Source organism: Lithobates pipiens, unplaced genomic scaffold, assembly GCF_037356315.1.
Source record: "Lithobates pipiens isolate NorthernLeopardFrog02 unplaced genomic scaffold, aLitPip1_a1.2 Scaffold_8, whole genome shotgun sequence".
Classification (NCBI taxonomy): Eukaryota; Metazoa; Chordata; class Amphibia; order Anura; family Ranidae; genus Lithobates; species Lithobates pipiens.
Window position 1 is genome coordinate 645759494 of NW_027507903.1, and position 72089 is coordinate 645831582.

General features: G+C 45.7%; 2 protein-coding genes across 2 annotated transcripts; both read right to left on the reverse strand.

Moving 5' to 3' along the window:
• Positions 1-24684: 24684 nt before the first annotated feature.
• LOC143961661 (E3 ubiquitin/ISG15 ligase TRIM25-like) lies at positions 24685-28622 on the reverse strand. Its single transcript, XM_077470981.1, has one exon. It carries the CDS (start codon positions 28605-28607, stop codon positions 27045-27047), a length of 1563 nt encoding a protein of 520 aa, XP_077327107.1. The 5' UTR covers positions 28608-28622; the 3' UTR covers positions 24685-27044.
• A 35667-nt stretch (positions 28623-64289) lies between these two features.
• Positions 64290-66070, reverse strand: LOC143961662 (E3 ubiquitin/ISG15 ligase TRIM25-like). The gene has a single exon (XM_077470982.1). It carries the CDS (start codon positions 66053-66055, stop codon positions 64493-64495), a length of 1563 nt encoding a protein of 520 aa, XP_077327108.1. The 5' UTR covers positions 66056-66070; the 3' UTR covers positions 64290-64492.
• Positions 66071-72089: the final 6019 nt, after the last annotated feature.

Here is a 72089-nt window from a genome sequence, read left to right on the forward strand (position 1 = left end):
AGCATCATTTACTGGTAGAAAGGCATCAAGTTTCACTTATACTTCGTCGGAGCTGATGAGGGAGGCGTGGTTTTGCCTCCAAAATGGGTTCTGATTGGCCCACCACCCTTGTAGGCGGCTCCCCTGTCTGACAGCTCTGAACATCTCCGTATTGGATTACATGGTTCCCTCTGCTAAACGGCACCCGTGGATCCTTGTTCTCATGTCCAGGGAATTCAAGCGGCAGTGTTTTACCCTATACCATCGTGCTGGACATTGGAAAGCCTTTAACTACTGAGCACTATGTAAGTGCACCTTAAACTGAAATATTGATGCCTTTTTACTAGGGCTGTGAAAATTAAAGACTAATTCCTCCATTAATCGTTAATTTTTTTGATCGATCAAAATTATTTTGACCGGTACTTACCTCTCCGCCGACTTCCCGGGTCTTCAGGGAGTTCCGCTGACATCATTGGACTCCTCCCCCCTTCCCCAAGTGCCTCCGTCTGCTAACGAAGGGAAGGGGGGAGGAGTCCGGTGAGGTTGAAGTTTCTGATTGAACGTAACGTGTACGGGGGAGGAGCTACGCATGACGCCACCCGTTGCTGCCCTACGGAACTGGCGTGATTGTCGGCTTTACATGCTGTGTTTTTATCATCTTTATGTGAGTAGTTTGTGTTTGAACACAAAAATGTAATCTTATACTTAAGCGGTGAGCACTTTGATCTTTTCTTTCTACCCATGACCTGAGATTCTGAGAGAAGTTTATGGTCCGTGTTAACCCTTTTGATACCCGCATGTATGACCACCTGTTTGCACAGGGGTCCATGCCATAAGGTGAGAGTGATTAGTTAGACCGGAGGTGGAGGGATTGTACTACTGTGGGAAAAAATAAATTACTTACATCAGTGCTACAGTGTGAATTTAAAACGTTTGTGTGAACTGTGAAGTTAAGTCATGGATTGTGGAAAATAACTAGTGTTGGGTGATTGTATATAGTGTATACCACATTTACCACTGACTAATGCAGAGCTGCAATGCAAGGAGATCAGCTAAAAGTAGTTGGATCTGTATGTGCGTTATAATTAATCGAAATTAGTCGATTAAAAAAACAAAACGATTAATCGAACACAAATTTTTTAATCAGTAACAGCCCTACTTTTTACCAATAAATGATGCTGCACTAGGATTGGCCTAGTGCTTCTCTCGCTTTTTTCTCCTTCTCCTTACACAATAGACAGTAATGTGTTCATAGACTCTTGGACGTCCTCAGGCAATGGATAAGAGTGGTGAGCAACAACTAGGCAAACAGAACTGTGCCAACAGGCCCAACAACAACAAAGGTTAACAGACCAAACTTCAGAGTGCCGCTTCATCCACAGATTAGACTTCCACCAGGTAGAACAGAGTAAGCATTATCCTGATACGCTCTGCTGTGTTTTCTTGTTTAAGACTTTTGCCTGGCTCTGGCTGACTTCCCTTCTTGTTCCCGATCCTGTTTGCTGCTCCTGACTAGGCTGATCTCTGGATTCGTTTTACTGGCTTGTTCTGACTACTGAACTCTGGCTATGTTTTGACTACTTTTGCACTGTTTGTACCATTTTATCCACTTGCTTACTGGGCACTTAAACCCCCCTCAGTCCCAGACCAATTTTCAGCCTTCAGCGCTGATGCACTTTGAATGACAATTGCACGATCATACAACACTGTACCCAAATGAAATTTTTAGCATTTTTTTTCCCACAAATAGAGCTTTCTTTTGGTGGTATTTAATTACAGCTCGGAGTTTTATTTTTTGGTCATTTTTCTCCTTCATTGAAGTGCGCTGATGAGGCGGCACTGATAGGCTGCACTGGTGGGCACTGATGGGCTGCATTGGTGGGCACTGATAGGCTGCATTGGTGGGCACTGATAGGCTGCACTGGTGGGCACTGATAGGCATAGTTAAGGCGGCACTAATAGGTACAGATAAGGCGGCACCGATGGGCACAGATAAGGCGGCACTGATGGGCAAAGATGGGCACAGATAAGGTGGCACGGATGGGTGGCACAGATGGGTGGCACGGATGGGTGGCACGGATGGGCACTGATAGGTACCACTGATAGATGGGACTGATGGGCACTGATAGGTGGCACTGATAGGTGGCTCTGATAGGTGGCACTGCTGGGCACTGATGGGCGGCACTGCTGGGCACTGGTAGATGACACTGATGGGCACGGATATGTGGCACTGGGGTGAAGCACCTTTGTTGAGGCAGATTGTGGGCACTGCTGGGTGGCACTGTGGGCACTGCTGGGTGGCACTGTGGGCACTGCTGGGTGGCACTATGGGCACTGCTGGGTGGCACTGACGAGGGGCACTTACTTTTTTTATTGTGGCACTGGCAGGGGGCAGGTGGGCACTGACAGGGTTGCAGGTGGGCACTAGCAGTGCTGGCCATGATCGGGACTGATGTCCCGATCACGGCCGCCGGTGATCGCCCTTTTTTTTTTCTCCTCGCACTGACAGCGCGAGGAGGAATAATAGCCGATTACCGGCTCCGTTATATCACATGATCAGCTGTCATTGGCTGACAGCTGATCACGTGATAAGGGGTCGGGATCGACCCCTTGCACGGATCGGTGATCAGGCGAGTCTCGTAGACTCGCCGATCATAGAGCGCGCCGCGCGTGCACGGGACGACATCGTCCTGGAAAAGGAGATCCGCGCTGTAGCTGTCATTTGGCTATAGCGCGGATCTCAAGTGGTTAAAGAGTTTGATTTTTACTGCACTTCTGTCTTTAAGTGGAAGGCCACCCTGAAAAACAAAAATACATTAAAATTTAGAAAGAAATCAAAAAAAAAAACAATTTTTTAACTTACCAGAAATGCCTGTTGCTAGGCACATCGTCCTAATCTGCCTCTTCCTCCTCCGCGGAGATCTTCTGTCTTCTCTCCTCCGTGCGGCGTCTTCTGGGTAATGGGTCGTGCTGTGTTCTGGGAACTGTGTGTCCCAGAACACAGCGCACCCCATTTACAAAGCGCTGCGTGACTCGCGCAATAGGAAACGGGCAGTGAAGCCGCAAGGCTCCACTGCCTGTTTCCCTTAGCTAAAATGGCGGCGCCGGGACCCGAGAGCCGAGGGACGGGTCAGCCTCGGGTGGCCGACATTGCGGGCGCCCTGGACAGGAAAGTGCTTATTAAAAGTCAGCAGCTACAGTGCTTGCAGCTGCTGACTTTTACTTTTTTTTTTTTTAAAACAGCCCTCCTCTTTAAGGCCCGTACACACGATCAGACTTTTTGACAACAACCATGCAAATTAGCTGTTTTAACCACTTTCAGACCGGACCATTTTGCTGATAAATGACCAGAGGTCTTTTTACACTTTGGCACTGCGCTGCTTTAACTGGTAATTGCGCGGTCATGCAATGTTGTACCCAAACAAAATTTGCGTCCTTTTCTTCCCACAAATAGAGCTTTCTTTTGATGGTATTTGATTGCCTCTGCGATTTTTATTTTTTGCGATATAAACGTAAAAAGACCGCAAATTTTGAAAAAAAATGATATTTTCTACTTTTTGTTATTAGAAAAATCCAATAAACTCAATTTTAGTCATACATTTAGGCCAAAATGTATTCAGCCACATGTCTTTGGTAAAAAAAAAGTCAATAATTGTATATTGAGGTGCTAAAATGGCAGGGCAGTACAAAACCCCCCCAAATGACCCCATTTTGGAAAGTAGACCCCCTAAGGAAATTGATAAGAGGCATGTTGAGCCCATTGAATATTTTATTTTTTTGCCTCAAGCGATTGAATAATGACAAAAAAAAAATTTTTTTTTTTTTTTTACACAAAGTTGTCACTAAATGATATATTGCTCACACATGCTATGGGCGTATGTGAAATGACACCCCAAAATAGATTCTGCTGCTTCTCCTGAGTACGGGGATACCACATATGTGGGACTTTTTGGGAGCCTAGCCGCGTACGGGGCCCCGAAAACCAAGCACCGCCTTCAGGCTTTCTAAGGGCGTAAATTTTTGAGTTCACTTCTCACTACCTATTACAGTTTTGAAGGCCATAAAATGCCAAGATGGCACAAAACCCCCACAAATGACCCCATTTTAGAAAGTAGACACCCCAAGCTATTTGCTGAGAGGCATGTTGAGTTCATGGAATATTTTATATTTTGCCACAAGTTGCGGGAAAATTACAAACTTTTTTTTTTTTTTTTTTTTCACAAAGTTGTCACTAAATGATATATTGCTCACACATGCCATGGGCATATGTGAAATGACACCCCAAAATAAATTCTGCTGCTTCTCCTGAGTACGGGGATACCACATATGTGGGACTTTTTGGGAGCCTAGCCGCGTACGGGGCCCCGAAAACCAAGCACCGCCTTCAGGCTTTCTAAGGGCGTAAATTTTTGAGTTCACTTCTCACTACCTATTACAGTTTTGAAGGCCATAAAATGCCAAGATGGCACAAAACCCCCACAAATGACCCCATTTTAGAAAGTAGACACCCCAAGCTATTTGCTGAGAGGCATGTTGAGTCCATGGAATATTTTATATTTTGCCACAAGTTGCGGGAAAATTACAAACTTTTTTTTTTTTTTTTCACAAAGTTGTCACTAAATGATATATTGCTCACGCATGCCATGGGCATATGTGAAATGACACCCCAAAATAAATTCTGCTGCTTCTCCTGAGTACGGGGATACCACATATGTGGGACTTTTTGGGAGCCTAGCCGCGTACGGGGCCCCGAAAACCAAGCACCGCCTTCAGGCTTTCTAAGGGCGTTACAGTTTTGAAGGCCATAAAATGCCAAGATGGCACAAACCCCCCCCAAATGACCCCATTTTGGAAAGTAGACACCCCTAAATTTAGGGGTACACTAGTGAGACTAGGTAATAAATGGCGGGTGCCCTGAAACTATAAAAAAATAACTAACCAACCAGCGTCACCTGTAACAGTTATATGGTGATCACTGGTGAAAGGGTTAACTAGGGGCAATCAGGGGGCTTTATGCGGTAGTATATGGGGGTCCCTGGCGCTATAAAAAGCTGCGGCAAACCTAAATACCTACCTGCCTAACTAGCGTCACCTGTGACACTAATACAGCGATCAGAAAAACGATCGCTTATTAGGCTGGGTTCACACTGGAGCGATGCGGGAACGCCACGAATGCGCGGCGGGTTCCCGCATCGCATGCCTCCCGGCGGCAGTTCACACTGCCCTATGCAAACTGCTGGGAGTGTCAGTGAAATGTTAATGACACCCCCAGATCAGTTCGCATATTGCAGTGCGATCTGCAAACTTGGATCGCATGGTGTGAACACCCATGCGATCCGATTCTGCTGCGGACCAAAAAAAGGGTCCCGTGCGAGTTTGCGGCGGGTGCGACACGAATTCAGCCATACTATCTGTATAGCTGAACTCGAATCGCACAGAGATCGGATTTGATTTGCACTGCAGTGCGGTGCGAATCACATCCGTTCTCATAAACCGCTGCAATGTGAACCCAGCCTTAGTGACACTGGCGACGGGGGGTGATCACGGGGTTAAACCTTTATTGGGGGGGTTAGGGGGGTACCTTAGAACTAAAGGGGGCTAACCCTAACTGCCCTAACAGTTATTAGTCACAAATGACACCCGCCGGGTGATCAGGGGGTTAAACCTTTATTAGGTAATAAATGGCGGGTGCCCTGAAACTATAAAAAAATAACTAACCAACCAGCGTCACCTGTAACAGTTATATGGTGATCACTGGTGAAAGGGTTAACTAGGGGGCAATCAGGGGGCTTTATGCGGTAGTATATGGGGGTCCCTGGCGCTATAAAAAGCTGCGGCGAACCTAAATACCTACCTGCCTAACTAGCGTCACCTGTGACACTAATACAGTGATCAGAAAAATGATCGCTTATTAGGCTGGGTTCACACTGGAGCGATGCGGAAACGCCGCGAATCCGCGGCGGGTTCCCGCATCGCATGCCTCCCGGCGGCAGTTCACACTGCCCTATGCGAACTGCTGGGAGTGTCAGTGAAATGTTACTGACACCCCCAGATCAGTTCGCATATCGCAGTGCGATCTGCAAACTCGGATCGCATGGTGTGAACACCCATGCGATCCGATTCTGCTGCGGGCCAAAAAAAGGGTCCCGTGCGAATTTGCGGCGGGTGCGGCGGGTGCGGCGGGTGTGGCGGGTGCGGCGGGTGCGGCGAATGGCTGAACTCGAATCGCACAGAGATCGGATGTGATTTGCACTGCAGTGCGGTGCGAATCACATTCGTTCTCATAAACCGCTGCAATGTGAACCCAGCCTTAGTGACACTGGCGACGGGGGGTGATCACGGGGTTAAACCTTTATTGGGGGGGTTAGGGGGGTACATTAGAACTAAAGGGGGCTAACCCTAACTGCCCTAACATTTATTACAGTCACAAATGACACCAATGCAAAAAAAGAAAAAAAAAAAATGACATTGGTGTCACTGTGACTGGGGGGCAGGGGTAATTGGGGGGTGATCGGGGGGTGATCGGGGGGGGGTGTGAGTGTGCCTGGCATGTTCTACTGTGTGTGTAGAGTGTTGGTGCAACTCACCGATCCGCTCTCCTCCGTGTCGGAACGAAAAATACCGACACGGAGGAGAGAATACATCACTTCCTCTCCTGTGTTTACATTACAGGAGAGGAAGTGATGTCACGGGGAATTTCTATTCGTCGGGAGCGATCGCGAGGGGGTGGCCATGAATGAATGGCCGTCCCCTCGTCCGGGATCGCTCCCGAACGAATACCGACCGCCGCAGGCACCGGGCGGGGGCCCGATCGGGCCCCCGACCCGCGGGAGGCAAGGGACGTACATGTAAGCCCTTATGCCTGCCCGTGCCATTCTGCCGACGTACATCGGCGTGCGGCGGTCGGCAACTGGTTAAGGCAACATCCGACCGTGTGTACGCTCCATCGGACAAACTTTTTCGGTTTTCATCGGACTTTTGTTGGCTGTGCGAACTAACAAACTTTCTGGCAATAAAAGTCCGATGGAGCAAAGTCCGATCGTGTGTACAGAAAACTATTGGACTTTTGTACAAATTACAAACACGCATGCTCAGAACCAATGCAAAAGATCAGACAACAATACAGAAGTTGACCAAAGGGTGGCGTCAGAGTAATTGAACGTCCTCTTTTGAAGTGTCGTTACGTGTCGTCACTACGTTCGTGTTTGTTGCCTAAAAATGTCTAATCGTGTGTATGCAATACAAATTTACAGCCAACGCCCTTTGTGCAAAAGTCCACGGGAAAGTTTGCACAAAGTCCGATCGTGTGTATGAGGCTTTAGACTGATTCATGGTTCCTGACAGCGGCGAGTGTAGGAGAATTCTTCAGAGGTTTAAACCTTTGCTGGAACCTTCTCATTGTGGTCCCATGACCGTCTTTCATGGAATGCATGAGTATTTGTGAATAGTGGTAGGGGGCGCTAGTGCATTAATTGACAGGCTAAAACATATAATCATACAATATTACAGTAGTATAACCAGAGCTAAAGTCCTTCTTGCATCAGATAAATACTAAAACAGCGCTAAAACAAAAATAAAAATAGAAATAAAAAATTGATGGTGATTAAACCATAGGGCAATGGCAAACACCACGGCCAACAGTTTTTATTTAGCAGATGGATATGTGGACAGTTCAGATAATTCAGAGTCACTTTTCTCTTAGCGTGCACCTTCCACCAGAGTAAGGCCGCGTACACACGGGCGGACTGTCTGACGGACTTGGTCCGCTGAAACGTGTTTCAGCGGACAGTCCGCTCGTGTGTGGGCTTCAGCGGACTTTTTCAGCGGACAGTCTGACGGACTTTGTCTTTCGGAATTTCCGTAATTTTGTCCGTCCAAACTTGGTTTTGTCCGTCCAAACTTGGTTTCAGCGGACAGTCCGCTCGTGTGTAGGCAAGTTGGACGGACTAAGTATGGCGCATGCTCAGAAAGGATTTACACGGCCGAAGGTTGCATTGCAGTGTATTGGACGTCGTATTTCTAGTCCCGTCGTACGTGCTGTACACGTCATCGCGCAAGCTTTCAGCGGACTGTCTGTTCATCGTGTGTGGTCAAGTCCGTTCATTCAAAAGTAGGACGGACTGTCTGTCGGATTGCCTGACGGACTTAGTTGGCCAGACAGTCCGCCCGTGTGTACGCGGCCTAAGAATGCAATTGTCCACCTCGTGAAGCACACACCCCTCTGGGGTACAATCTCACCAGCCGCTAGAAAGAGAGCCTTGTATCAGTGTCCAAACACCGCTCTGTGCTGACACCCCACTTATCCAGAAGGTCCACTGGTATAGGTACTCCGATTGTATCATAAAACACAAGGATAGATGTGCTGGTCAGGCCCCCTAAGAAGGCAGAGCGTGGTGGAGCGCACAACGTCACTTCCAGTTTCCGTGCTGGTCAGGCCCTCTAACGTCACTTCGAGTTTCCGTGCTGGTCAGGCCCTCTAAGGCTTGTGCGCTCCACCACGCTCTGCCTTCTACCCGGAAGTGTAATAGAGTGTCTGCAAGGAACAGCACACTTCCAGCGTACGGCTGGAGCGCCCTCTATTGTATTTCTTTATGCTTGTTGATTGCATTTTAAATGTAAGCAGCTAGGATTAAGGTGGGTTTCTGCTGTATGGGTATGTTGCATTATAATAAACAGGATTACGCTATGTACATCTATCCTTGTGTTTTATTATACAATCGGAGTACCTATATCAGTGGACCTTCTGGATAAGTGATGTGTCAGCACAGAGCGGTGTTTGGACACAGATACAAGGCTTTCTTTCTAGCGGTGTCTGGTGAGATTGTACCCCAGAGGGGTGTGTGCTTCACGAGGTGGATAATTGCATTCTTACTCTGGTGGAAGGAGCACGCTAAGAGAAAAGTGACTCTGAATTATCTGAACTGTCCACATATCCATCTGCTACATAAAGACTGTTGGCCGTGGTGTTTGTCATTGCCCTATGGTTTCATCACTATCAATTTTTTATTTCTATTTTTGTTTTAGCGCTGTTTTAGTATTTATCTGATGCAAGGAGGACTTTAGCTCTGGTCATACTACTGTAAGCCCTTGTACACACGGTCGGACATTCCGACAACCAAATCCGTCTGATTTTTTCCGAAATTGTTGCATACACACGGTCGGACAAAGTTGTCAGAAAATCCGATTGTTCAGAATGTGATGACGTAATTTCGTTACGACGGGACTACGTTCACGCTAGTAGCCAATAGCTTTGGTGTAGGAATTTGATCTGAGCATACGTAGCACTTTGTCCGATCGGAATTCTCTACACATGATCGGACAAAGCCGGATCGGATCATGTTGTCGGAAAATTTTACCAAGTTGGAAAACTTGGTCCATCGGATACTCCAACGGAAACAGTCCGATGGAGACCACACACAGTCGGATTATCCGACAAAGCGGTCCGATCTGACACATTCCGTCGGAATCTCTGACCGTGTGTACAAGGGCTAATACTTTATTTATATTTATTTAAACAGCTGCTTAGTCTTATTTTATGTTTTGATTTCATCTCTATTTTATATTGGTAATTTTATATGTTTATTTATCTATAATTTTTTATTTTTTTTTATTTTAGTGTCTGAGACATCCACATATGATATCGAATAGTTCAACACATCTACCTGCTGCTGGCACTGTAGGATTGAGGTGGCGCTGAGTGGGTGACCCATAGGCCATAGTTATACCTCATTTATCCATATAATCATACAACCAAGGTAAATAAAGTGCTCAGTGCAAAAGAATATTACATTCCATATACAACAATAAACATAAGTGAATATATTCATTTAAAAGTCCATAAGTTCTTCTGTGATAAATTCCTGTGGTAGATTTCCAAAACTTGCCACCATCACCATAAGCCCTTGTACACACGGTCGGAGAATCCGTCGGAATGTGTCCTATCGGACCGTGTCGTCGGATAATCCAACTGTGTGTGGTATGCATCGGACTGATTCCGTCTGAATATCCGTCGGACCCAATTTTCCAACATGTTGGAAATATTTCCCGACCAACTGGGCCGATCGGACATACTCCGATCATGTGTAGAGAATTTTGATCGGACCAAATGCCACGCATGCTAAGATCAAATTCCTACATCAAAGCTATTGGCTACTAGCCTGAATGTAGTCCCATCGTAACGAAATTATGTCATCACGTTCTGAAAGATCGGATTTTTCGCCAACTTTGTCCGACCGTGTGTATGCAACAGTTTCGGACAAGATCCGACGGACAAAATCCGACGGGCAAAATCCGACGGATTTGGTTGTGGAAATCTCCGACCATGTGTACAGGGGCTAAGAATTCCTACTCACCATCACCAGGTAAGAATTCCTACTCACCCTTCTGGTTCTTCTAACATTACCTCTTTAACCACTTGGGATCCGCGCTATTGCAAAATGACGGCAATAGCGCGGACCCACATTTTCGGGACTACGTCTATTGACGTAGTCCCGGTTACGAGCGGCCTGCGCGCCCCCTGAGGGGCGCGCGCGGCGCGCTCTGTGATCGGCGAGTCCGTGAGACTCGCCTGATCACCGATCCGTGTAAGGGGTCGATCCCGACCCCTTATCACGTGATCAGCTGTCAGCCAATGGCAGCTGATCATGTGATAAAACGGAGCCGGTAATCGGCTAGTATTCCTCCTCGCGCTGACAGCGCGAGGAGAAAAAAAAAAAGCCGATCGCCGGCGGCCGTGTTCGGGACATCAGTCCCGATCACGGCCAGCAATTTAAACGGACACCTGCCCCCTGCCAGTGCCCACCTGCCACCCGCAGTGCCATCCTGAAATAAAGTAAGTGCCCCCCTGTCAGTGCCACCCAGCAGTGCCCATAGTGCCCACAGTGCCACCCAGCAGTGCCCACAGTGCCACCCACAGTGCCACCCAGCAGTGCCACCCACAGTGCCACCCACAGTGCCACCCACAGTGCCACCCAAAATCTGCCTCAGGTGCTGCACCCCAGTGCCGCCCATCAGTGCCCAGCAGTGCCGCCCATCAGTGCCCAGCAGTGCCGCCCATCAGTGCCCAGCAGTGCCACCTATCAGAGCCACCTATCAGTGCCACCTATCAGTGCCCATCAGTCCCATCTATCTGTGGTACCTATCAGTGTCCATCCGTGCCACCCATCCGTGCCACTTATCCGTGCCACCCATCCGTGCCATCTTATCTGTGCCCATCTTTGCCCATCAGTGCCGCCTTATCTGTGCCCATCGGTGCCGCCTTATCTGTGCCTATTAGTGCCGCCTTAACTATGCCTATCAGTGCCCACCAGTGCAGCCTATCAGTGCCCACCAATGCAGCCCATCAGTGCCCACCAATGCAGCCCATTAGTGCCCACCAATGCAGCCTATCAGTGCCGCCTAATCAGCGCACTTCAATGAAGGAGAAAAATGACCCGTTTGCAAAATTTTATAACAAACTATTAAAACATGATTTTTTTTTTTTTTTTTTTGCATCTTTTTTTGTTTGTTTAGCAAAAAATAAAACTCCGAGCTGTAACTAAATACCACCAAAAGAAAGCTCTATTTGTGGGAAAAAAATGATAAAAATTTCATTTGGGTACAGTGTTGTATGCCCGCGCAATTGTCACTCAAAGTGCATCAGCGCTGAAAGCTGAAAATTGGTCTGGGACTGAGGGGGGTTTAAGTGCCCAGTAAGCAAGTGGTTAACTAAAAAATTTAAAAATAGGCTTTGTTTGTGGGTCTTTGCACTTTGCTTCCGTAATCACTGGGGATGAACCAGGGTAGCTTTCCAAATAGCAGCCTCCTCTCCACCTAGGTAACCCATTACAGAGAAGACATAGAAAGTGCCATAGTGTAAAACCATTTATTGCTGATGATGTCGTAAGACGAAACGTACGTCGAGGCACATTCCGGTCATAGTCACTTCCGGGTTCCCGAACTTCCGGTTTTCTGTTTGCGGCAGTGGAACGCACGCCGGCTCGAGGCTTCGGAGCGGCTTGCAATCCCTGCTCAAGTATCTGCCAGTATTCTCAGTGCCAGGAGTAGGCACTCCTTGATGTAAGTAGCCAGTTGGCTTTTAATATGCTACTTTTTAAATAAATGGTTTTACACTATGGCACTTTCTATGTCTTCTCTGTAATGGGTTACCTTGGTGGAGAGAAGGCTGCTATTTGGAAAGCTACCCTAATTCATCCCCAGTGATTACAGAAGCAAGTGCAAAGACCCACAAACAAAGCCTATTTTGACCTTTTTTTTAGTTAAAGAGGTCATGTTCTTCCAGTGAGTAGGAATTCTTACCACACACATCGGGTGTAACTTCTTGTATCTGTTTATGGTGATGGTGGGAAGTTTTGGAAATTTCCCACAGGAATTTATCACAGAAGAACTTACGGACTTTTAAATGAATATATTCACTTATGTTTATTGTTGTATATGGAATGGAATATTCTTTTGCACTGAGCACTTTATTTAACCTGGTTGTATGATTATACGTTTTAGTCTATTAACTAATTCACTAGCGCCCCCTACCACTATTCACTAATATTCACGTTAGCATTGCCTATACTTTGAGGGGAGCAGCTCATTAATTTTTACAAATGACATATTTTTTTCACTTCACATTACCATAGCGCAAGGTCCATTTATTACATTGTCTGAGTAGTTGTCAAAATTTGAGCCCCGGGCCTTGCGAGTAGACTGGAAGCCAAGCTTGGAGGGTCTTGATGGGTAAGACGCAGAAATGGAAAAATCAAAGGAACGTTTTTTTGTGTCTTATGCCGCGTAGACACAATCGGATTTTCCTATGGAAAATGTTCGATGGGAGCTTTTTGTCGGAAATTCCAACCTGCGTAGACACAATCGGATTTTCCTATGGAAAATGTTCGATGGGAGCTTTTTTGTCGGAAATTCCGACATTTTCCATCGGAATTTCCGACACACAAAATTCTGGATCTCAAATTTTCCCACAACAAAATCCGTTGTCGGAAATTCTGATCATGTGTACACAATTCCGACACACAAAGTTAAATGCATTGTGTGTATGCAAGACAAGTTTGAGCCAACATTCGTTAGAAAAAATCCCACGGATTTTGTTGTCAGAATATGCGATCGTGTGTACACAGCATTAGGTTTCTTCTGCTGAAGAAGATAGGTGCTTTTGCCACCAGTACCATCCCTGATAATGGAATCCAAATTAGATGTGCATATGTTGTCCTTCAAAGGCCATGCTGACCAGATCCTTCTTAGCCCTTGTACACACGGTCGGAGAATCCGTCGGAATGTGTCCTATCGGACCGTGTTGTCGGATAATCCGACTGTGTGTGGTATGCATCGGACTGTTTCCGTCGGAATATCCGTCGGACCAAATTTTACAACATGTTGGAAATATTTTCCGACCAACTGGTCCGATAGGACATAATCCGATCATGTGTAAAGAATTTCGATCGGACAAAGTGCCTCGCATGCTCAAATCAAATTCCTACATCAAAGCTATTGGCTACTAGCCTGAAGGTAGTCTCATCGTAACGAAATTACGTCATCACGTTCTGAAAGATCGGATTTTTCGACAACTTTGTCCGACCGTGTGTATGCAACAGTTTCGGACAAGATCCGACGAAAAGAATCCGACGGACAAAATCAGACGGATTTGGTTGTCGAAATATCCGACCGTGTGTACAAGGGCTTAGAAGTTCCGCAGTCTTTGACCCAAGTGTTCTATGCATGTGTACTGACATGAGACCCATGCAGGTGATAATTCTGGAAGCTTCCAGCAAACTATAAAAGCTACAGTTACAGCCATTTGCTCCACACATTCTATAAACATGGAATCAACAGCAGCAATGGTAAGAGCTCTAAAAGCTAATCCCATATACAGAATGGACTTTTCCAGTTCCTGATGAACAAGCCAAAGTTTGCTCAGTGGATGGCCCTTTCAACACCCTCCTGCCCAACATACTTCTATCTAGGGCTGAAACAACTAATTGATTAATCGTCAACTAATCGACTATGAAATTAATAGAGTACTATTTTTATAATCGATTAATCGACCAGTAACATAATGGGGTTAAAAAAAACTAAAATGAGCCCTTTACAGTAGTGATTATATTTTTGTACTGGTAAATATTACTTTCACTGTTCTACAGGAAAAAAAATGAACCCCTTACAGTAGAGATTATCTGCTTTTTTGTACTATAAAGGGCTAATTTTAGTCTTTTTAACCCCCATTATGTTACTAAACGTCTTAGGCCTGGTTCACATCTATGTGTTTTTTGGTGCTTTTTGCAGAAATGCACTGCAGTTCATTTTACATGGTTTCCTATGGGACACGTTCACATCTGTGCTTTTTTCAGCCGCTGCATATTTAGAAAGTATCAGGTACTTTTAACACAAAACCATGCTTTTTTTGGTTCAATATACTTCAATGGAGAAGCTGCAGAAAAGCATGTAATGTGTTTTTGCAGCAAATTGTGTTTTTTAATCTGCCCCCAAAAAAATGCAAAAAATGCAAATTGCAGTAAAAACACGTGCGCAAAAATCAAAACGCACTGCAGAAACAGATCAAAAGCAAAAACTGCATAGGTGTGTACCGAGCCTTCTGCTGGCCACACCGATCTATTTTCAGGTGAGAATATTCAGATGAAAAATCTTTGTACATTCGCTGAATGAAAGAATTTTGTTTGAAATGTTCACTTCATTTCTGAACAAAAACCACATACACTGTCTGAAAATTCCTTTGACCGAGAAGTTTTCTATTATTTCCAAATTTTCCCGTCACTGTGGTTAAAAATGAACGTCAATTTGACCCACTTTTTTTTTTTAATTTTAAGGTTATTAACTGATTAATCGAAACAATAATCGGCCAACTAATCGATTATAAAAATAATCGTTAGTTGCAGCCCTACTTTTATCTATAAATAAAAGAAGCTGGGCAGAAAAATGCAGATGCTGCGGAGATGACCAAAGTCAATTTCTTTAGTAAATATTGTGAAATTAGGATTGTGAAAGACTTCCTGTAACACTAAATGGAAAATAACTCTGCCATCTCCTGCGGCACTGGTGACACCACACACATTCTTGGCACAGGATTTGCGATTAAACTGAACATTTCACTGAGCAAACATTTTTTTTTTCAAAATGCAGTTTGTCCTACGGCAATTTTTAATGTAAGCTTTTGTTATTATGTTGAAAGTAGAGCTTTGTAGACCTGCCACCATAGTGAGGGACGATTAGCCACTAAACTTATTCAACTTCCTTCCTAAAGTGTAAAAAATACAAAACTTTTATTTTGTAGGGTGGGAAGGGTTTGGGCCCCCCATCTGCTTTTTTCTTTCCTGACCAAGTCCTAGAGGGGAGATGTCCTTTAAAGGGGTTGTAAAGTTTCAAGGATTTTCACCTTAATGCATTCTATGCATTAAGGTGAAAAACCTTTTGTTCTGCAGAAGTTGTGTCGAGGATGAGCCCAGCAGCTCTAGACGCTGTCTCGGGTCCTCATTGAGTAGATTGATAGCAGCAGGAGCCATTGGCTCCCACTGGTGTCAAGCAAATCTAGTGACATGGGAGCCAGGGAAGGGGCCAAGTCCTGCTGTCTGTCAATGGACGCAGCAGCAGGACACGGGAGCATGCCTGCAGGAGTGCCCATGTGGAATGCGGCTCTCCATGGGGGAACTCGATGAGGAGGAGGAGCCATAAGCCCCGCCCATGCACCCCAGAAGAGGAGGATCGGGGCAACTCTGTGCAAAAACCTTTCACAGAGAAGGTAAATATGACATGTTTTTTTTTGTTTTTTTAAACAAGCTTTTACAATCACTTTAATTTCCTACTGCAAACATGCAACAGTTATTGAGGAAAGATCTTCTCATAAGACAGTTGTCACTGAATCACTCCCTTCTGTCTCAGTGACAATGGTCAACAGGACAAATAAAGAAAGTTAATTTCCCCAATAAAAACCAGTGGCGGCTGGTGCTCCATTTTTTGGGGTCGGCCGATCAAACCCCTTCACCCCCCCCTTGCTCAGTCGACTGGAAAACCATTGGCAAATCACCCCCCTGTCACTCGCCCATCCCCCCACCAGCCCTACACTTACCCCATCCAGGTCACAGGCAGCTTCGGCGGCTTCCACCTGCATCTCCTCCTCAGCGGCTTCCCCACTGCTTCTAAAACTTCCGGGTTCCCCCCTGCGTCCAATATGGTCACTTCTCCTCTCGGCCAATCGGGTCTTAAGAGCCACTTCCTGTTTGGCTGGGAGGAGAAGCAGGAAGACAATAGCGAATATTAAGTCACTATTGTCACACAACTGGGTGGACTCGGTGCAGTGCTATGCGCCCCGAGCCCACCCTTTTTAAAGTCAATTAGAGCCTCAGGCTTTAATCGTGTGCTTCAAAAATAAAATAAAATCATCTAAATCCATTCATACGGTGCCCTGAATGTAGATTAGGAGCCGGGCACATGGATTAGGGGGTGGAGCCCCTAATGGAGCGGCCGCCACTGATAAAAACCTGACTGAGGGTTTATGTTCACACTTCATACAAAACTAAAGCCAGACAAGGACTGCCTTGTTCTCAGCCTACACCAGTGATGGCGAACCTTGGCACTCCAGGTGTTTTGGAACTACATTTCCCATGATACTCTGGCACTCTGTAGTGTAGTTGAGCACCATGGGATATGTAGTTCCAAAACATCTGGGGTGCCAAGGTTCACCATCACTGGCCTACACTTAGGGCTCTTTCACACCACCAGATTCCATAATTCTGTCCCTAATGGAAATACTGTCATAAAATAAGTTATTACATTAATGTATGAGAAGATGCCCACTCTTACAAGGACTGGGAGACTAATGAAACATATTAGATCTTCCAAGCGACCTATGCATAGAATGGATATCATATTTGGTCTCTGTCAAATCATTCTGTTCAATAATCTGTTGGTTGTCAGATTGTGAAATTTTATAATCTGGAAATATTAAGCGTGTGTCTGTTGAGTATCATAAATCACTGCAACACCCCTTCAGCACACCCCTCATACCCTTGAATTAGTTATGCTGAGGAAGGGTAAGGGATCTGAAAAGATGGCTGCAATTGATAGCTGCATCTCTCGCTTCCCGACATCCCTTCTGCACTATGAAGGAAAGCAAAGGGTCCTATATGAGAGCCAGTGACTTTGCACAGAAACAAGGATCAGGAAAAACTGAGAATTTATGGAACAGGGTAGGTTATAAGGGGAGCGCCCAAGATACATTTTCTCAAAAGCTTGGTCAGTGTCCAATTCCCTGAAGATATCATATAATCCAAGGTCTATGAATATTCAGCCTGTGTCCTATACTGTATGATTAAGATATTATCTTTTTATTTTTTTCCCTTAGATGATATTTAACCACTTCCCACCCAGCCATTGCACATATAAGGCCGGGTGGGAGCTTCCTCCTTCTGATTGGACATTCAGGAACATCCCTCAGAAGGAGGGGGATCAAGCATGCGTGTGCCCTCGCAGAGTCATGATCCCGATGCGCTTGTCACTCGGAACACGGCGCATCTCCGATCGGCAGGAGGGCTCTATGATTGGCCCTCCTGATCACATGACGACTGTGTCCAATCACAGCCATCATGTGATGTAAACAGAGAGCTGGTTACTAGGTGATCGACTCTCTTCTCTTCATGTGGAAGTTGTCAGTGAGGAGAGGAGAGGGGGTCGCTGCAGCCAGCAATCAGTGAGTATGAGCTGTTTTTTACAGCTATTTACACACTGATCACTGGCCCAGTGTCCCCACACAGTGTAGAATCACAGTGTCCCCAAAACACTGTCCCCATACACATGTCCCCACCAGTGGCAGTTGGTGCTCCAAATTTTTGGGGGGGGGGGCGCAAACAAAAAAAACCCCAGTCTCACTTTGCCCATCAAACGCAGCCACTTTGCCCATCAAACGCTGCCACTGTGTCCCAAATGCTGCCACTGTGCCCATGTGCTGCCACTGTGCCCCAAGTGCTGCCACTGTGCCCCATGTGTGCTGCCACTGTGCTCCTTGTGTGCTGCCACTTTGCTCCCTGTGTGCTGCCACTGTGTCCCTTGTGTGCTGCGACTGTGCCAGGCACTTACCTTGTCTCTACTGTGCAGCGGGTGATGGCAGCAGGCGGCGAGCGGTGTCCGGTGTCCTCCAAATCCGACCCCGATGTCTTCTCCCACGCTCTTCCTCTTGTCTTCTGCAATGATTGGACGCCTGGTAGGCGTCCAATCACAGCGCCTGTGATTTCAGCCAATCAGGTGACAGGTAACACAGACCCGGCAACCTGATTGGCTGAGAGGCGGGTCAGTGTTAGGGAAGCGATGTATTCGCTTCTCTGACACAACACTGTGTAAACAGCGAACGCACAGCTGTGCGCCCGCTGTTTACCCTTTTGGAAGCCTATTAGAGCCCACGGCTATAATCGGGACGCCTATCAGAGCCGACAGCTCTAATCAGGCACTTCCAAAGAAACCCTGCTGCTGTAATTCAGATGCCCGGCGCCCGACAAGGGGTCGGACACCTGAATAGGGGGCGGCAGCGGCGACAATGCATGAATCTATCTATTGGTGATAGAGCGGTGCAGGAGAGGGGGGCGGCGCTCCTGCGCCCTTTATGTACGCACCACCATTGGTCCCCACACAGTAAAAACACCTGTCCCACATATGTAACAGTAAAATCATATGTCCCAATGATCATCTGCACACATAGGTCCATGATCATCTGCGCGCATCTGCAAATGATCATCTGCGCACATATGTCCGTGATCACACAAACCAATTATTATACAATTAACAGGATTTTTTTTTTACCAAAGATATGTAGCAGAATACATTTTGTCTTAAATTTATGACAAAATTTGATTTTATTGGATTTCTTTTAAAACAGAAAGTAGAAAATATTGTTTTTTTAAAAAAATTTCTGCTCTTTTTTCGCTTATATCGCAAAAAAATAAAAAACTGATTTGTGAATAAATACCACCAAAATAAAGCTCTATTTGTGTGAACAAAATTTTATTTGGGTACAGTGTTGCATGCCCACGCAATTCTTATTGAAAGAGCAAGAGCACTGAAAGCTGAAAATTGGCCTGGGAAGGAAGGGGGTGAAAGTGCCCGGTATTGAACTGGTTACGATTAGAAACCACTTCCTGATGATGCCAGTATGGTGAAACGTACGTAGAAGCGTGGACTCGTCACTTCCGGGTCCTCTATGTGACATCCTTTTGGTATATCCAGAACGAGAAGTGGATCGCACGCCGCCGCGATTACGATATATGCACCCGCACATGCTGTAGAGACCTACAGATGATCACACGTGAGTGAAAAATCTTTTGTTACCTTTTCAAACATTTTTTGTTAAAACTTACTTCACTATAAGAGATCGTTTTGTGTGTCCTTGGCGGAGTCTGTTCCCTTATCCTCAGCCGCCACCTGTAGGGGGTCACTCAGTGGGGAAATGCCTACCTAGGATTCCTCAGGTCCATTCAACCTACCGTATATACTCGAGTATAGGCCGACCCGAATATAAGCCGAGGCCCCCAATTTACCCCCAAAAAACTGGGAAACTTATTGACTCGTGTATAAGCCGAGGGGAGACATGCCTGTCCATCCCTGTGTGTCCGTCCATCCCTGTGTGTGTGTCCGTCCATCCCTGTGTGTGTGTCCATCCATCCATCCCTGTGTGTGTGTCCATCCATTCATCCCTGTGTGTGTGTCCATCCATCCATCCCTGTGTGTGTGTCCATCCATCCCTGTGTGTGTGTCCATCCATCCCTGTGTGTGTGTCCATCCATCCCTGTGTGTGTGTCCGTGCAGCCTTGTGTGTCCAGCCTACCTGTGTCCCGAGCCTCCGTCCCGTGCCTCCGTCCCCCCGTGCCTCCGTCCCGTCCCGAGCCTCCGTCCTTCAGCCATGCCAGGATCGCCGCTCTTCGTCGGCGCCTCGGCGGCCATTCCTCTGTTCAAAAGCCGCGCCTCCGTCTGTGATAGGCGGAACACTCAATTTCCCAGCAGTCTGTGTTCCGCCTATCACGGACATCCTCTCATCCTCGTCCGTAGTATGAGGATGAGCGGATGTCCGTGATAGGTGGACCACTGACTGCTGGGAAATTGAGTGTTCCGCCTATCACAGACGGAGGCGCGGCTTTTGAATAGCAGAATGTCCGCCGTCTGTCTGCTCGACACGCTGATCGGGCAGGCAGATGGCGATGACTCGAGTATAAGCCGAGGGGGGCACTTTCAGCCTCAAAAAAGAGGCTGAAAATCTCGGCTTATACTCGAGTATATACGGTAAGCGCATTTTGATCTACTGTAAAAAGTAGTCAGACACCTTTGGTGAGTTGCCATCTACCCCATGAGCACTGGTGGTGAAGCTTTTATTTGAAGGAACATCAAACCTGAAGATTCCATTTATTTATGGTGTTGGGATTGTCACTTTGGACTCTATATATGTATTTGCTTTTTTCAATCACCATATGCTTTATCTTAATATTGTTCACATTAATTTTGTATGTTTTTAGCGCCAACACCTTTATATTTGATTTTTTTAGATTATTTGCTAGAGATCTCACCTGAAGGTGGCAGCATATAACCCATGGTCAATTCTTAACCCTTATGCCGCCATTGACGTAAGGGATAGAGCGGCACAGAACCACTTCCAGCTGGCCAGCTCAGTATCCCTTATGTTGGCTGCATTCTTGCTTTTGCAATAAGCTCATAGTCGCTTCAACAACTTTCGACTTATGCCAGAAGTGATCCCCAGATTTTGGTAAATAGAATAATAGTGGATTACAACTATTTACAGCTAGTGCCATTCCTGCTTCATTGAGTGTAGTGCCCTCTCCACTCTGTGGTTCTCTGCCACTTCTTTTGATCTTCTATGGCAGTGATTCTCAACCAGGGTTCCGTGGAACCCTAGGGTTCCTCCAGAGGTTGCTAGAGGTTCCTTCAGCATTGGGAAATTTCTGCCTCTCAGATAAGTTCCCACTCACACCATTGATCTTTTTAGCTCTCTGTAAGGAGGTAATTCTTCCCAATGACCACAAGTGTAAGGACCAATCTTCCCACTGACCACCATCACACTAATGTATCATGAGTTGTAGATTTCTAATTTTTAGCAGGGGTTCCCAGAGACCAAAGAACTATTTCAAGGGTTCCTCTGTGTTGAAAAGGTTGAGAAAGGCTGGTCTATGGGCTTTGATCCCCCTCGGTCCCCTGAACCCCCCCCCCCCCATGTCCACCAATGCCCCTTCCCCCATGTGCTTCAAGGGTCGTGTATAAGTGCAGCTTCTGGGCGAGGAATGCCTATGCTGCTTATGATTGTCTGTATACAAATTAAAATGCGCAACCAAAAAAACAAATAAGGGGGCATATATAAATGCAAACATGTGCTATAATGAATTAATGTGCTAAAAAATGCTGAAATAAAAAAGAAATACTGTATTTATCGGCGTATAACACGCGCCGGCGTATAACACGCACCCCAAGTTTAGGAGGGAATTTTGTGGAAAAAACTTTTAGGAGGGAAATTTAAGGTAAAAAAACTTACATTTAAATGCCCATCAATGCAGCTTTATCAGTGTCCATCTGAAGCCTTGTCAGTGTCATTTGCAGCCTTGTCATGCAGCCTGTCCATCATTGCAGCCTGTCTATCATTGCAGCCTTGTCATGCAGCCTGTCCGTCATTGCAGCCTTGTCATGCAGCCTGTCCATCATTGCAGCCTGTCTATCATTGCAGCCTTGTCATGCAGCCTGTCCGTCATTGCAGCCTTGTCATGCAGCCTGTCCATCATTGCAGCCTGTCTATCATTGCAGCCTTGTCATGCAGCCTGTCCGTCATTGCAGCCTTGTCATGCAGCCTGTCCTCATTGCAGCCTTGTCATGCAGCCTGTCTGTCATTGCAGACTTGTCATGCAGCCTGTCCGTCATGCAGCCTTGTCATGCAGTTTGTCCGTCATTGTAGCCTTGTGCCTCAGTGATGTCAGCTTATGTTTTTAAAAATGGCGCCGCCGAGATGTCCTGTGTATCTCGGCAGTGCTCGGAAGTTCTTGCTGGCTTTCGGGCGCTCTTGGACCTACTCGGCGGCCTTTTCGGTGACTTTTAGCCGCCTCGGCCGTACTCGGCGTCTTTCGGGCGCTCTCGGACCTTCTCAGGGGCTCTCGTCTGCCAAGAAGGACTGAAGGCGGCCGAAAGCCGCGAGAAGGGCCGAAGGCGGCTGAAAGCCGTGCGGAAATCGCGGAGGATCGGCGTATAACACGCACCCGTGTTATACGCCGATAAATCCGGTATATAAAAATATTTAAATAATTAAACTGTGTAGTCCAAAGAAGTGCTTGACCCAATGTGAACAACCAGGACAAACTTCTCAGAAGAACAAAAAACTTTTTCCTTCATCAGTAAGTAAGTAAAAACAGCGCCACTTACTAGATGTGATGGATCTCAAATTATAGAGATCGGATAGGAACACACAGGAACGATCATTTGGCCAAAAGGATTATATCCACTGACTTTTCCAATAACGGGATCCCTCCTCCTGTAGCGGCTTTCCACTGCTGTAATACTCCTCAGAGCCTTTTAGCAAGATAGATTCCGCCAAGGAATGTATTTATGAAATGGAAAGAAGATGCTTCGTGGTGCAGTACTCAAATTAAAAAGGTATTTATTGTTAAAACATTGTAGGCACCGACATCCAAACAAAACGGCATTCAGTGTATTCAAACCAGCCGCGGCTCATGCCAGCCAGCTGGTGCGTGGTGACATCAAGACCTGTAGCTCCACCCGACGCGTTTTCCCATACAAGGCTTCGAATGGAAAAGGAGGCATATATGGGGGGCTGACATATAGCCAGGTGTGAGGGGGCTGTTATATACAGGTGTGTGGGGAGGCTGACATATATACAGGATTGAGGGGAGGCTGAGTTTGTACAGGTGAGGTGGCCGGTGTGTGGATTCGGTAGGATGGCCCATGGGCAGGCCTTGGGGATTGTTGGTGGTCAGGCTCGGGGGGGGCAGGCCTAAAGTTTGGGTCCCTAAAGTAAGGGACCCAAAAATTCCCGATCAAAAGTTTATTCAACACAGATTCTTTTTTGTATTGGAACATTAAATAAGACACATATAAAGGTCATATTATGAGAAAAGCATATACATACCTTAGCTCGGCAGTGGGTGTGTGTGACCCCCTGGATGAGTTCACTACACAAAATTAGGCACAGCAAACAGCAGTGAAGGTGAAAAAACAAAAGGTGGGGTTTATTTACACTATATACAAGGGACAAATTACAAAAAGAAACATGAAAATAAATCCTTGCCAACTTGGCCGATTACTACACAAGCAGGTTTCCTATCTGTCAACTAGGTGCCGCCTTATGCTGCCCTCAGCATCTATCTCCCTGTTTTAGAGGTTTTGCCACACAGGCTTTGTCCCACTGCACAGGACAGGTATCAAGCTCCCCGGTCTACACAGAACTGTAAAATAATGCATTTGGGTGGCAAAAATATGAATGCAATCTATACACTAGGGGAAGAACCTCTGGGGGGGGGGGTTCTAGGATGGAAAAAGACCTGGGGGTCCTAGTAGATGACAGGCTCAGCAATGGCATTCAATGCCAAGCTGCTGCTAACAAAGCAAACAGAATATTGGCATTAAAAAGGGGATCAACTCCAGAGATAAAAAACGATAATTCTCCGGCTCTACAAGACTCTGGTCCGGCCGCACCTGGAGTATGCTGTCCAGTTCTGGGCACCAGTCCTCAGGAAGGATGTACTGGAAATGGAGCGAGTACAAAAAAGTGCCTGCCTGATGTCACAATACACAGATAAAAAGTACATAGAATTAAGTATAGAACACAAAAAAAATACAATCTATGTACTTGTTATCTATGTATAAAATAAAATTAAATTTTTTATACAAAATATATGTTATTTTCCTGGTACTGAGATAGTCCATTTCCATTTCTTTATTGGAGACTCTTTTGGGTAACTACCTCTGCTCCCATTCTTTCGATTTAACAGGATGATGGCACCCCCTTTTGCCTCCTTATCTGAATTTCTAAACTCTTCTTCCATTGAGGCCCTCCCCTTATATGACATCACAGCTCGGACACAGACAATAAGTTGGGTTACAATCTGCGACTCTGTCTCAGGTCCGGCACTCTATACAATTCTTCACCGTCCCAGCTCACCACAAAGTGGGTTGAGGACACCAATATGAAAGGAGGGCTATGATGTGAAGGGGAAAATGTGATGTAGGAGGGGCCCGTATTGTGAAAGGGGAACTGAGAGGTATTGGGTTTACTGTAATGTGTGAAGTGTGATGTGAGGGTACTGTGATGTAAGGTGAGGGTTGGGGGTGGTGGCAGTTACGTGAAGAAGGGATTGAGGACACTGATGTGGGGAGCATAAGACAAGAGAAATGGTCGCACTCCGAGATTCCAAAGTTTGCTTGATGTTGCCTTTATTGTCACAAATTTGTCAGACAGACAGGAAAAGCAGTTGACGCGTTTCACAAGCGATAGCTTGCTAGTTCGCAACAAAGATAGCACCTGCCAGGCCAGATATTTAAGGAGTTTGCCCCAATCAGGCTACTCCCAAAAAACACCTGTCTCAGGAAGTGCTATGTGCAAAAACATTTCTACTGACATACTTAAAAACATTTCAATGTTTAAAAAAAAAATATATATATATATATATATATATATATATATATATACAGAAACACTGACAGACTTCAAGAAAATGGTAAAATAAAAACAAAAAGTTTACAATTCATCAAATAAACAATGTATAGAATAAAAAACAAGGAACAAAATCCAAAAACAAAAAAAACTGAGAAAAGAAAAGCCAGTGTGTATCTATCTGGCCTCTTATCACCCAAAAAACCCAACATGTGCATATACATATAAGGGCACACATCAAAGACACCTGCTAAGTTAATATAAAATGTGTATGAAAACATGATAAATACACAGGTGTAGCTGGTAAAGGGCATAAGGATATAAAGAGGGGACCATGGTGTAAAGGCGGGGACTGTGATGTAAATGCGGGGACTGTGAAGTAAAAGCGGGGACTGTGATATAAAGGAGGGACTGTGATGTGATGAGGGGACTGTGGACACTGATGTAAAGGAGGGACTGTGTTGTAATGGGGAACTAAGGACACTGATGTAAAGATGGGACTATGATGTAAAGGAGGGACTGTAATTTGATGGGGGTAATGAGGACACTGATGTATAGGAGGGACTTTTATGTGATGGGGGACTGAGGACACTAATGTAAAGGAGGGACTGTGATGTAAAGGAGGGACTGTAATGTGGTAGGGGACTGAGGACACTGATGTAAAGGAGGGACTGTGATGTAAAGGAGGGACTGTAATGTGGTAGGGGACTGAGGACACTGATGTAAAGGAGGGACTGTGATGTAAAGGAGGGACTGTAATGTGATGGGGGGACTGAGGACACTGATGTAAAGGAGGGGCTGTGATTGGGGGACTGAGGATACGGATGTAAAGGAGAGACTTTAATGTGATTGGGGGGACTGAGGACACTGATGCAAAGGGGGGCTATGAAGTAAAAGGGGGGGGGGGGGGCTGTGATGTGGTGGATCTGAGGAATAGCCACAAACTTGAGATTTGAACCTGTGCTCCAAGAAAATTTTACCGGACCTCTATGGATATTATTTCTATTCCCGCTTTAGAATATTGTGCTATCTGGTGGGGAATATCAGGAGGATGAGACTGGAGAAGTGGACTTTGATGTATGAGAGGACTATGACGTATGAGAGTACTGTGAGGTATGAGAGGACTAAGATGCATGAGAGGAATGTAAGGTATGAAAGGACTATGATGTATGAAAGGACTGTGACGTATGAGAGGACTATGATGTATGAGAGGACTGTAAGGTGTGAGAGGACTATGACGTATGAGAGGACTATGACGTATGAGAGGACTATGATGTATGAGAGGACTGTGAGTTATGAGAGGACTGTGAGGTATGAGAGGACTATGACGTATGAGAGGACTATGACGTATGAGAAGACTATGATGTATGAGAGGACTGTGACGTATGAGAGGACTATGACGTATGAGAGGGCTATGATGTATGAGAGGACTGTGACGTATGAGAGGACTATGACGTATGAGAGGACTGTGATGTATGAGAGGACTGTGATGTATGAGAGGACTATGACGTATGAGAGGACTGTGATGTATGAGAGGAATATGATGTATGAGAGGACTGTAAGGTGTGAGAGGACTATGATGTATGAGAGGACTGCGATGTATGAGAGAACTGTGAGGTATGAGAGGACTGTGACGTATGAGAGGACTATGATGTATGAGAGAACTGTGAGGTATGAGAGGACTGTGACGTATGAGAGGACTATGATGTATGAGAGGACTGTGACGTATGAGAGGACTGTGATGTATGAGAGGACTATGACGTATGAGAGGACTGTGATGTATGAGAGGACTGTGACGTATGAGAGGACTGGGATGTATGAGAGGACTATGACGTATGAGAGGACTGTGATGTATGAGAGGACTATGACGTATGTGAGGACTATGATGCGAATGGGGTATCCAGGAACACTGACATAAAAGGGAGGATGGTGGATCTAAGCCATAGTACACATATGAGAATCAAACTTCTGCTCCAAGACAATTTTACTGACTGGACCTCCATAAATTCAATACCCCTGCTTTAGACTATTGTGCTATCTGGTGGGGAAGATGAGGAGGTTGAGACCGGAGAACATGCTGCATAACAACATACATCTCAGTGCCGTTATCAGAGATGCATGTTGTGCTGCACAGTGCTGCACGGGGAGGTGCTGTAAATAGATAGATAGTCCACACCCCTTACTCTCTGTTACTCCAGTAATTGGATAGATATTCCACCCAATTATGGTGATCAGTCAATGACAGAGGGAGAAATCTCACTTACATTTATTTATATTAGAAAAAAAAAACTGCAGGCCACCGACTGAAGTCACACCCACTGCCTTATCCTATTAATCAAATATTCCACCAATCCCACCCCCTCTTCGTGTGATGTCACCAGTCTCCGGGTAGAGTTTTCACATCTCCCTATTTCCCCCCACACATCTTTATACGTCCTCTTGCTACATATATCCCAGCATGGAGGGGCTCAGTGAAGGTGGTGGTGAAGGTGTGGAGATGTCGGATCGGGTCACACAGATCATAAATGGAGATCCGTCCGACCTCATAATCCAGATCTATCCTGACTCTGTTACTGGGGATTTTGGTGGGTAAGGGGATCCATTTACTGTCATGTATCACCCCATACTGATCACCATCCCTGTACAAACACCAAGACCTGTTATTATTTCCAATCCCTGACTGCCCTCCTCTCCTGTCTATACTGGGGTAACACATCCCGACTATCCATCCATCTGATCCCCCGACATCCACTTCCCAGTAATGTCTCCCTGAGGAGAAACTCTGACTGCTCAACACCTGAGAATAACGCTGAAATCTCTCTGGTGTTTCTGGATAATTCTGTTTTCTATCTGACCAGGATACAGTTTTCCTGTCATCTGATATATGGAGATTATTATGAGCTGTATTTACATCCAGTAATATGTCTGCAGCTCCCTGTATATAGAAGTCTACATTTACCTCTGTTATTATATCAGATAATGTGTGTAATGTGTGTGATATCCCATCCACATCCAGACCCCCTCCATCATGGAGGAGCTCCTCATGTCTCTCTCTGTCCTCATTATCTCCATCCTCAGTATCACACAAGTCACCTGTGTCTGATTCCTGTAAGACAGTCAGTGGATCCGTCACGTTACACAGCTCCTCAATGTGACGCAACTTCCTGGACAGCTCCTCCTTCTTTATTTCCAGATCCCGGATGGAGATGGAGATCCGCTCTGCCCTCCCGGAGATTTCCCTCAGGACTCTCTTCTCCAGGTCTTCCAGACGTCTCCTGAGATCTCTAAACAGGACAGTGACTCTCTCGGTGTCACCAGCTGCTTTTTCTTCTACTTTCCTCCTGTGTTCCTGCAGACTCCATATTTCCTCCGTCTCCTTGCTCTTTGTCAGAAGTTTCTGCAGAACATTCCTCAGTGTCTTCTTCTTCTTCTCAGAAGCCTCATCCAGTGACTCCATCTCATGACCTTTATGTTCTCCAATCACACAAGACATACAGGCACAGGTCTCATCCTCAGTGCAGTAATACTCCAGGATCTTCTTATGGACGGGGCATTTCCTGCTCTCCATGGACAAGGTGGGGTCACATAAGATGTGTTCTGGGGACTTTTTGTGGACTCTCAAGTGTTTATCACACAGAGAAACCTCACAGAGCAGACAGGATCTAACAGCAGGTACAGGAGAGTCCACACAGTGAGTACAGAAGACCCCGGACTCCTCTACATCTGGCTGAGCAGACAGGAAATTCTCTACTATGTTACGCAGTGTTATGTTCCTCTGTAGTGCAGGCCGATCCTGAAACTTCTCTCGGCATTCAGGACAGGAATATCCTCCAGACCCCTCCTGTGTATCCAGCACACGATCAATACAGATCCGACAGAAGTTGTGTCCACATTTCAGGTTTACAGGATCTCTATAAATGTTCAGACAGATGGAACACTCCAACTCAGCTCTCAGATCAACAGACGCCATCGCTGACAGCAGAAGAGAGAAATGAAAGTATCTGACAACGGGGAAGAATGTAGTCGGGAGGAATCACATCCTCCTACACAGGGTGAATCTGGGCAGAAATATAATATTAGACACAGAGAGTGCTGACAGGGGAGTTTATTTCACAGTAACGTAAAGATAACCAAATTTTCCAACTTTGAGGCTCCATGCACACTCGCCTTAAAAAAAACGCCAGCTCCCTTAGCAGAAAAAAAACACTCAGGTTCGGTCCATGGAAGGAGGCATGCTGACTAGGGATTCATAAATTACCAGGGAATTTTGGAATACTTTGAGAATCTTTTTGACTCAAAAAGTTTATTTTTTTTTTCCCTTGCTTGCAAATGGAGGAAATATAACCTGCTTTTGCTATCAAGATCTTGACTGGCTCAAAATTTATTGATCTGGACTTTCTGTTCTTCCCAGTCTATTACCCTTCTCTATGCTCCCAAATGGCCCTGCTTGCCCTTCCTCCACTATTGATGACTGTATTTTTGAAATTTTGAAGTGATCAGTCTATACACACAGAGTTTATTGTAACAGAATCTCCTGAAGAAACCGTGAATGGCGAAACATGTAGAGAAACAATTTACTTCTGTTGATTTTTTTGTTACTGATGTACTGTGGTTTTACACTTTTTTCACCTATGTATTTTTAATTCAATAAATATTTTCTATTTTTCAAAATTTTGTATATGTGTGCGCTTTAAAAGTCCCAACTTCTCCCCTTCTATATTATTCTTCCAACAAGGGATGTGGCGCCTCAAACTGAGTCTTTCCAACAGACTAGCTCTAATGCCGCGTACACACGACCGGACTTTTCAACATCAAAGGTCCGACTGAACTATTCCGGCAGACCATTCGATCGTGTGTGGGCTGCAGCGGACTTTTGATTTGCAAAAGTCTGACAGACTTTAGAAATGGAACATGTTTCAAATTTTTCCACCGGAAATCTGCCGGACCCAGTTCCTACCGATAAATCCGCTCGTGTGTATGCTAGTCCGATGGACAAAAACCGACGCGAGGGCAGCTATTGGCTACTGGCTATGAACTTCCTTATTCTAGTCCGGTCGTACGTTATCACGTTCGAATCCGTCGGACTTTGGTGTGATTGTGTGTGGCCAAGTCCGTTCATTCGGAAAGTCCGTCAGAACTCTGTCAGAACTCCATCGAACGTCTGTTGGACCTAGTCCCTCGAAAAGTCCGGTCGTACGCGGCATTAAACTATACTTCTACTTTTGTACAGAGTTTACATGAGTTTAGGAGAGTTTTACGTTTTTCTGCCAGAAAGCTCCAATCAGAAACGCAAACCAGAAGGTTTTTTTTTCCTGTCTCTAAACATGGAGCTCAAAGTATGCCTGTAATTATCCTAATGTGCATGGACACATAGGATAACATTGAGCTGATTCTACAGACAGAACACAAAACTCCTGTAGAAGCAGTGATTTTTAGTGTGCATGGTGTTCTAGTGTGCATGGGGCCTGAAAGTAAGAACAAAAGAAAGATAGGTGAAGAAGAACACACCAAGGCCCCTTGCATATGGGATCGAGTTCCAGCTCTTTCGTTTTCCCAGGTAGCAGAGGATAAATTATGGCTGAACAGGGCTGAACGCTCCTCTACTGCCTTAGGGAGATAGGAGGCCCAGGGCCTCAAAATCACCATGTCTTTATGAAGAAGCCAGATAGCGCTTTCAGTTCTGAAACCTATCTCATTTACATAATACTATGGGAAAATCCACCTTATGAGTAAGGTCTGCCAAGGTTATAATGGAAATGGGTAGAAAAAAGATGTTTCTGTAGAGCTGACATGTCCCACAATGAGACAGGTGAATGAAAGGGAGCAATGTGAGCAACCCCTTGAAGAAAGGCCTTTACCAGGAAATATTTGGCCAGCAGTCTCTGAAAGAGAATGGTTAATGCCGAAACTTGACCCTTAAGAAGTACTCAAACCTAATTACTGCTCCAGTTCTGACTGTAGAAAGAACAGAATATGTCCTGTGGAGTATCATCTAGGATAAAAGTTCTGTGCCTCATACGTATGTGAAGCCTTCCATGGTGGTAAACCTTGCAAGAGGCTGATTTCCTAGCCTTATGCAGCACAGGAATAATTGAGTCAGAAAGACCCGATCTTTCATAACTTGGGTTTTACAAGTCAGGCCATTAAAGCCAATGAACATGAAGCAGGATGATAGACCAATCCTTGAGACAGCAGGTCTGATTGGTCTGGAAATGCCCACAGAGTGTCTCCTAGGAGTTGGAGTATCTCCAAGTACCAAGTTGATCTGGACCAATTTGGTGCTACCAAGATCACTGGAATGCCTTCTATCTTGATCCTGCAGAGCATTGGAGAATCAATAGTAAAGGGAGGGTGTATATTACCTGGAACCAATCACATGGGGTCACCAGTGTGTCCACTGCAAAGGTCCTTGGAAATCCCTGGTCCTGGCCACAAACCTGTCAATTTTTATGCTTAATTTGAATGGCGACAGATCTGCATCGGTGTCCTCCAGTGGTGACAGATGACCTGGAACAGCTCAGGGTGAACTGTCTATTTCCATGCATCTAGGCTCTGATAACTGAGGAAGTCTGCCAGACAATTGTATATCCTAGGAATGTGAACTGCAGACAAGACTGGAACTTTTAACCCAAGCCATGATTGGATCCTTGTCTCAAACCGCAATGTGACTTCTTTTTCAGACCTGATGGTTTATGTAGGTCACGCCTGTGACCAGTGGCGACTGGTGAAGTTTTAGGACGAGGGGGCACCAGACCCTGCCCTTCCTTTTTGACCAAGCCCACTTCTTATAAGCCCCACCCCTTATGGAATCCTCCCACTCTGTTCCCTGTATTCCACTTGCTTCCACCCATAGTGTCAGGACTATACAGCTCAGCATCACAGGACAGACTATACAGCCCCAGAACCACAGAACAGGAGTATACAGCCCCAAAATCACAGGACAGAGTATACAGCTCATCATCACAGGACAGAGAATAAAGCTCAGCCTAACAGATCAGGGTATATAGCTTAGTCTCACAGATCAGGGTATATAGCTCAGCATTACAGATCAGGGTATATAGCTCAGCATCACAGATCAGGGTATATAGCTTAACATCACAGATCAGGGTCTATAGCTCAGCATTATAGATCAGGGTATACAGCTCAGCATTACAGATCAGGAAATATAGATCAACATCACAGATCAGGGTATATAGCTCAGCATTACAGATCAGGGTATACAGCTCAGCATTACAGATCAGGGTATATAGCGCAACATCACGGGTCAGGGTATACAGCTCAGCATTACAGATCAGGGTTTATAGCTCAACATCACAGATCAGAGTATACAGCTCAGTATTACAGATCAGGGTATATATCGCAGCCTCACAGACCACGGTATATATCTCAACATCACAGATCAGGGTATATAGCTCAGCCTTACAGATCAAGGTATATAGATCAACACCACAGATGAGGTTATATAGCTCAGCATTACAGATCAGGGAGTTTATAGCTCAACATTACAGATCAGGGAATATAGCTCAGCATCACAGACCAGAATATATAGCTCAGCATTACAGATCAGGGTATATAGATGAGCCTCACAGATCAGGGTATATAGATCAGCCTCATAGATCAGCATATATATCTCAGCATTACAGAACAGGGTATATATCTCAACATCACAGATCAGGGTACTTAGCTCAGCCTTACAGATCAAGGTATATAGCTCAACGCCACAGATCAGGGTATATAGCTCAGCATTACAGATCAGGGTGTTTATAGCTCAACATCACAGATCAGGGAATATAGCTCAGCATCACAGATCAGGGTATATAGCTCAGCATTACAGATCAGGGTATATAGATCAGCCTCACAGATCAGGGTATATAGATCAGCCTCATAGATCAGCATATATAGCTCAGCCTCACAGATAAAGATATATAGCTCAACATCACAGATCAGGGTATATAGCTCAGCATTACAGATCAGGGTATATAGCTCAGCATTACAGATCAGGGTATACCGCTCAGCATTACAGAACAGGGTATTTAGCTCAGGCTCACAGATCAGGGTGTATAGCTCAACATTACAGAACAGGGTATACAGCTCAACAGTACAGATCAGGGTATATAGCTCAGCATCACAGATCAGAGTATATAGCTCAACATCACAGATCAAAGTATATAGCTCAGGATTACAGATCAGGGTATACAGCTCAGAAAAGCATTGGAGAATCCATAGCAAAGGGAGAGTGTATATTACCTGGAACCACTGTAAAGGTCTTTGGATTCCTGGTCCTGCCCACAAACCTGTCCACTTTTATGCTTAATTTGAATGGCAACAGATATCTGGTGTCCTCCAGTGGTGAAAGATGTCCTCCAGTGGTGAAAGACTGTCTATTCCCATGCATCTAGGCTCTGACAACTGAAGAAGTCTGCCAGACAATTGTATATCCTGGGAATGCGAACTGCAGGCAAGGCTTGAACATGACTTCCACAGATCAGGGTATATAGCTCAGCATTACAGATCAGGGTATATAGCTCAGAATCACAGATCAGGGTATATAGCTTAGCATTACAGATCAGGGTATACAGCTCAGCCTCACAGATCAGGGTATACAGCTCAGCATTACAGATCAGGGTATATAGCTCAGCCTCACAGATCAGAGTATATAGCTCAGCATTTCAGACTAGGGTATATAGCTCAACATCACAGATCAGGGTATATAGCTCAGCATTTCAGACCAGGGTATATAGCTCAACATCACAGATCAGGGTATATAGCTCAGCCTCACAGATCAGGGTATATAGCTCAACATCACAGATCAGGGTATATGGCTCAGCATTACAGATCACGGTATACAGCTCAGAATTACAGATTAGGGTATACAGCTCAGCCTCACAGATCAGCGTATATAGCTCAGCATTACAGATCAGGGTATATAGCTCAACATCACAGATCACTGTATATGGCTCAGCCTCACAGATTAGGGTATACAGCTCAGCCTCACAGATCAGGGTATAGCTCAGCATCACAGATCAGGGTATACAGCTCAGCCTGAAAGTTCAGGGTATATAGCTTAACATCCCAGATCAGGGTATGCAGCTCAGCATTACAGATTAGGGTATACAGCTCAGCCTCACAAATTAGGGTATATAGCTCAGCATTACAGATCAGGGTATACAGCTCAGCATTACAGAACAGGGTATATAGCTCAGCCTCCCAGATCAGGGTATATAGCTCAGCATTACAGATCAGGGTATACAGCTCAGCATTACAGATCAGAAAATATAGCTCAACATCACAGATCAGGCTATATAGCTCAGCATTACAGATCAGGGTATATAGCTCAGTATTACAGATCAGGGTATATAGCTCAACATCACAGATCAGGGTATACAGCTCGGCATTACAGATCAGGGTATATAACTCAGCATTACAGACCAGGGTATATAGCTCAGCATTACAGATCAGAGTATACAGTTCAGCCTCACAGATCTGGGTATATAGCCCAGCATTATAGATCAGGGTATATAACTCAGCCTCAAAGATCAGGGTATATAGCTCAGCATCTCAGATCATGGTATACAGCTCAGCATTACAGATCGGGGTATATAGCACAGTCTCACAGACCAGAGTATCAGAATGGGGGTCGCCAGACCTCGCCTTTCCTTTTTTACCCATCCCACTTCTTATAAGCCCCACCCCTTATAAAATCCACCCACTCTGTTCCCTGTATTCCACTTGCTTCCACCCACAGTGTCAGGAGTATACAGCTCAGCATCACAGGACAGAGTATACAGCCCCAGAATCATAGAAAAGGAGTATGCAGGCCCAAAATACAGATCAAGGTATATAGCTTAGCCTCACAGAACCGGGTATATAGCTCAGCATTACAGATCAGGGTATATAGCTCAACATCACAGATCAGGGTATATAGCTCAATATCACAGATCAGGGTATATGGCTCAGCATTACAGATCAGGGTATACAGCTCAGCATTACAGATTAGGGTATACAGCTCAGCCTCACAAATTAGGGTATATAGCGCAGCATTATAGATCAGGGTATACAGCTCAGCATTACAGATCAAGGTATATAGCTAAGCCTCACAGAACCGGGTATATAGCTCAGCATTGCAGATCAGTGTATATAGCTCAACATCAAAGATCAGGGTATATAGCTCAACATCACAGATCAGGGTATATGGCTCAGCATTACAGATCAGGGTATACAGCTCAGCATTACAAATTAGGGTATACAGCTCAGCCTCACAAATTAGGGTGTATAGCTCAGCATTACAGATCAGGGTATACAGCTCTGCATTACAGAACAGGGTATATAGCTCAGCCTCCCAGATCAGGGTATATAGCTCAACATCCTAGATCAGGGTATATAGCTCAGCATTACAGATCAGGGTATACAGCTCAACATTACAGATCAGAAAATATAGCTCAACATCACAGATCAGGTTATATAGCTCAGCATTACAGATCAGGGTATATAGCTCAGCATTACAGATCAGGGTATATAGCTCAACATCACAGATCAGGGTATACAGCTCAGCATTACAGATCAGGGTATATAACTCAGCATTACAGACCAGGGTATATAGCTCAGCATTACAGATCAGAGTATACAGTTCAGCCTCACAAATCAGGGTATATAGCCCAGCATTATAGATCAGGGTATATAGCTCAGCCTCAAAGATCAGGGTATATAGATCAGCATCTCAGATCATGGTATACAGCTCAGCATTACAGATCAGGGTATATAGCTCAGTCTCACAGACCAGGGTATCAGAATGGGGGTCGCCAGACCCCGCCCTTCCTTTTTTACCCATCCCACTTCTTATAAGCCCCACCCCTTATAAAATCCACCCACTCTGTTCCCTGTATTCCACTTGCTTCCCCCCACAGTGTCAGTAGTATACAGCTCAGCATCACAGGACAGAGTATACAGCCCCAGAATCATAGAAAAGGAGTATGCAGCCCCAAAACACAGATCAAGGTATATAGCTCAGCCTCACAGAACCGGGTATATAGCTCAGCATTACAGATCAGGGTATATAGCTCAACATCACAGATCAGGGTATATAGCTCAACATCACAGATCAGGGTATATGGCTCAGCATTACAGATCAGGGTATACAGCTCAGCATTACAGATTAAGGTATACAGTTCAGCCTCACAAATTAGGGTATATAGCTCAGCATTATAGATCAGGGTATACAGCTCAGCATTACAGATCAAGGTATATAGCTCAGCCTCACAGAACCGGGTATATAGCTCAGCATTACAGATCAGGGTATATAGCTCAACATCACAGATCAGGGTATATGGCTCAGCATTACAGATCAGGGTATACAGCTCAGCATTACAAATTAGGGTATACAGCTCAGCCTCACAAATTAGGGTATATAGCTCAGCATTACAGATCAGGGTATACAGCTCAGCATTACAGAACAGGGTATATAGCTCAGCCTCCAAGACCAGGGTATATAGCTCAACATCCCAGATCAGGGTATATAGCTCAACATCCCAGATCAGGGTATACAGCTCAGCATTACAAACCAGGGTATATAGCTCAGCATTACAGATCAGAGTATACAGTTCAGCCTCACAGATCAGGGTATATAGCCCAGCATTACAGATCAGGGTATATAGCTCAGCCTCAAAGATCAGGGCATATCAGCATCTCACATCATGGTATACAGCTCAGCATTACAGATCGGGGGAAAATAGCTCAGTCTCACAGACCAGGGTATCAGAATGGGGGTTGCCAGACCCTGCCCTTCCTTTTTTACCCATCCCACTTCTTATAAGCCCCACCCCTTATAAAATCCACCCACTCTGTTCCCTGTATTCCACTTGCTTCCACCCACAGTGTCAGCAGTATACAGCTCAGCATCACAGGACAGAGTATACAGCCCCAGAATCATAGAACAGGAGTATGCAGCCCCAAAATCACAGGACAGAGTATACAGCTCAACATCACAGATCAGGGTATATAGCCCAGCCTCACAGATCAAGGTATATAGTTCAACACCACAGATCAGAGTATATAGCTCAGAATTACAGATCAGGGAGTTTATAGGTCAACATCACAGATCAGGGTATATAGCTCAGCATTACAGATCAGGGTATACAGCTCAGCCTCACAGATCAGGGTATGTAGCTCAGCCTCACAGATCAAGATATATAGCTCAACATCACAGATCAGGGTATATAGCTCAGCATTACATATCAGGGTATACAGCTCAGCCTCACAGATCAGGGTATATAGCTAAGCATCACAGTTGGCACTTCTGTTTGAGGATAAATTTAACACCAAATTAAAGCACCTGCTCCCCATTCACACCTGAGACCTTGTAACACTAATGAGTCACATGACACTCAGGAAAAATTGCTAATTTGGCCCAATTTGGACATTTTCAGTTAGAGGTGTACTCACTTTTTTTGCCAGCGGTTTAGACATTAATCTAGTAATACTCTGTGATGGTTTGACAGTGGGAGCTGCTTGCAAGGAACTTGTCACATACCTGGTGATGGAGCCTGATATGCAGAGGACAGCCTCTCTTACAACTCTGACTTGGAGCCCCTGATAGAGCTGACAGGAAGCACCGAGATGCAGAGTCGCACGAGTGCCTGGTGGGATCGCTGAACCTGGAGCTGGATCGGAGCACTCGGCCGGGCTGTAGAGGTGTCTGTAGAACTCCCAGAGCAGTGATAGGCAGGTAGCTAGAACAAGTAGACAACTGATCCCCACAGGCAGGAGTGCAGATGCAGCAGAAGGGATGGTGGCACCCTCAAGGCTGAAGAGAAGGCAAGTACAGGCAGGCCGGGTCATACACAACGGGCACGTCAGGAACAGGGGCTGAAGCAGAAGCAGAATCAGATTACAGGCTGGGTCGTCAACAGGCTGGCAGCGGAGTAGCAGAAGGAGCAGGCAGGTGCGGAGTGGGGGACAAGCCGGGGTCGGATGCAGGCAGGAAACAGGAACGTCAGGAAGCAAGCCGGGTCACAACAGGAACAGAAGTCAGGTAGCTAATTGCAGGTTACACAGAGAACGCTGTAGAGCAGACAGCACTGAGCCTGGAAACTGGCTGAGTTTAAATAGCCTGTTTGGGCGGACAAAGCTGTCACATGGTGCGTGCACACCAATGGCATCCTGACAGGGGCAGAGGTAATAGGTCATCTTCTTCTGCAGCCGTCTTGGGTGTTGGCATGCCCTTCCTGACACTGCCCCTCCCCAAAGGGCAGCCACCGGATGCCCAACTTGGCCCACTTGTCAGGATGGGAGTTCTTGAAAGCCTGAACCAAATCTTGGGCATGGATATTACCTTTGGGTTCCCAGGAGTTGTCCTCTGGCCCATACCCTTTCCGTTTTATCAGGAACTGGATCTGATTTCTTCTCTTCCTGCAGTCTAAGATTGTTTCTACCTCAAACTCTTCCTCCCCGTCAATAATTACAGGTTCAGGCGGACCGGAACTTCGTCCTGGAAAGGGGTCAGGAATGGCAGGTTTCAACAAAGTTATGTGGAACACAGGGTGGATTCTAAATGACTCAGGCAACTCTAATTCATACGCAACCTCATTGATCCATCTCTTCACCGGAAAGGGTCCTATAAATTTAGGGCCCAGTTTCTTCGAGGGACAGGCCAGTTTCAAATTAGTAGTTGCTAGCCACACTTGGTCACCAGGGTTCAAGATGAATTCTCCTCTTCTTTTCCTGTCAAAAACTTCCTTATTGTATGCCTGTGTCTTGGCCATTGTTTCCTGTAGCAGTTTGTTATTGGCGTTGAAGAAATTTATAGTTTCGGAAACAGCTGGTACAGGGGAATCTGGAATTGTATTAGACAAAAAAGAAGGGTGGAAACCGTAGTTTGCAAAAAATGGAGATTGCTTTGTAGCAGAGTGTACTGAATTGTTATAAGAAAACTCGGCCAGGGGAAGCAGAGAAGCCCAATCGTCTTGAGAAAATGAGGAGAAACATCGCAGGTACTGTTCGAGGGTCTGATTAGTCCTCTCTGTTTGCCCATTGGTTTGTGGGTGATATGCAGAAGAAAATGAAAGTTCAATCCCGAGCAAATCACATAAGGCTCTCCAGAATCTGGATGTAAACTGCACCCCACGGTCGGACACAATATTGGCCGGAATCCCGTGAAGCCTTACGATCTCCTTGACAAAGGTTTGAGCTGTTTCTCGAGCAGATGGTGTGCCCTTCATGGGCAGGAAGTGTGCCATCTTAGACAGCCTATCGACAACTACAAAAATGGTGTTGTGGCCCTCAGATGGGGGGAGTTCTACAATAAAATCTATTGAGATCCTCTTCCAAGGTCTACTGGGAACTGGTAAGGGTTTTAGAAGACCCCAGGCTCTGGATCTGCTGGTTTTATCGCGGATGCAAGTGGTACAAGATTCTACATATTTCCTACAATCTTTCTCCACCCCCGGCCAGCAAAATGTCCATTGTACTAATTCAGTTGTCTTGCCAATGCCAAAGTGACCTGCCAGCACATGATCATGGCATCGCCCCAGAATGGCCATTCAGAGGTCTTCCGGCACAAAGACCTTGTCTTCGTGCCAAAGTAGCCCATCCTTTGCCAGTAGAGAGACCCCAGCTGGTGAAGGGTTCCTTACTAGAGTTTAATTTGTTTTATTAACTCTCCTTGAAGCAACATGAAGTTCCCAGGGGATAGAATGGTATCGGGAGATGAGATTTCTTCAGGTTTGCTGAACATGCGTGATAGCGCATCGGGTTTTGTATTCTTCGATCCGGGCCTGAATGTTAAGTGGAAAGTGAATCTAGAAAAGAATAGTGCCCACCTGGCTTGTCGGGGTTTCAATCTTTTTGCTGTTCTTAAATACTCGAGGTTCTTATGATCTGTATAGATCAAGATTGGGTGTGCAGCCCCTTCTAGCAGGTACCTCCATTCCTCCAGAGCGGCTTTGATGGCCAAAAGTTCACGGTCCCCGACGTCGTAGTTCCTTTCAGCATTTGACAGCTTGCGGGAAAAAAAAGCAACTGGATGCAGTAGAGCCTTAGCTCCCTGCCTCTGAGATAATATTGCTCTGACCGCTGTTTCTGAGGCATCTACTTCCAAGACATAGGGCAGGGCTGGATCAGGGTGTTTCAGGACAGATGCAGATGTGAAAAGTCTTTTTAGGGTGTCAAAAGCTTTCTGAGCTTCCGGAGACCAACATCACAGATCAGGGTATATGGCTCAGCATTACAGATCAGGGTATACAGCTCAGCATTACAAATTAGGGTATACAGCTCAGCCTCACAAATTAGGGTATATAGCTCAACATTACAGATCAGGGTATACAGCTCAGCATTACAGAACAGGGTATATAGCTCAGCCTTCCAGACCAGGGTATATAGCTCAACATCCAGATCAGGGTATATAGCTCAACATCCCAGATCAGGGTATACAGCTCAGCATTACAGACCAGGGTATATAGCTCAGCATTACAGATCAGAGTATACAGTTCAGCTTCACAGATCAGGGTATATAGCCCAGCATTACAGATCAGGGTATATAGCTCAGCCTCAAAGATCAGGGTATATCAGCATCTCAGATCATGGTATACAGCTCAGCATTACAGATCGGGGTACATAGCTCAGTCTCACAGACCAGGGTATCAGAATGGGGGTTGCCAGACCGCGCCCCCTTCCTTTTTTACCCATCCCACTTCTTATAAGCCCCACCCCTTATAAAATCCACCCACTCTGTTCCCTGTATTCCACTTGCTTCCACCCACAGTGTCAGCAGTATACAGCTCAGCATCACAGGACAGAGTATACAGCCCCAGAATCATAGAAAAGGAGTATGCAGGCCCAAAATACAGATCAAGGTATATAGCTTAGCCTCACAGAACCGGGTATATAGCTCAGCATTACAGATCAGGGTATATAGCTCAACATCACAGATCAGGGTATATAGCTCAATATCACAGATCAGGGTATATGGCTCAGCATTACAGATCAGGGTATACAGCTCAGCATTACAGATTAGGGTATACAGCTCAGCCTCACAAATTAGGGTATATAGCGCAGCATTATAGATCAGGGTATACAGCTCAGCATTACAGATCAAGGTATATAGCTAAGCCTCACAGAACCGGGTATATAGCTCAGCATTGCAGATCAGTGTATATAGCTCAACATCAAAGATCAGGGTATATAGCTCAACATCACAGATCAGGGTATATGGCTCAGCATTACAGATCAGGGTATACAGCTCAGCATTACAAATTAGGGTATACAGCTCAGCCTCACAAATTAGGGTGTATAGCTCAGCATTACAGATCAGGGTATACAGCTCTGCATTACAGAACAGGGTATATAGCTCAGCCTCCCAGATCAGGGTATATAGCTCAACATCCTAGATCAGGGTATATAGCTCAGCATTACAGATCAGGGTATACAGCTCAACATTACAGATCAGAAAATATAGCTCAACATCACAGATCAGGTTATATAGCTCAGCATTACAGATCAGGGTATATAGCTCAGCATTACAGATCAGGGTATATAGCTCAACATCACAGATCAGGGTATACAGCTCAGCATTACAGATCAGGGTATATAACTCAGCATTACAGACCAGGGTATATAGCTCAGCATTACAGATCAGAGTATACAGTTCAGCCTCACAAATCAGGGTATATAGCCCAGCATTATAGATCAGGGTATATAGCTCAGCCTCAAAGATCAGGGTATATAGATCAGCATCTCAGATCATGGTATACAGCTCAGCATTACAGATCAGGGTATATAGCTCAGTCTCACAGACCAGGGTATCAGAATGGGGGTCGCCAGACCCCGCCCTTCCTTTTTTACCCATCCCACTTCTTATAAGCCCCACCCCTTATAAAATCCACCCACTCTGTTCCCTGTATTCCACTTGCTTCCCCCCACAGTGTCAGTAGTATACAGCTCAGCATCACAGGACAGAGTATACAGCCCCAGAATCATAGAAAAGGAGTATGCAGCCCCAAAACACAGATCAAGGTATATAGCTCAGCCTCACAGAACCGGGTATATAGCTCAGCATTACAGATCAGGGTATATAGCTCAACATCACAGATCAGGGTATATAGCTCAACATCACAGATCAGGGTATATGGCTCAGCATTACAGATCAGGGTATACAGCTCAGCATTACAGATTAAGGTATACAGTTCAGCCTCACAAATTAGGGTATATAGCTCAGCATTATAGATCAGGGTATACAGCTCAGCATTACAGATCAAGGTATATAGCTCAGCCTCACAGAACCGGGTATATAGCTCAGCATTACAGATCAGGGTATATAGCTCAACATCACAGATCAGGGTATATGGCTCAGCATTACAGATCAGGGTATACAGCTCAGCATTACAAATTAGGGTATACAGCTCAGCCTCACAAATTAGGGTATATAGCTCAGCATTACAGATCAGGGTATACAGCTCAGCATTACAGAACAGGGTATATAGCTCAGCCTCCAAGACCAGGGTATATAGCTCAACATCCCAGATCAGGGTATATAGCTCAACATCCCAGATCAGGGTATACAGCTCAGCATTACAAACCAGGGTATATAGCTCAGCATTACAGATCAGAGTATACAGTTCAGCCTCACAGATCAGGGTATATAGCCCAGCATTACAGATCAGGGTATATAGCTCAGCCTCAAAGATCAGGGCATATCAGCATCTCACATCATGGTATACAGCTCAGCATTACAGATCGGGGGAAAATAGCTCAGTCTCACAGACCAGGGTATCAGAATGGGGGTTGCCAGACCCTGCCCTTCCTTTTTTACCCATCCCACTTCTTATAAGCCCCACCCCTTATAAAATCCACCCACTCTGTTCCCTGTATTCCACTTGCTTCCACCCACAGTGTCAGCAGTATACAGCTCAGCATCACAGGACAGAGTATACAGCCCCAGAATCATAGAACAGGAGTATGCAGCCCCAAAATCACAGGACAGAGTATACAGCTCAACATCACAGATCAGGGTATATAGCCCAGCCTCACAGATCAAGGTATATAGTTCAACACCACAGATCAGAGTATATAGCTCAGAATTACAGATCAGGGAGTTTATAGGTCAACATCACAGATCAGGGTATATAGCTCAGCATTACAGATCAGGGTATACAGCTCAGCCTCACAGATCAGGGTATGTAGCTCAGCCTCACAGATCAAGATATATAGCTCAACATCACAGATCAGGGTATATAGCTCAGCATTACATATCAGGGTATACAGCTCAGCCTCACAGATCAGGGTATATAGCTAAGCATCACAGTTGGCACTTCTGTTTGAGGATAAATTTAACACCAAATTAAAGCACCTGCTCCCCATTCACACCTGAGACCTTGTAACACTAATGAGTCACATGACACTCAGGAAAAATTGCTAATTTGGCCCAATTTGGACATTTTCAGTTAGAGGTGTACTCACTTTTTTTGCCAGCGGTTTAGACATTAATCTAGTAATACTCTGTGATGGTTTGACAGTGGGAGCTGCTTGCAAGGAACTTGTCACATACCTGGTGATGGAGCCTGATATGCAGAGGACAGCCTCTCTTACAACTCTGACTTGGAGCCCCTGATAGAGCTGACAGGAAGCACCGAGATGCAGAGTCGCACGAGTGCCTGGTGGGATCGCTGAACCTGGAGCTGGATCGGAGCACTCGGCCGGGCTGTAGAGGTGTCTGTAGAACTCCCAGAGCAGTGATAGGCAGGTAGCTAGAACAAGTAGACAACTGATCCCCACAGGCAGGAGTGCAGATGCAGCAGAAGGGATGGTGGCACCCTCAAGGCTGAAGAGAAGGCAAGTACAGGCAGGCCGGGTCATACACAACGGGCACGTCAGGAACAGGGGCTGAAGCAGAAGCAGAATCAGATTACAGGCTGGGTCGTCAACAGGCTGGCAGCGGAGTAGCAGAAGGAGCAGGCAGGTGCGGAGTGGGGGACAAGCCGGGGTCGGATGCAGGCAGGAAACAGGAACGTCAGGAAGCAAGCCGGGTCACAACAGGAACAGAAGTCAGGTAGCTAATTGCAGGTTACACAGAGAACGCTGTAGAGCAGACAGCACTGAGCCTGGAAACTGGCTGAGTTTAAATAGCCTGTTTGGGCGGACAAAGCTGTCACATGGTGCGTGCACACCAATGGCATCCTGACAGGGGCAGAGGTAATAGGTCATCTTCTTCTGCAGCCGTCTTGGGTGTTGGCATGCCCTTCCTGACACTGCCCCTCCCCAAAGGGCAGCCACCGGATGCCCAACTTGGCCCACTTGTCAGGATGGGAGTTCTTGAAAGCCTGAACCAAATCTTGGGCATGGATATTACCTTTGGGTTCCCAGGAGTTGTCCTCTGGCCCATACCCTTTCCGTTTTATCAGGAACTGGATCTGATTTCTTCTCTTCCTGCAGTCTAAGATTGTTTCTACCTCAAACTCTTCCTCCCCGTCAATAATTACAGGTTCAGGCGGACCGGAACTTCGTCCTGGAAAGGGGTCAGGAATGGCAGGTTTCAACAAAGTTATGTGGAACACAGGGTGGATTCTAAATGACTCAGGCAACTCTAATTCATACGCAACCTCATTGATCCATCTCTTCACCGGAAAGGGTCCTATAAATTTAGGGCCCAGTTTCTTCGAGGGACAGGCCAGTTTCAAATTAGTAGTTGCTAGCCACACTTGGTCACCAGGGTTCAAGATGAATTCTCCTCTTCTTTTCCTGTCAAAAACTTCCTTATTGTATGCCTGTGTCTTGGCCATTGTTTCCTGTAGCAGTTTGTTATTGGCGTTGAAGAAATTTATAGTTTCGGAAACAGCTGGTACAGGGGAATCTGGAATTGTATTAGACAAAAAAGAAGGGTGGAAACCGTAGTTTGCAAAAAATGGAGATTGCTTTGTAGCAGAGTGTACTGAATTGTTATAAGAAAACTCGGCCAGGGGAAGCAGAGAAGCCCAATCGTCTTGAGAAAATGAGGAGAAACATCGCAGGTACTGTTCGAGGGTCTGATTAGTCCTCTCTGTTTGCCCATTGGTTTGTGGGTGATATGCAGAAGAAAATGAAAGTTCAATCCCGAGCAAATCACATAAGGCTCTCCAGAATCTGGATGTAAACTGCACCCCACGGTCGGACACAATATTGGCCGGAATCCCGTGAAGCCTTACGATCTCCTTGACAAAGGTTTGAGCTGTTTCTCGAGCAGATGGTGTGCCCTTCATGGGCAGGAAGTGTGCCATCTTAGACAGCCTATCGACAACTACAAAAATGGTGTTGTGGCCCTCAGATGGGGGGAGTTCTACAATAAAATCTATTGAGATCCTCTTCCAAGGTCTACTGGGAACTGGTAAGGGTTTTAGAAGACCCCAGGCTCTGGATCTGCTGGTTTTATCGCGGATGCAAGTGGTACAAGATTCTACATATTTCCTACAATCTTTCTCCACCCCCGGCCAGCAAAATGTCCATTGTACTAATTCAGTTGTCTTGCCAATGCCAAAGTGACCTGCCAGCACATGATCATGGCATCGCCCCAGAATGGCCATTCAGAGGTCTTCCGGCACAAAGACCTTGTCTTCGTGCCAAAGTAGCCCATCCTTTGCCAGTAGAGAGACCCCAGCTGGTGAAGGGTTCCTTACTAGAGTTTAATTTGTTTTATTAACTCTCCTTGAAGCAACATGAAGTTCCCAGGGGATAGAATGGTATCGGGAGATGAGATTTCTTCAGGTTTGCTGAACATGCGTGATAGCGCATCGGGTTTTGTATTCTTCGATCCGGGCCTGAATGTTAAGTGGAAAGTGAATCTAGAAAAGAATAGTGCCCACCTGGCTTGTCGGGGTTTCAATCTTTTTGCTGTTCTTAAATACTCGAGGTTCTTATGATCTGTATAGATCAAGATTGGGTGTGCAGCCCCTTCTAGCAGGTACCTCCATTCCTCCAGAGCGGCTTTGATGGCCAAAAGTTCACGGTCCCCGACGTCGTAGTTCCTTTCAGCATTTGACAGCTTGCGGGAAAAAAAAGCAACTGGATGCAGTAGAGCCTTAGCTCCCTGCCTCTGAGATAATATTGCTCTGACCGCTGTTTCTGAGGCATCTACTTCCAAGACATAGGGCAGGGCTGGATCAGGGTGTTTCAGGACAGATGCAGATGTGAAAAGTCTTTTTAGGGTGTCAAAAGCTTTCTGAGCTTCCGGAGACCAACATCACAGATCAGGGTATATGGCTCAGCATTACAGATCAGGGTATACAGCTCAGCATTACAAATTAGGGTATACAGCTCAGCCTCACAAATTAGGGTATATAGCTCAACATTACAGATCAGGGTATACAGCTCAGCATTACAGAACAGGGTATATAGCTCAGCCTTCCAGACCAGGGTATATAGCTCAACATCCAGATCAGGGTATATAGCTCAACATCCCAGATCAGGGTATACAGCTCAGCATTACAGACCAGGGTATATAGCTCAGCATTACAGATCAGAGTATACAGTTCAGCTTCACAGATCAGGGTATATAGCCCAGCATTACAGATCAGGGTATATAGCTCAGCCTCAAAGATCAGGGTATATCAGCATCTCAGATCATGGTATACAGCTCAGCATTACAGATCGGGGTACATAGCTCAGTCTCACAGACCAGGGTATCAGAATGGGGGTTGCCAGACCGCGCCCCCTTCCTTTTTTACCCATCCCACTTCTTATAAGCCCCACCCCTTATAAAATCCACCCACTCTGTTCCCTGTATTCCACTTGCTTCCACCCACAGTGTCAGCAGTATACAGCTCAGCATCACAGGACAGAGTATACAGCCCCAGAATCATAGAACAGGAGTATGCAGCCCCAAAATCACAGGACAGAGTATACAGCTCAACATCACAGATCAGGGTATATAGCCCAGCCTCACAGATCAAGGTATATAGCTCAACACCACAGATCAGAGTATATAGCTCAGAATTACAGATCAGGGAGTTTATAGGTCAACATCACAGATCAGGGTATATAGCTCAGCATTACAGATCAGGGTATACAGCTCAGCCTCACAGATCAGGGTATGTAGCTCAGCCTCACAGATCAAGATATATAGCTCAACATCACAGATAGAATGGTATCGGGAGATGAGATTTCTTCAGGTTTGCTGAACATGCGTGATAGCGCATCGGGTTTTGTATTCTTCGATCCGGGCCTGAATGTTAAGTGGAAAGTGAATCTAGAAAAGAATAGTGCCCACCTGGCTTGTCGGGGTTTCAATCTTTTTGCTGTTCTTAAATACTCGAGGTTCTTATGATCTGTATAGATCAAGATTGGGTGTGCAGCCCCTTCTAGCAGGTACCTCCATTCCTCCAAAGCGGCTTTGATGGCCAAAAGTTCACGGTCCCCAACGTCGTAGTTCCTTTCAGCATTTGACAGCTTGCGGGAAAAAAAAGCAACTGGATGCAGTAGAGCCTTAGCTCCCTGCCTCTGAGATAATATTGCTCCGACCACTGTTTCTGAGGCATCTACTTCCAAGACATAGGGCAGGGCTGGATCAGGGTGTTTCAGGACAGATGTAGATGTGAAAAGTCTTTTTAGGGTGTCAAAAGCTTTCTGAGCTTCCGGAGACCAAGAGAATCTTGTACCTTGCTTGGTTAAACTTGTAATGGGGGATATGATTGCAGAAAAATTTCTGATGAATTTTCGATAAAAATTTGCAAACCCCACGAAACGTTGGACACCCTTCCTATCAATGGGAGCAGGCCAATCCAGGATGGCTGTAACCTTCTGGGGATCCATCTGGATGCCTTCAGTGGAAATGATTAAACCCAGGAATTGGATACTTTGGCGTTCAAATACGCATTTCTCTGGTTTTGCATACAGTCTGTGTTGTCGAAGGCGACTCAATACATTTTTGGCGTGACTACGGTGGTGATCTAGAGAGGGAGAGAAGATTAGTATATCATCAAGATAAACGACAACAAAAAGATCCAGGAAATCTCGGAAGACATCATTGATGAAGTGCTGAAAAGTAGCGGGAGCATTGTAAAGTCCAAAGGGCATTACGAGGTATTCGAAATGTCCAAACCGTGTGCGGAACGCCGTCTTACATTCATCCCCCTCTCGTATGCGAACCAGGTTATAAGCACCCCGAAGATCCAATTTTGTGAAAATAGTGGCCGTACCGAGTCGCTGGAACAGTTCAGGCACAAGTGGAAGAGGGTAACATTTTTTTACAGTGATCTTGTTAAGTTCACGGTAGTCCACACAGGGGCGTAATGAGTGGTCCTTTTTTTCTACAAAGAAGATCCCCGCTCCAGCAGGAGATGTGGAAGGGCGAATGAACCCCTTTTTAAGGTTCTCATCAATGTAGTCTTTCAAAGCAACAAGTTCAGATTCAGATAGAGGAAAGATCCTGCCAAAAGGAACTTCAACCCCAGGGAGGAGCTCAATTGGACAGTCATAGGCCCTGTGAGGAGGAAGCGTTTCTGCCACCTTTTTGCTGAAAACGTCCAAAAAGTCGTGGTATGCCACTGGAACAACTTGGCGAGCTTCGGACTCCACATCGATGCACAGCAGGTTCTGATGATTCTCTTGCCAGCAATGCTGAAGGCAATAGGGGGAAAGAAACTTGATTTCTTCCGTAACCCAGTAAATGTGAGGGTTATGAGCTTTTAACCAAGGCATACCCAGAATGATTGGGAACAGAGGGGAGGCAATGGCATCTAGGCGTAGAAGCTCTTGATGGTTCTTGGCAATGGTGGTGGATAACGGGATGGTTTCATGAGTAACCAATCCAGATTTAATGGTGGATCCGTCTGCCAGATGTACAGAAAGTCTCTGAGCCTTGGGTAGTAGAGGAATGTGATGTTTGGCAGCAAAAGCTAAATCTATGAAACAGCTGCAAGCCCCAGAGTCAATTATAGCGGGAGTCTGGATAACTCCTCCTGGGAGCTGCAACAAAATGGAAAGAGCAAGATGAGCAGAGTTATTGGGTAGAGATGGAGGAGAAGCGGATGTAACTGAGAGGCACTTACGGATTTTAACTGGGCAAGACCTCACATAATGTCCTGATCCTCCACAGTACAGGCAAAGATTTAGCTGGCGTCTGCGCTGGCGTTCTTCCGTAGTCAAAGAAGGGTGGAGGAGACCAAGTTGCATGGGTTCAGATGCATCTGAAGCAGATGTGGCAGGAGCAGGTGAAGCGGGACTGAAAGAACCAGGCACTCTTGGAAGCATCCATACTGGGCGTGACTGGTCGGTGGCTCGTTCCGACCCACGTTCCCTTAGGCGACGGTCAATCTGGATTGACAAATTTATAAGTGTCTCCAAGGTGGAAGGAACACCTGTTCGTGCTAGCTCGTCCTTGAGCTGATCAGAAAGGCCCATGTGAAACTGGTAACGCAGGGCAGCATCGTTCCAGCTGGTATCGGAACTCCATCGCCTAAATTCAGAAACATTGTCCTCCACGGCCCTGCAACCCTGCCGAAGCATGTGAAGAGCAGCTTCCGCAGTAGCGGCTTGCTGGGGGTCTTCATATAGCTGAGCCATGGCTCCAAAAAAAGAGGCTAAGTCCGTCAGAGACGTGGCCTTTTGTTCAAGGAGCCGGTGGGCCCAGGCCTGCGGTTCCCCCTGAAGCAAGGAAATGACAAACCCGACCTTGGTGGCTTCCAGGGAGAAGGTGCGTGGTTGTAGCGAAAAATAGAGTTCGCATGCGTTGCGAAAGGCTCTGAACTTGTTGCGTTCTCCTTGGAACTTTTCAGGAGTTGGAACTCTGGGTTCAGGTGGTAGCATAACAACTGCGGGGGTTGCTGACATCCCAGAAGTGGAAGGTGCTTGAGCAGGAGCAGAGGCAGACAAGGTCTGTATTTGGCCTTCCAGCTGGGTATAACCCTGTTGTAAGTCTTTTACGGCTTGGGTTAATCCGGCTAGGTGTTGGCAGAGTTCCTCCATAGGAGAGGGTCCTCGCACAGGCTCGGACATGGCTGTCTGCTACTGTCACGTACCTGGTGATGGAGCCTGATATGCAGAGGACGGCCTCTCTTACAACTCTGACTTGGAGCCCCTGATAGAGCTGACAGGAAGCACCGAGATGCAGAGTCGCACGAGTGCCTGGTGGGATTGCTGAACCTGGAGCTGGATCGGAGCACTCGGCCGGGCTGTAGAGGTGTCTGTAGAACTCCCAGAGCAGTGATAGGCAGGTAGCTGGAACAAGTAGACAACTGATCCCCACAGGCAGGAGTGCAGATGCAGCAGAAGGGATGGTGGCACCCTCAAGGCTGAAGAGAAGGCAAGTACAGGCAGGCTGGGTCATACACAACGGGCACGTCAGGAACAGGGGCTGAAGCAGAAGCAGAATCAGATTACAGGCCGGGTCGTCAACAGGCTGGCAGCGGAGTAGCAGAAGGAGCAGGCAGGTGCGGAGTGGGGGACAAGCCGGGGTCGGATGCAGGCAGGAAACAGGAACGTCAGGAAGCAAGCCGGGTCACAACAGGAACAGAAGTCAGGTAGCTAATTGCAGGTTACACAGAGAACGCTGTAGAGCAGACAGCACTGAGCCTGGAAACTGGCTGAGTTTAAATAGCCTGCTTGGGCGGACAAAGCTGTCACATGGTGCGTGCACACCAATGGCATCCTGACAGGGGCAGAGGTAATAGGTCATCTTCTTCTGCAGCCATCTTGGGTGCTGGCATGCCCTTCCTGACAGAACTGTAAAGAAAATTTGGAAGTTCTGTATATAATTGTATTCTATTTTATTTGTATTGCACACTGTCCTCACTGTGCGCACGGCACTGATAATGTTTTCAATACATGTTTGCATTCTTTCGAGTCTTGATTAGAATTAGCCTGCCTATGTTACGCCCCTTGTTATCATAAAAGTACAATTGTAATATTAATGTGATACCTACATTATCATGTGTATAAACCTTCAATTGCGTCATAATAAAGCAGAACAGTTATTTGGAAAGATGCAGAGTGTATCTTTTGTGTCTGTTCCCTACTGCAGTAGTTATTATTAATTTGGAACCACTAATCAATATAGGATAGGAGTTGCCTATCGATAAATTCCCATGTCAGAACAAAGAGAATTCAATGTTAATATTCATAGTCCCTGGGGTAGGATTGAGAGGCCATATCCATCCTAATGCCCTGGACATTCCGACAACAAAATCCATGGATTTTTTCCGACTGATGTTGGCTCAAACTTGTCTCGCATACACACGGTCCCACAAATCTTGTCGGAAATTACGATCGCCAAGAACGCGGTGACGTACAACACGTACAACGAGCCGAGAAAAATGAAGTTCAATAGCCAGTACGGCTCTTCTGCTTGATTCTGAGCATGCGTGGAATTTCGTGCGTCGGAATTGTGTACACGCGATCGGAATTTCCGGAAAATTTGAGATCCAAATCTCAAATTTTGTGTCGGAAATTCCGATGGAAAAAGTCCGATGGAGCCTACACATGGTCGGAATTTCTGACAACCAGCTCCCATCGAATATTTTCTGTCGGAAAATCCGACCGTGCACGGGGCATAAGACTGTATAGGAGGATCACAGTGGGATAGGGCCAATATAGTCTGACATGCAGGAGTAGCCAAAAGTCATGGTTCCCCCGAGATTTTTCCAATAAATAGTCCACAATATCGAAAAATATGTATAAGATCAGGATTTCTAATACCATGTAGCAACAATAATAGAACGGCCGCGGCCTGGGTATTCCAATCCACCCAGCAGGCTTATAGGGCTAAGGGCTTGGCTCCTTCAGAGGTGGTGAAGGCTCATTCCCCCAGGGGTACGACCCCCCACGGCCTGGGTCTTCCAATCCACCCAGCAGGCTTACAGGGCTAAGGGCTTGGCTCCTCCAGAGGTGGTGACGGCTCATTCCCCCAGGGGTACGACCCCTGCGGCCTGGGTCTTCCAATCCACCCAGCAGGCTTATAGGGCTAAGGGCTTGGCTCCTCCAGAGGTGGTGACTGCTCATTCCCCCAGGGGTATGGCAGCTTCCTGGGCAGGAACCCGGCATGTGGCTCCAGATGTCATCTGCAAAGCGGCCTTGTGGGCCTCCATTAATACCTTTATGTCAGAGTATTGCATAGAACCTGCTTCTCTATCATCTGTGAAATTTGATTTAAGAATCCTGTCGGTTGACGGGGCAAATTACATTTTTTTTCCGATCAGGATACTGTGTGGTTTGGCTAGTTATTTCCCACATGTAGACTGCCATGGAGTCTGTCAGGAAAACTGAAAATTTCCTATAAAATACTTACCGTAATTTTCCTTTCCTGATGGATTCCATGGCAGACGGAGTTTCCACCCATTGGTTAAGTGTTGGGTAGTTACGGAATGCAGTCTCTGGCTGTGAGCTCAAATTTATGGAAGTGGGGTCCTATAGAATTGGAGCGTAGGCTGGGTTAGTCCACACGTAGACTGCCATGGTGTCCATCAGGAAAGGAAAATTATGGTAAGTATTTTTTTGCCTTTTTCATCTTATTTTTATTCTATTTTTTCAAAAGAATTCCTTATTTTTACAATTTTTTTAACAACAAATAAACATACACTCCTTTCTTCTAATTTTCACCACAAAGTGTCTTCCATTATTTTAATCATTATTCATCTGTTTTTTGCTTATTCTGTTATTGTTATCAATACATTGCATTTCTTTATGATCACCATTGCATTTTTATTTTATTTTCCCACAAAAATTTTTTTTTTATTTTTCACTTCTTTCGCTTTTCAATCCTTGTTAACTACTTTCTTACAGGCAGTGGCGTAACTAGAACCTTCAGGGCCCCGATGCAGGAAACCATGGTGGGCCCCCCCCCCCCCCGACCTCCGGACAGGGCTCTTTTCTCTGAGCCCGATGGTGGAACACCAGGGCCCAGTCCCAAGTGGGTGGCCGCATATAAAGGAACCGATTTAAAAAACATCAATTACAGCCACTGTGCCCATCAAATGTCGCTACTGTGCCCATCAAACTCTGCCGCTGTGCCCATCAAATGCCGCCACTGTGCCCATCAAATGCTGCCACTGTAAATCCCCACCGCCCGCTCGCTGTCTGCCCGCCACTTACCCTGTCTTGGTGGGGCAGCGGGTAACGGCCATGAGCGGGGTCCTCCATGCATCTCCTGCCATCCTCATCTCCCGTCCTCTCCTCCTGATGGGCGTCCCATAGCTGTGTCTATCGTTTCAGCCAATCGGGTGATGGGTAACAGACCCGCACACCTGATTGGTGGAGAGGCGGTTCAGTGTTAGGAAAGTGAATATTAATTCACTTTTCTAACACACCTGGGTGGACTGTGAGCGTCAAGCATGGTGCTCGCAGTTCACCTATTTTGAAGCCTATTAGAGCCCATGGCTTTAATCAGGTGCTGCAAAAACCCCCCCCCCCCCCCCCCCCCCCGCTGCTCTAATTCAGGCACCCAGCACCCGAAAAGGGGCCAGACACCTAAATATGGGGGTGACAGCGGTGGCCATGGATAGATTCATGCTATACATGAATCTATCCATTGGTCATAGAGGGGGTGGAACCTGTGCACCCTTTTGGATGCACCGCCACTGATAAACACATGCACACGCACATACAAGCATGCTCACACTCACACACGCACATACAAGCATGCTCACACTCACACACGCACATACAAGCATGCTCACACTCACACACGCACATACAAGCATGCTCACACACACACACACACACGCACATACAAGCATGTTCACACACACAAGCATGCTCACACACACGCACATACATGCACAAGCATGCTCACACACACGCACATACAAGCATGCTCACACACACACGCACATACAAGCATGTTCACACACACACGCACATACAAGCATGCTCACACTCACACACGCACATACAAGCATGCTCACACTCACACACGCACATACAAGCATGCTCACACACACACACACGCACATACAAGCATGTTCACACACACAAGCATGCTCACACACACACGCACATACATGCACAAGCATGCTCACACACACGCACATACAAGCATGCTCACACACACACACGCACATACAAGCATGTTCACACACACACACGCACATACAAGCATGTTCACACACACACACGCACATACAAGCATGTTCACACACACACACACGCACATACAAGCATGTTCACACACACACACACGCACATACAAGCATGTTCACACACACACACACACGCACATACAAGCATGTTCACACACACACACACGCACATACAAGCATGTTCACACACACACACGCACATACAAGCATGTCCACACACACACGCACAAACAAGCATGTTCACACACACACACACGCACATACAAGCATGTTCACACACGCACATACAAGCATGCTCACACACACGCACATACAAGCATGCTCACACACACGCACATACAAGCATGCTCACACACACGCACATACAAGCATGCTCACACACACACACACGCACATACAAGCATGCTCACACACACGCACATACAAGCATGTTCACACACACGCACATACAAGCATGTTCACACACACACACACACACACACACACACACGCACACACAAGCACATACAAGCATGTTCACACACACACGCACATACAAGCATGTTCACACACACACGCACATACAAGCATGTTCACACACACAAGCATGCTCAGACACACACATGCACATACAAGCATGCTCAGACACACACGCACACACATACAAGCATGCTCAGACACACACGCACACACATACAAGCATGCTCAGACACACACGCACACACATACAAGCATGCTCACACACAAACACACATATACAAATACAGTAGCTAGTGGGCTGGTGGCACTGGAGGGCAGGTGGTGGCACTGGAGGGGGGTGGCACAGTCTGGAGGGGGGCTGGTGGAACTGGAGGGTGTGTGGTGGCACTGGAGGGGGGCACAATCTGGAGGGGGGTGGTGACTTACCGCCAATCAATCGATGATCGATCAATTCCCCCTCCTCAGAATCCTGCAGATGCAAAGTTCCTCCACAAAGCGTGCCTCCTCCAGGAATGCCTTGCTTCAGAGAGCTCCTCCCCCGCCTTCACTGAATTGGCTGAAGTTTTTTCTGTGTCCGCCCCGCCTCCCTTACAGTTGCTCTGGATAGGCGGGGGCGGAGCCCACAAAGCACTTCTCTCACGCTGGTCTCTCCACTGAAGTGGGTGAAAGGAAGCCCCCCCCTCCCCACGGCATGAACCCGCAGCAACAGTGAATCACACCGGGTCCGTCACCACACACCCCCGGCCGGACAGTCAGGTGGGCCCCTCGGGCGGCGGGCGGGCGGGCTGCCGGTGGGCCCCCTGAAGTGGCAGAGAATTACAGGGCCCAGTCGCAATTGCGACTGTTGCGACCCTGATAATTCTGCCACTGCTTACAGGGCACTTATACCCCCTTCTTGCCCAGGCTGATTTTCAGCTTTTAGCACTGTCACACTTACAATGACAATTGCGCGGTCATGCTACACTGTACCCATATGACGTTTTTATCATTTTTTTTCACAAAAATAGAGCTTTATTTTAGTGGTATTTAATCACTAATGTTTTTGTTTTTTTTTTTTTGCAAAAAAATACAGAAGATTGTGATATTTTGAAAAAAACATTTTTTTCAGATTTTATTATAAAATTTTGGAAACAGGTAATTTTTCTCCTCCACTGATGGGTGCTGATGTTGCGGCACTGATCAGGAGGCACTGATGATGGGTACTGATGATGCAGCACTGATAGGCGGCATTGATGGGCAATGATGAGGGAGCACTAGAGGGCACTGATCAGGAGGCACACATGAGGCTGCACTGATAGGCGGCACTGGCGGGCATGGATTTTCAGCACTAGAGGACACTGATTAGCAGCACTAGTTGGCACTTAGGGGACCGCTGTCCCTCTAACAGAAGACAGCTTTACACGCTGACAATGTGAAGAGAAAAAGAAGCCGTAATCGCCTTCTGTTTACTTCCATAATCAGCTGACAGCTGATCATATGGTAAAGGGCCTGCTGTGATTGGCCCTTTACCATGCTCTGTGATCAGCCGAGTCTGAAGTACATTGATGCCCCCCCGGCATTTGAGGTCCATGCTGTAGCTGTCTTTCGGACGTCAAGTGGTTAAAAAAATCGTAACTTTTTTTTTTTTTGCATTACTTTTCAGCATAATTTCAGACATTCTTCAATAATCACCCATTCCTTTTTTATCATCCCCTCACATATTGTCAGTTTTCAATGTAATTCCCAAATTTTTCATTTATTCACTTCATCACCTGCATCACTTGCACATGTTCACCTTCTCATTTTCATGGCCAGTGATGAATAAGTTCTTCCGTCCTGCCATTTATCTCTACAACTAAGCCCTGGTTGCTGGGGAGAAACATGTCAGAGGACGTAACATGTGGAGTGGTGCAAGGCTGAGGCCAACTTACACATGTTAACCACAGACTGGATAGGGTTGAGCGGCTATTTTTCTAAATTAGCTGTAGCCAATCACAGATCACAATAGGAATACAGCTGTCATGAATGAAAGCCATTCATAACAGCTCAAACTATTGCTTATAACAAATATTGAATTATTGATATATATTGTATTATGTGATGTAAACGGGTGACCCCGCCTTCCTCTGACGTCACGTGGCGTCAGGGGGGTCACCTGTTTACGTAACCGGGTGGCCCTGCCCTCAGCTATACAACAGCTGTCCCCGATAAGAAGCGTCACTCGGCGGGAGCCTCCCACGGAGACGGAGTTGTTGAGGCTTTTTTTCTTTTGTGCTCCGGACAGCGTGGATTTACACCAGGAGACATTTTTATTTTTTAATAAAGGACTTGTCCCAAAATGTCTCCTGTCTTTTTTACTATTTTTGACACTTTTTTTGTGAAATGGTAGGGGTACAATGTACCCGTTACCAATTCACATGGGGGGAGGCAGGGATCTGGGGGTCCTCTTGTTAAAGGCCCCCCCCGCACACAGACCCCCACAACCACCGGGCAAGGGTTGTGGGGATGAGGCCCTTGTCCCCATCAACATGACTGCCAGGCCTTCTCATCCAACATCAGCGCCTGACCTCCCAAATGCGCTTCTGGAAGAATGGTCAAACATTCCCATAGACACACTCCTAAACCTTGTGGACAGCCTTAACAGACCAGAAGAGTTGAAGCTGTTATAGCTGCAAAGGGTGGGCCAACTCAATATTGAACCCTACGGACTAAGACTGGTATGCCATTGAAGTTCATGTGCGTCTAAAGACAGGCATTCAAATACTTTTGACAATATAGTGTGTGTGTGTGTGTGTGTATGTATATGTATATATATATATATATATATATATATATATATATATATATATAGATATATCTATATATATACCGTATTTATCGGCGTATAACACGCACTTTTTCCCCCTTAAAATCAGGGGAAAATTGCGGGTGCGTGTTATACGCCGATACTCCGCGATTTCCGCACAATTTTTTGGGCTCTGGACGGCTGAAAGCCGCCCAGAGCCCTTCTCGCGGCTTTCGGCCGCTCTTGGACCTTCTCGGCGGCTTTCGGCCGCTCTCGGAACTTCTCGGCGGCTTTCGGCCACTCTCGGCAGCTTTCGGTCCGAGAGCGGCCGTCAGCCGCCGAGAAGTTCCGAGAGTGGCCGAAAGCCGCCGAGAAGGTCCAAGAGCGGCCGAAAGCCGCCAAGAACTTCCGGGTGCCGCCGAGATACACGGGAAATCTCGGCGGCCCCCTTTTTTTAAAAACATAAGCGGACAATGCACTAGGATGGACAAGCTGCATGACAAGGCTGCAATGAGGACAGGCTGCATGACAACGCTGCAATGCGGACAGGCTGCATGACAAGGCTGCAATGAGGACAGGCTGCATGACAAGGCTGCATGACAACGCTGCAATGCGGACAGGCTGCATGACAAGGCTGCAAATGACGCTGACGAGGCTTCAGATGGACACTGATAAGGCTGCATTGATGGGCATTTAAATGTAAGTTTTTTTTTCCTTAAATTTCCCTCCTAAAAGTTTTTTCCACAAAATTCCCTCCTAAACTTGGGGTGCGTGTTATACGCCGGCGCGTGTTATACGCCGATAAATACGGTATATATATATATATACACACATACACACACACAGTATATATATATATAAACAGTAGTTATCAAATACCACTGAAAGAAAGCTCTATATGTGTGAAAAAATTGATAAACATTTTATTTGGGTACAGTGTGGCATGACCGCACAATTGGCAGTTAAAATGGCACAGTGCTGAACAGCAAAAAAATAAACATTGTGTTTTAATATTCTCCCAGAGGTGCGGCTCTTCTCTTTGTCTTCTTCTGGTATGACAATGGTTGGGATTCTGACCCCAGGAAATTATTATTCATTGAAGTTTTAGCATTCTACAAAACTTTGTGCTATAAAAAAGTTTTAATATGAAATGAATCACGCTTAAAAAATACACTTTCTGGATGGAACGCCATCATGAGTTGTAGATTTCTAATTTTTAGCAGGGGTTCCCAGAGACCAAAGAACTATTTCAAGGGTTCCTCTGTGTTGAAAAGGTTGAGAAAGGCTGGTCTATGGGCTTTGATCCCCCTCGGTCCCCTGAACCCCCCCCCCCCATGTCCACCAATGCCCCTTCCCCCATGTGCTTCAAGGGTCGTGTATAAGTGCAGCTTCTGGGCGAGGAATGCCTATGCTGCTTATGATTGTCTGTATACAAATTAAAATGCGCAACCAAAAAAACAAATAAGGGGGCATATATAAATGCAAACATGTGCTATAATGAATTAATGTGCTAAAAAATGCTGAAATAAAAAAGAAATACTGTATTTATCGGCGTATAACACGCGCCGGCGTATAACACGCACCCCAAGTTTAGGAGGGAATTTTGTGGAAAAAACTTTTAGGAGGGAAATTTAAGGTAAAAAAACTTACATTTAAATGCCCATCAATGCAGCTTTATCAGTGTCCATCTGAAGCCTTGTCAGTGTCATTTGCAGCCTTGTCATGCAGCCTGTCCATCATTGCAGCCTGTCTATCATTGCAGCCTTGTCATGCAGCCTGTCCGTCATTGCAGCCTTGTCATGCAGCCTGTCCATCATTGCAGCCTGTCTATCATTGCAGCCTTGTCATGCAGCCTGTCCGTCATTGCAGCCTTGTCATGCAGCCTGTCCATCATTGCAGCCTGTCTATCATTGCAGCCTTGTCATGCAGCCTGTCCGTCATTGCAGCCTTGTCATGCAGCCTGTCCTCATTGCAGCCTTGTCATGCAGCCTGTCTGTCATTGCAGACTTGTCATGCAGCCTGTCCGTCATGCAGCCTTGTCATGCAGTTTGTCCGTCATTGTAGCCTTGTGCCTCAGTGATGTCAGCTTATGTTTTTAAAAATGGCGCCGCCGAGATGTCCTGTGTATCTCGGCAGTGCTCGGAAGTTCTTGCTGGCTTTCGGGCGCTCTTGGACCTACTCGGCGGCCTTTTCGGTGACTTTTAGCCGCCTCGGCCGTACTCGGCGTCTTTCGGGCGCTCTCGGACCTTCTCAGGGGCTCTCGTCTGCCAAGAAGGACTGAAGGCGGCCGAAAGCCGCGAGAAGGGCCGAAGGCGGCTGAAAGCCGTGCGGAAATCGCGGAGGATCGGCGTATAACACGCACCCGTGTTATACGCCGATAAATCCGGTATATAAAAATATTTAAATAATTAAACTGTGTAGTCCAAAGAAGTGCTTGACCCAATGTGAACAACCAGGACAAACTTCTCAGAAGAACAAAAAACTTTTTCCTTCATCAGTAAGTAAGTAAAAACAGCGCCACTTACTAGATGTGATGGATCTCAAATTATAGAGATCGGATAGGAACACACAGGAACGATCATTTGGCCAAAAGGATTATATCCACTGACTTTTCCAATAACGGGATCCCTCCTCCTGTAGCGGCTTTCCACTGCTGTAATACTCCTCAGAGCCTTTTAGCAAGATAGATTCCGCCAAGGAATGTATTTATGAAATGGAAAGAAGATGCTTCGTGGTGCAGTACTCAAATTAAAAAGGTATTTATTGTTAAAACATTGTAGGCACCGACATCCAAACAAAACGGCATTCAGTGTATTCAAACCAGCCGCGGCTCATGCCAGCCAGCTGGTGCGTGGTGACATCAAGACCTGTAGCTCCACCCGACGCGTTTTCCCATACAAGGCTTCGAATGGAAAAGGAGGCATATATGGGGGGCTGACATATAGCCAGGTGTGAGGGGGCTGTTATATACAGGTGTGTGGGGAGGCTGACATATATACAGGATTGAGGGGAGGCTGAGTTTGTACAGGTGAGGTGGCCGGTGTGTGGATTCGGTAGGATGGCCCATGGGCAGGCCTTGGGGATTGTTGGTGGTCAGGCTCGGGGGGGGCAGGCCTAAAGTTTGGGTCCCTAAAGTAAGGGACCCAAAAATTCCCGATCAAAAGTTTATTCAACACAGATTCTTTTTTGTATTGGAACATTAAATAAGACACATATAAAGGTCATATTATGAGAAAAGCATATACATACCTTAGCTCGGCAGTGGGTGTGTGTGACCCCCTGGATGAGTTCACTACACAAAATTAGGCACAGCAAACAGCAGTGAAGGTGAAAAAACAAAAGGTGGGGTTTATTTACACTATATACAAGGGACAAATTACAAAAAGAAACATGAAGATAAATCCTTGCCAACTTGGCCGATTACTACACAAGCAGGTTTCCTATCTGTCAACTAGGTGCCGCCTTATGCTGCCCTCAGCATCTATCTCCCTGTTTTAGAGGTTTTGCCACACAGGCTTTGTCCCACTGCACAGGACAGGTATCAAGCTCCCCGGTCTACACAGAACTGTAAAATAATGCATTTGGGTGGCAAAAATATGAATGCAATCTATACACTAGGGGAAGAACCTCTGGGGGGGGGGGTTCTAGGATGGAAAAAGACCTGGGGGTCCTAGTAGATGACAGGCTCAGCAATGGCATTCAATGCCAAGCTGCTGCTAACAAAGCAAACAGAATATTGGCATTAAAAAGGGGATCAACTCCAGAGATAAAAAACGATAATTCTCCGGCTCTACAAGACTCTGGTCCGGCCGCACCTGGAGTATGCTGTCCAGTTCTGGGCACCAGTCCTCAGGAAGGATGTACTGGAAATGGAGCGAGTACAAAAAAGTGCCTGCCTGATGTCACAATACACAGATAAAAAGTACATAGAATTAAGTATAGAACACAAAAAAAATACAATCTATGTACTTGTTATCTATGTATAAAATAAAATTACATTTTTTATACAAAATATATGTTATTTTCCTGGTACTGAGATAGTCCATTTCCATTTCTTTATTGGAGACTCTTTTGGGTAACTACCTCTGCTCCCATTCTTTCGATTTAACAGGATGATGGCACCCCCTTTTGCCTCCTTATCTGAATTTCTAAACTCTTCTTCCATTGAGGCCCTCCCCTTATATGACATCACAGCTCGGACACAGACAATAAGTTGGGTTACAATCTGCGACTCTGTCTCAGGTCCGGCACTCTATACAATTCTTCACCGTCCCAGCTCACCACAAAGTGGGTTGAGGACACCAATATGAAAGGAGGGCTATGATGTGAAGGGGAAAATGTGATGTAGGAGGGGCCCGTATTGTGAAAGGGGAACTGAGAGGTATTGGGTTTACTGTAATGTGTGAAGTGTGATGTGAGGGTACTGTGATGTAAGGTGAGGGTTGGGGGTGGTGGCAGTTACGTGAAGAAGGGATTGAGGACACTGATGTGGGGAGCATAAGACAAGAGAAATGGTCGCACTCCGAGATTCCAAAGTTTGCTTGATGTTGCCTTTATTGTCACAAATTTGTCAGACAGACAGGAAAAGCAGTTGACGCGTTTCACAAGCGATAGCTTGCTAGTTCGCAACAAAGATAGCACCTGCCAGGCCAGATATTTAAGGAGTTTGCCCCAATCAGGCTACTCCCAAAAAACACCTGTCTCAGGAAGTGCTATGTGCAAAAACATTTCTACTGACATACTTAAAAACATTTCAATGTTTAAAAAAAAATAATATATATATATATATATATATATATATATATATATATACAGAAACACTGACAGACTTCAAGAAAATGGTAAAATAAAAACAAAAAGTTTACAATTCATCAAATAAACAATGTATAGAATAAAAAACAAGGAACAAAATCCAAAAACAAAAAAAACTGAGAAAAGAAAAGCCAGTGTGTATCTATCTGGCCTCTTATCACCCAAAAAACCCAACATGTGCATATACATATAAGGGCACACATCAAAGACACCTGCTAAGTTAATATAAAATGTGTATGAAAACATGATAAATACACAGGTGTAGCTGGTAAAGGGCATAAGGATATAAAGAGGGGACCATGGTGTAAAGGCGGGGACTGTGATGTAAATGCGGGGACTGTGAAGTAAAAGCGGGGACTGTGATATAAAGGAGGGACTGTGATGTGATGAGGGGACTGTGGACACTGATGTAAAGGAGGGACTGTGTTGTAATGGGGAACTAAGGACACTGATGTAAAGATGGGACTATGATGTAAAGGAGGGACTGTAATTTGATGGGGGTAATGAGGACACTGATGTATAGGAGGGACTTTTATGTGATGGGGGACTGAGGACACTAATGTAAAGGAGGGACTGTGATGTAAAGGAGGGACTGTAATGTGGTAGGGGACTGAGGACACTGATGTAAAGGAGGGACTGTGATGTAAAGGAGGGACTGTAATGTGGTAGGGGACTGAGGACACTGATGTAAAGGAGGGACTGTGATGTAAAGGAGGGACTGTAATGTGATGGGGGGACTGAGGACACTGATGTAAAGGAGGGGCTGTGATTGGGGGACTGAGGATACGGATGTAAAGGAGAGACTTTAATGTGATTGGGGGGACTGAGGACACTGATGCAAAGGGGGGCTATGAAGTAAAAGGGGGGGGGGGGGCTGTGATGTGGTGGATCTGAGGAATAGCCACAAACTTGAGATTTGAACCTGTGCTCCAAGAAAATTTTACCGGACCTCTATGGATATTATTTCTATTCCCGCTTTAGAATATTGTGCTATCTGGTGGGGAATATCAGGAGGATGAGACTGGAGAAGTGGACTTTGATGTATGAGAGGACTATGACGTATGAGAGTACTGTGAGGTATGAGAGGACTAAGATGCATGAGAGGAATGTAAGGTATGAAAGGACTATGATGTATGAAAGGACTGTGACGTATGAGAGGACTATGATGTATGAGAGGACTGTAAGGTGTGAGAGGACTATGATGTATGAGAGGACTATGACGTATGAGAGGACTATGATGTATGAGAGGACTGTGAGTTATGAGAGGACTGTGAGGTATGAGAGGACTATGACGTATGAGAGGACTATGACGTATGAGAAGACTATGATGTATGAGAGGACTGTGACGTATGAGAGGACTATGACGTATGAGAGGGCTATGATGTATGAGAGGACTGTGACGTATGAGAGGACTATGACGTATGAGAGGACTGTGATGTATGAGAGGACTATGACGTATGAGAGGACTGTGATGTATGAGAGGAATATGATGTATGAGAGGAATATGATGTATGAGAGGACTGTAAGGTGTGAGAGGACTATGATGTATGAGAGGACTGTGATGTATGAGAGGACTGTGATGTATGAGAGGACTGTGATGTATGAGAGGACTATGACGTATGAGAGGACTATGACGTATGAGAGGACTATGATGTATGAGAGGACTGTGAGTTATGAGAGGACTGTGAGGTATGAGAGGACTATGACGTATGAGAGGACTATGACGTATGAGAAGACTATGATGTATGAGAGGACTGTGACGTATGAGAGGACTATGACGTATGAGAGGGCTATGATGTATGAGAGGACTGTGACGTATGAGAGGACTATGACGTATGAGAGGACTGTGATGTATGAGAGGACTGTGATGTATGAGAGGACTATGACGTATGAGAGGACTGTGATGTATGAGAGGAATATGATGTATGAGAGGACTGTAAGGTGTGAGAGGACTATGATGTATGAGAGGACTGCGATGTATGAGAGAACTGTGAGGTATGAGAGGACTGTGACGTATGAGAGGACTATGATGTATGAGAGAACTGTGAGGTATGAGAGGACTGTGACGTATGAGAGGACTATGATGTATGAGAGGACTGTGACGTATGAGAGGACTGTGATGTATGAGAGGACTATGACGTATGAGAGGACTGTGATGTATGAGAGGACTGTGACGTATGAGAGGACTGTGATGTATGAGAGGACTATGACGTATGAGAGGACTGTGATGTATGAGAGGACTATGACGTATGTGAGGACTATGAGGCGAATGGGGTATCCAGGTATCCAGGAACACTGACATAAAAGGGAGGATGGTGGATCTAAGCCATAGTACACATATGAGAATCAAACTTCTGCTCCAAGACAATTTTACTGACTGGACCTCCATAAATTCAATACCCCTGCTTTAGACTATTGTGCTATCTGGTGGGGAAGATGAGGAGGTTGAGACCGGAGAACATGCTGCATAACAACATACATCTCAGTGCCGTTATCAGAGATGCATGTTGTGCTGCACAGTGCTGCACGGGGAGGTGCTGTAAATAGATAGATAGTCCACACCCCTTTCTCTCTGTTACTCCAGTAATTGGATAGATATTCCACCCAATTATGGTGATCAGTCAATGACAGAGGGAGAAATCTCACTTACATTTATTTATATTAGAAAAAAAAAACTGCAGGCCACCGACTGAAGTCACACCCACTGCCTTATCCTATTAATCAAATATTCCACCAATCCCACCCCCTCTTCGTGTGATGTCACCAGTCTCCGGGTAGAGTTTTCACATCTCCCTATTTCCCCCCACACATCTTTATACGTCCTCTTGCTACATATATCCCAGCATGGAGGGGCTCAGTGAAGGTGGTGGTGAAGGTGTGGAGATGTCGGATCGGGTCACACAGATCATAAATGGAGATCCGTCCGACCCCATAATCCAGATATATCCTGACTCTGTTACTGGGGATTTTGGTGGGTAAGGGGATCCATTTACTGTCATGTATCACCCCATACTGATCACCATCCCTGTACAAACACCAAGACCTGTTATTATTTCCAATCCCTGACTGCCCTCCTCTCCTGTCTATACTGGGGTAACACATCCCGACTATCCATCCATCTGATCCCCCGACATCCACTTCCCAGTAATGTCTCCCTGAGGAGAAACTCTGACTGCTCAACACCTGAGAATAACGCTGAAATCTCTCTGGTGTTTCTGGATAATTCTGTTTTCTATCTGACCAGGATACAGTTTTCCTGTCATCTGATATATGGAGATTATTATGAGCTGTATTTACATCCAGTAATATGTCTGCAGCTCCCTGTATATAGAAGTCTACATTTACCTCTGTTATTATATCAGATAATGTGTGTAATGTGTGTGATATCCCATCCACATCCAGACCCCCTCCATCATGGAGGAGCTCCTCATGTCTCTCTCTGTCCTCATTATCTCCATCCTCAGTATCACACAAGTCACCTGTGTCTGATTCCTGTAAGACAGTCAGTGGATCCGTCACGTTACACAGCTCCTCAATGTGACGCAACTTCCTGGACAGCTCCTCCTTCTTTATTTCCAGATCCCGGATGGAGATGGAGATCCGCTCTGCCCTCCCGGAGATTTCCCTCAGGACTCTCTTCTCCAGGTCTTCCAGACGTCTCCTGAGATCTCTAAACAGGACAGTGACTCTCTCGGTGTCACCAGCTGCTTTTTCTTCTACTTTCCTCCTGTGTTCCTGCAGACTCCATATTTCCTCCGTCTCCTTGCTCTTTGTCAGAAGTTTCTGCAGAACATTCCTCAGTGTCTTCTTCTTCTTCTCAGAAGCCTCATCCAGTGACTCCATCTCATGACCTTTATGTTCTCCAATCACACAAGACATACAGGCACAGGTCTCATCCTCAGTGCAGTAATACTCCAGGATCTTCTTATGGACGGGGCATTTCCTGCTCTCCATGGACAAGGTGGGGTCACATAAGATGTGTTCTGGGGACTTTTTGTGGACTCTCAAGTGTTTATCACACAGAGAAACCTCACAGAGCAGACAGGATCTAACAGCAGGTACAGGAGAGTCCACACAGTGAGTACAGAAGACCCCGGACTCCTCTACATCTGGCTGAGCAGACAGGAAATTCTCTACTATGTTACGCAGTGTTATGTTCCTCTGTAGTGCAGGCCGATCCTGAAACTTCTCTCGGCATTCAGGACAGGAATATCCTCCAGACCCCTCCTGTGTATCCAGCACACGATCAATACAGATCCGACAGAAGTTGTGTCCACATTTCAGGTTTACAGGATCTCTATAAATGTTCAGACAGATGGAACACTCCAACTCAGCTCTCAGATCAACAGACGCCATCGCTGACAGCAGAAGAGAGAAATGAAAGTATCTGACAACGGGGAAGAATGTAGTCGGGAGGAATCACATCCTCCTACACAGGGTGAATCTGGGCAGAAATATAATATTAGACACAGAGAGTGCTGACAGGGGAGTTTATTTCACAGTAACGTAAAGATAACCAAATTTTCCAACTTTGAGGCTCCATGCACACTCGCCTTAAAAAAAACGCCAGCTCCCTTAGCAGAAAAAAAACACTCAGGTTCGGTCCATGGAAGGAGGCATGCTGACTAGGGATTCATAAATTACCAGGGAATTTTGGAATACTTTGAGAATCTTTTTGACTCAAAAAGTTTATTTTTTTTTCCCTTGCTTGCAAATGGAGGAAATATAACCTGCTTTTGCTATCAAGATCTTGACTGGCTCAAAATTTATTGATCTGGACTTTCTGTTCTTCCCAGTCTATTACCCTTCTCTATGCTCCCAAATGGCCCTGCTTGCCCTTCCTCCACTATTGATGACTGTATTTTTGAAATTTTGAAGTGATCAGTCTATACACACAGAGTTTATTGTAACAGAATCTCCTGAAGAAACCGTGAATGGCGAAACATGTAGAGAAACAATTTACTTCTGTTGATTTTTTTGTTACTGATGTACTGTGGTTTTACACTTTTTTCACCTATGTATTTTTAATTCAATAAATATTTTCTATTTTTCAAAATTTTGTATATGTGTGCGCTTTAAAAGTCCCAACTTCTCCCCTTCTATATTATTCTTCCAACAAGGGATGTGGCGCCTCAAACTGAGTCTTTCCAACAGACTAGCTCTAATGCCGCGTACACACGACCGGACTTTTCAACATCAAAGGTCCGACAGAACTATTCCGGCAGACCATTCGATCGTGTGTGGGCTGCAGCGGACTTTTGATTTGCAAAAGTCTGACAGACTTTAGAAATGGAACATGTTTCAAATTTTTCCACCGGAAATCTGCCGGACCCAGTTCCTACCGATAAATCCGCTCGTGTGTATGCTAGTCCGATGGACAAAAACCGACGCGAGGGCAGCTATTGGCTACTGGCTATGAACTTCCTTATTCTAGTCCGGTCGTACGTTATCACGTTCGAATCCGTCGGACTTTGGTGTGATTGTGTGTGGCCAAGTCCGTTCATTCGGAAAGTCCGTCAGAACTCTGTCAGAACTCCATCGAACGTCTGTTGGACCTAGTCCCTCAAAAAGTCCGGTCGTACGCGGCATTAAACTATACTTCTACTTTTGTACAGAGTTTACATGAGTTTAGGAGAGTTTTACGTTTTTCTGCCAGAAAGCTCCAATCAGAAACGCAAACCAGAAGGTTTTTTTTCCCTGTCTCTAAACATGGAGCTCAAAGTATGCCTCTAATTATCCTAATGTGCATGGACACATAGGATAACATTGAGCTGATTCTACAGACAGAACACAAAACTCCTGTAGAAGCAGTGATTTTTAGTGTGCATGGTGTTCCAGTGTGCATGGGGCCTGAAAGTAAGAACAAAAGAAAGATAGGTGAAGAAGAACACACCAAAGCCCCTTGCATATGGGATCGAGTTCCAGCTCTTTCGTTTTCCCAGGTAGCAGAGGATAAATTATGGCTGAACAGGGCTGAACGCTCCTCTACTGCCTTAGGGAGATAGGAGGCCCAGGGCCTCAAAATCACCATGTCTTTATGAAGAAGCCAGATAGCGCTTTCAGTTCTGAAACCTATCTCATTTACATAATACTATGGGAAAATCTACCTTATGAGTAAGGTCTGCCAAGGTTATAATGGAAATGGGTAGAAAAAAGATGTTTCTGTAAAGCTGACATGTCCCACAATGAGACAGGTGAATGAAAGGGAGCAATGTGAGCAACCCCTTGAAGAAAGGCCTTTACCAGGAAATATTTGGCCAGCAGTCTCTGAAAGAGAATGGTTAATGCCGAAACTTGACCCTTAAGAAGTACTCAAACCTAATTACTGCTCCAGTTCTGACTGTAGAAAGAACAGAATATGTCCTGTGGAGTATCATCTAGGATAAAAGTTCTGTGCCTCATACGTATGTGAAGCCTTCCATGGTGGTAAACCTTGCAAGAGGCTGATTTCCTAGCCTTATGCAGCACAGGAATAATTGAGTCAGAAAGACCCGATCTTTCAGAACTTGGGTTTTACAAGTCAGGCCATTAAAGCCAATGAACATGAAGCAGGATGATAGACCAATCCTTGAGACAGCAGGTCTGATTGGTCTGGAAATGCCCACAGAGTGTCTCCTAGGAGTTGGAGTATCTCCAAGTACCAAGTTGATCTGGACCAATTTGGTGCTACCAAGATCACTGGAATGCCCTCTATCTTGATCCTGCAGAGCATTGGAGAATCAATAGTAAAGGGAGGGTGTATATTACCTGGAACCAATCACATGGGGTCACCAGTGTGTCCACTGCAAAGGTCCTTGGAAATCCCTGGTCCTGGCCACAAACCTGTCCACTTTTATGCTTAATTTGAATGGCGACAGATCTGCATCGGTGTCCTCCAGTGGTGACAGATGACCTGGAACAGCTCAGGGTGAACTGTCTATTTCCATGCATCTAGGCTCTGATAACTGAGGAAGTCTGCCAGACAATTGTATATCCTAGGAATGTGAACTGCAGACAAGACTGGAACTTTTAACCCAAGCCATGATTGGATCCTTGTCTCAAACCGCAATGTGACTTCTTTTTCAGACCTGATGGTTTATGTAGGTCACGCCTGTGACCAGTGGCGACTGGTGAAGTTTTAGGACGAGGGGGCACCAGACCCTGCCCTTCCTTTTTGACCAAGCCCACTTCTTATAAGCCCCACCCCTTATGGAATCCTCCCACTCTGTTCCCTGTATTCCACTTGCTTCCACCCATAGTGTCAGGACTATACAGCTCAGCATCACAGGACAGACTATACAGCCCCAGAACCACAGAACAGGAGTATACAGCCCCAAAATCACAGGAAAGAGTATACAGCTCATCATCACAGGACAGAGAATAAAGCTCAGCCTAACAGATCAGGGTATATAGCTTAGTCTCACAGATCAGGGTATATATCTCAGCATTACAGATCAGGGTATATAGCTCAGCATCACAGATCAGGGTATATAGCTTAACGTCACAGATCAGGGTCTATAGCTCAGCATTATAGATCAGGGTATACAGCTCAGCATTACAGATCAGGAAATATAGATCAACATCACAGATCAGGGTATATAGCTCAGCATTACAGATCAGGGTATACAGCTCAGCATTACAGATCAGGGTATATAGCGCAACATCACGGGTCAGGGTATACAGCTCAGCATTACAGATCAGGGTTTATAGCTCAACATCACAGATCCGAGTATACAGCTCAGTATTACAGATCAGGGTATATATCTCAGCCTCACAGACCACGGTATATATCTCAACATCACAGATCAGGGTATATAGCTCAGCCTTACAGATCAAGGTATATAGATCAACACCACAGATGAGGTTATATAGCTCAGCATTACAGATCAGGGAGTTTATAGCTCAACATTACAGATCAGGGAATATAGCTCAGCATCACAGACCAGAATATATAGCTCAGCATTACAGATCAGGGTATATAGATGAGCCTCACAGATCAGGGTATATAGATCAGCCTCATAGATCAGCATATATATCTCAGCATTACAGAACAGGGTATATATCTCAACATCACAGATCAGGGTATTTAGCTCAGCCTTACAGATCAAGGTATATAGCTCAACGCCACAGATCAGGGTATATAGCTCAGCATTACAGATCAGGGTGTTTATAGCTCAACATCACAGATCAGGGAATATAGCTCAGCATCACAGATCAGGGTATATAGCTCAGCATTACAGATCAGGGTATATAGATCAGCCTCACAGATCAGGGTATATAGATCAGCCTCAAAGATCAGCATATATAGCTCAGCCTCACAGATAAAGATATATAGCTCAACATCACAGATCAGGGTATATAGCTCAGCATTACAGATCAGGGTATATAGCTCAGCATTACAGATCAGGGTATACCGCTCAGCATTACAGAACAGGGTATTTAGCTCAGGCTCACAGATCAGGGTGTATAGCTCAACATTACAGAACAGGGTATACAGCTCAACAGTACAGATCAGGGTATATAGCTCAGCATCACAGATCAGAGTATATAGCTCAACATCACAGATCAAAGTAATTAGCTCAGGATTACAGATCAGGGTATACAGCTCAGAAAAGCATTGGAGAATCCATAGCAAAGGGAGAGTGTATATTACCTGGAACCACTGTAAAGGTCTTTGGATTCCTGGTCCTGCCCACAAACCTGTCCACTTTTATGCTTAATTTGAATGGCAACAGATATCTGGTGTCCTCCAGTGGTGAAAGATGTCCTCCAGTGGTGAAAGACTGTCTATTCCCATGCATCTAGGCTCTGACAACTGAAGAAGTCTGCCAGACAATTGTATATCCTGGGAATGCGAACTGCAGGCAAGGCTTGAACATGACTTCCACAGATCAGGGTATATAGCTCAGCATTACAGATCAGGGTATATAGCTCAGAATCACAGATCAGGGTATATAGCTTAGCATTACAGATCAGGGTATATAGCTCAGCCTCACAGATCAGGGTATACAGCTCAGCATTACAGATCAGGGTATATAGCTCAGCCTCACAGATCAGAGTATATAGCTCAGCATTTCAGACCAGGGTATATAGCTCAACATCACAGATCAGGGTATATAGCTCAGCATTTCAGACCAGGGTATATAGCTCAACATCACAGATCAGGGTATATAGCTCAGCCTCACAGATCAGGGTATATAGCTCAACATCACAGATCAGGGTATATGGCTCAGCATTACAGATCACGGTATACAGCTCAGAATTACAGATTAGGGTATACAGCTCAGCCTCACAGATCAGGGTATAGCTCAGCATCACAGATCAGGGTATACAGCTCAGCCTGAAAGATCAGGGTATATAGCTTAACATCCCAGATCAGGGTATACAGTTCAGCATTACAGATCAGGGTATATAGCTCAGCCTCACAGATCAGCGTATATAGCTCAGCATTACAGATCAGGGTATATAGCTCAACATCACAGATCACTGTATATGGCTCAGCATTACAGATCAGGGTATGCAGCTCAGCATTACAGATTAGGGTATACAGCTCAGCCTCACAAATTAGGGTATATAGCTCAGCGTTACAGATCAGGGTATACAGCTCAGCATTACAAAACAGGGTATATAGCTCAGCCTCCCAGATCAGGGTATATAGCTCAACATCCCAGATCAGGGTATATAGCTCAGCATTACAGATCAGGGTATACAGCTCAGCATTACAGATCAGAAAATATAGCTCAACATCACAGATCAGGCTATATAGCTCAGCATTACAGATCAGGGTATATAGCTCAGTATTACAGATCAGGGTATATAGCTCAACATCACAGATCAGGGTATACAGCTCGGCATTACAGATCAGGGTATATAACTCAGCATTACAGACCAGGGTATATAGCTCAGCATTACAGATCAGAGTATACAGTTCAGCCTCACAGATCTGGGTATATAGCCCAGCATTATAGATCAGGGTATATAGCTCAGCCTCAAAGATCAGGGTATATAGCTCAGCATCTCAGATCATGGTATACAGCTCAGCATTACAGATCGGGGTATATAGCACAGTCTCACAGACCAGAGTATCAGAATGGGGGTCGCCAGACCTCGCCTTTCCTTTTTTACCCATCCCACTTCTTATAAGCCCCACCCCTTATAAAATCCACCCACTCTGTTCCCTGTATTCCACTTGCTTCCACCCACAGTGTCAGGAGTATACAGCTCAGCATCACAGGACAGAGTATACAGCCCCAGAATCATAGAAAAGGAGTATGCAGGCCCAAAATACAGATCAAGGTATATAGCTTAGCCTCACAGAACCGGGTATATAGCTCAGCATTACAGATCAGGGTATATAGCTCAACATCACAGATCAGGGTATATAGCTCAATATCACAGATCAGGGTATATG

Excerpts from the sequence above, each read along its gene's own strand:
- LOC143961661 (XM_077470981.1), bottom strand. The coding sequence starts at position 28,607 with ATGGCGTCTGTTGATCTGAGAGCTGAGTTGGAGTGTTCCATCTGTCTG.
- LOC143961662 (XM_077470982.1), bottom strand. The coding sequence starts at position 66,055 with ATGGCGTCTGTTGATCTGAGAGCTGAGTTGGAGTGTTCCATCTGTCTG.